Source organism: Mustela nivalis, assembly GCF_964662115.1.
Source record: "Mustela nivalis genome assembly, chromosome: 1".
Taxonomy (NCBI): Eukaryota; Metazoa; Chordata; class Mammalia; order Carnivora; family Mustelidae; genus Mustela; species Mustela nivalis.
In genome coordinates this window covers 106,535,898-106,606,912 of record NC_139020.1, presented here as the reverse complement: position 1 = coordinate 106,606,912, position 71,015 = coordinate 106,535,898, and the positions used below count along the sequence as shown (strand labels likewise).

At 41.2% G+C, this 71,015-nt stretch overlaps 3 protein-coding genes and 1 pseudogene across 14 annotated transcripts; 2 read left to right on the top strand and 2 right to left on the bottom strand.

Moving 5' to 3' along the window:
• Positions 1–3,418: 3,418 nt before the first annotated feature.
• On the top strand, positions 3,419–4,325 carry LOC309846008 (protein SET pseudogene; annotated as a pseudogene). The gene has a single exon. The product of its transcript is annotated as a protein SET pseudogene (transcript).
• A 5,188-nt stretch (positions 4,326–9,513) lies between these two features.
• On the bottom strand, positions 9,514–18,742 carry ADIPOQ (adiponectin, C1Q and collagen domain containing). Its single transcript, XM_082694056.1, has 3 exons — positions 18,659–18,742; positions 12,948–13,169; positions 9,514–11,812 (listed from the first exon to the last, which is right to left on the bottom strand). The coding sequence occupies exons 2-3, from the start codon at positions 13,159–13,161 to the stop codon at positions 11,292–11,294; spliced, it is 735 nt and encodes a 244-aa protein (XP_082550182.1). The 5' UTR covers positions 13,162–13,169; positions 18,659–18,742; the 3' UTR covers positions 9,514–11,291.
• Positions 18,743–41,695: 22,953 nt separating this feature from the next.
• Positions 41,696–57,607, top strand: RFC4 (replication factor C subunit 4). The gene is made up of 11 exons (XM_082694050.1): positions 41,696–42,011; positions 44,387–44,526; positions 46,060–46,138; positions 50,372–50,451; positions 52,404–52,523; positions 54,850–54,993; positions 55,197–55,317; positions 55,949–56,074; positions 57,078–57,158; positions 57,234–57,350; positions 57,437–57,607. The coding sequence occupies exons 2-11, from the start codon at positions 44,399–44,401 to the stop codon at positions 57,530–57,532; spliced, it is 1,092 nt and encodes a 363-aa protein (XP_082550176.1). The 5' UTR covers positions 41,696–42,011; positions 44,387–44,398; the 3' UTR covers positions 57,533–57,607.
• On the bottom strand, positions 57,602–64,250 carry EIF4A2 (eukaryotic translation initiation factor 4A2). 11 transcript variants are annotated; one of them, XR_014301439.1, is made up of 13 exons: positions 63,791–63,856; positions 63,271–63,557; positions 62,903–62,948; positions 62,684–62,816; positions 62,264–62,403; positions 61,304–61,472; positions 61,088–61,197; positions 60,723–60,866; positions 60,277–60,414; positions 59,951–60,040; positions 59,650–59,729; positions 59,096–59,206; positions 57,602–58,390 (listed from the first exon to the last, which is right to left on the bottom strand). XR_014301439.1 is itself a non-coding variant. In XM_082693995.1 (12 exons), exons 3-12 carry the CDS (start codon positions 62,924–62,926, stop codon positions 58,246–58,248), a joined length of 1,173 nt encoding a protein of 390 aa, XP_082550121.1. In that variant the 5' UTR covers positions 62,927–62,948; positions 63,417–63,557; positions 63,791–63,880; the 3' UTR covers positions 57,602–58,245. The 11 variants fall into 11 exon arrangements, 6 of the variants coding, with proteins under 6 accessions (XP_082550121.1, XP_082550122.1, XP_082550117.1 ...); XR_014301435.1 differs by lacking the exon at positions 63,271–63,557 and having other exon boundaries at positions 63,791–64,139; XR_014301436.1 differs by lacking the exon at positions 63,271–63,557 and having other exon boundaries at positions 59,100–59,206; positions 63,791–64,139.
• Positions 64,251–71,015: the final 6,765 nt, after the last annotated feature.

The following is a 71,015-nucleotide window of genomic DNA, read 5'->3' as shown; positions in this document are numbered from 1 at the left end:
GAGCAGATAGCCCCACCCTGGAGTCCGAAGGGGAGACACGCATGTCGGGGATGGAAGTCATGGAGAACTCATCCTCACTGTCTCAGGGAGAGCTGAATGTCTGGAAATGGCTGCCCACATTCAACACAAACAAGCTGATTAGACAGATAGTAATCAAGCACATGCCAAAGAGGAGCCAAGAAACCAGGCTGGGAGAAAAAAGCCAAGCAAAAATTAAAAAACAACAACAACAACAACAACAACAAAAAACTTCCTGGGTCACTAGGGTGGCTCAGTCAGTTAAGCGTCTGCCTTTGGCTTAGGTCATGATCTCAGGGTCCTGGGATGGAGCCCTGCCTCGGTCTTTGCTCAGCGGAGTCTGGTTCTCCATCTGCCTCTGCCCCCTCCACCACACCCTCGCTTATGCTGTCTCCCCGCCACATACAAATAAATCAATAAAATCTTAAAAAAAATAAATACTTCCCAAGTGTGTGTGTTCAATGGAAGACAGTGATGAAAACATGAATAAAATAAGAGAGAGTTAAAAAAAAAAAAAAAAAAGAGGGAGCTCAACAACAAGAGGATAAAGCAACAGAACTTTCACAACATTGTTAAGGACAAAGAGAAAAAGTAGTTGTCCTTGTTTTGCACCCAATTTTGACAAGGACATATTTGGTGTGCATTGTTTATTATAATGCGAGGCACTATTTAGAATTTGTTATTCTTTATCATGCTAAGGAAATGGCATTTTATTTCTGATTCACAAAATGCTTCAGTAACAAATGGTTGAACACTGACTCAACCTATTTCAACTGGCATAAACAAGCTATTTTGCAAGGTCCTTTTTTTTCTTGTACCACACTTACAAAGAACTTCAGTGCAGTCCTCAGAACTTGTCCATATGAATGATGAGTGAGACATTTCATCATATTTCCTTTTAACAACCAGACTTTCTGTCATGCAGCAAATTTAATGACTCATTTTACAAAGACAAGTTTTTCCACTATTAGTATTTACAGGATTGCTAACATAGAGCTGCAGGTTGAATAAATGCCCCATCCTCCCAATGTCTTAAAACTAGAAAGAAGAAAAAGCTGGTGAAATTGGGGTTCATTCGTTCTACAAACGTAAGCTTTGGAGTCAGGCAGCTCTGAGAACAAATTCTGGCTCTGCAATTCACTAGTCGTGGCTTTGAACCACAACTTAGCTTCTCTAAGCACTGGGACAGCTGGGTCTATGATATTTAATTTACAGGGTGTTGCAAGAATTAAATAAAAAAATGCGTTTCAAGCAGGTACCCCAAGATGATTATTTATACTGTTATCGTTGCTATTTTTTTAAAAAAAATTATTATGTGCCTGACACATCTTAGATAATAAATATTTATTGAATGAATAAAAGATCTCTATAAAAAATTCAGAGATGAAGTAGAAAGTCTATGCCCACAAGAGATTTGCCTGTGAGGAAATTAATTGCAAATAAAATAAATATAGATAAAACTGAGTTCTAGGTTTGATTTCATGAGGACTAGCAACTTCTTTTTTTTTTTTTTCCCTGAAAAAAAAATTATTTTAAATTCTAATCTAGTGACCTAATTCTGTTACCTTGTTCCTAAGTATTCTTCCTAACTAGATCTCAGCCTGGTCCCTGAGCACATTCACAAACTAATTCCTGACCCCGTGTACTCTTTGGGAGAAAATAACAGAAATCAACTTAAGCTAGCTGAAGTTAAAGAAGAAATTGTACAAAAATCTAGGAACTGCTCTCTCATGGGACACATAGGCAGGGATATAGCTGAGTGTCAAGAAGGAATGGAATTTAAAAAAAGGAAAGCTTTTGGGAACTAGAATTCTCTCCCTCTCCCTCTCCTTCCAACTTTCAGTTCTGTTTCTCTCCGACTGTTTCTTTCTCCAAGGTGAGCCTCTTCTCTCTCTAGACTGCTGGCAGAAGATAGTCACCTATGAGTCTTGAATCTGCATGTTTTGCCTCCGTCCTAATTCATATTCCTGGAGGCACTCTGGTTTGCCTGGCTTAAAGTAAGCACCTGCCCTCTTCCATTCAATGGCCTCTAGGAGAAAGGGATCAGAACGGACCACAGAATGGACTACCTTCACTGCTTGAAGTGAAGACCCAGGGGGAGGCCCACCTTGCACGGAAAAATGGCATCAGCGTCCATGACACCCAGCCCCTACCACACACTGACCTTTAACTTGTCACAGCCCTAATCTTAACCACAAACTGAGCTGCACATTAATAATCTTGGCCCAGGAATTCCACTTACACTGACATTGTGAAGCACACATAAATGAGAAAGTGAAGAGATCTTGCTTCACTTCCTTTTGAGAAAATGTGGTTTTTACATAGTGAATTTTATTTGAAATCATGTTTACTCACTGTAAAAACACCTGAGTAAAAACTAAAAGATAAAAGGAAAAAAATCTAGTTCTTTCTAAACATTCTTAAAAACCTGGATATTTCCAAACATCCCTAAGTAAAACGCTGTATATAGAATAAGATTTCTGAATTTGGAGGTAAATATTTCTGTTTTGGTCCCTGCTGGTGGGGTCAGGCTAACTTCTTTAGTCTCTGCACAGCTTGGAATGCATCATCATCTACCACTCAGTAAAAGTCAGAGGTTGGGATTACAATCAAAATCTTGCTTGGCCCAGCCTCCCTTGGTCAAGGAGTTTTTGGTACCTTCCATGTTCTCTCTTTAACAAGGGTCTATCTCAAGATTGGACTTATTTTCTTTGAACTCTATCAACTTCAGGGTAAATTCTGTACCTTCTTGGGGTTCCTGTAATCTCCTTCTCCTTTTCCTTCTTCAGGAGTATCACAGGACACAAGCTGTCCAGTGCCAGCTAAGTTGCAATGAGCCAACAATAGTCTATCTTTTGCACTGATTGCAACCAAAAGTTCTAGACAAAATGCAAAAAACAAATACCTAAAATATCCCAATTGTACACATGCATGGCAGACCCAAAGAAGGGCAGCAAAGGTTTCAAGAGTTCAAGAGTTTGTCCTAAGCAAAACTCAGAGCTGTGTATATGACAGATTGACCCAAATACCATAGCAAATGTTTGAAAACTGAACTGACCTCAGAATCCCCACTCCCAAAAGGTGAGGTACAACTTGCAGCCTGGATCTAAGCCAACTGATTGCCCACTAACACCAGAATTCAATATTCTTTAGAGGATTTTTAACAGAATCCAGAATCTCCTAATGTAGTATTCAAGATGTTCTGGGTAGAATTCAAAATTACTGAATGCACAAAGAACAAGAAAAGTCTGACCAGTACTCAGGAGAAAAGGTAATCAACAGATGGCCCCAACTGGAATTACCAGACACAGACTTGATAACACCCAATATAACCATGAGGTAAAGATGAACATTCTTGAGCAATCAGAGCTTCCAGACGTGCCTCTCTCCAGGTTTCCTGGAGTTTCCTCGCAGCATGGCCCCCAAACGCCAGTCTTCGCTCCCGCCTCAAATGAAGAAACCGAGACAGTCCCCTGCCCCCAAGCCAGGGCAGACATCAACATCCCAGCACTTGCATAGAGGAGAAAAAGAACAGCAAGAAGCAATTGAACATATTGATGAAGTACAAAATGAAATAGACAGACTTAATGAACAAGCCAGTGAGGAGATTTTGAAAGTAGAACAGAAATATAACAAACTCCGCCAACCATTTTTTCAGAAGAGGTCGGAATTGATCGCCAAAATCCCCGATTTTTGGGTAACAACATTTGTCAACCATCCACAAGTGTCTGCACTGCTTGGAGAGGAGGATGAAGAGGCGCTGCATTATTTGACAAGAGTTGAAGTGACAGAATTTGAAGATATTAAATCAGGTTACAGAATAGATTTTTATTTTGATGAAAACCCTTACTTCGAAAATAAAGTTCTCTCCAAAGAATTTCATCTGAATGAGAGTGGTGATCCATCTTCAAAGTCCACTGAAATCAAATGGAAATCTGGAAAGGATTTGACGAAACGTTCAAGTCAAACACAGAATAAAGCCAGCAGGAAGAGACAGCATGAGGAACCAGAGAGCTTCTTCACCTGGTTTACTGACCATTCTGATGCAGGTGCAGATGAGTTAGGAGAAGTCATCAAAGATGATATTTGGCCAAATCCATGACAGTACTACTTGGTTCCCGATATGGATGACGAAGAAGGGGAAGGAGAAGAGGATGATGATGATGATGAAGAAGAAGAAGGATTGGAAGATATTGATGAAGAAGGAGATGAGGATGAAGATGAAGAAGATGAAGATGATGATGAGGGGGAGGAAGGAGAGGAAGATGAAGGGGAAGATGACTAATGGAATACTGATGGATTCCAACCTTCCTTTTTTAATTTTCTTCAGTCCCTGGGAGCAAGTTGCGGTCTTTTTTTTTTTTTTTCCTTTTTCTTTTTCTTTTCTCCTCTTGTGCTCATTCGCCCTGTTTTTTGAAGTCGCCTTTTTCTCTCCCTTTATACCATGGTTCTCAGCTTATTTGGGGGGAAAATACCTTGAGCAGAATACAGTGGGAAAAGAATCTCTACCCCTTTTTGTTCCAAATTCATTTTTGTCCCTTCCTGTCTCAACAAAAACAAAAGCTTTATGGAATCAACACCACCATGCTCTGTGGGAAAAAAGAAAAACCTTCTGCTCCCTTAGCTCTGCTGGAAGCTGGAGGGTGCTAGGCCCCTGTGTAGTAGTGCATAGAATTCTAGCTTTTTTCCTCCTTTCTCTGTATATTGGGCTCAGAGATTACACTGTGTCTCTATGTGAATATGGACAGTTAGCATTTACTAACATGTACCTTTCTACTTTCTCTTGTTTAAAAAAAAAAGAAAAAAAAACTTTAAAAAATGGGGTTATAGGGGCGCCTGGGTGGCTCAGTGGGTTAAGCCGCTGCCTTCGGCTCAGGTCATGATCCCAGGGTCCTGGGATCAAGCCCCGCATCAGGCTCTCTGCTCAGCAGGGAGCCTGCTTCCTCCTCTCTCTCTGCCTGCCTCTCTGCCTGCTTGTCATCTCTCTCTGTCAAATAAATAAATAAAATCTTTAAAAAAAAAAAAAAAATTTAAAAAAAAAAAAATGGGGTTATAGAAGGTCAGCAAAGGGTGGGTTTGAGATGTTTGGGTGGGTTAAGTGGGCATTTTGACAACATGGCTTCTCCTTTGGCATGTTTAATTGTGATGTTTAATGGACATCCTTGCAGTTTAAGATGACACTTTTAAAATAAAACTCTCTCCTAATGATGACTTGAGCCCTGCCACTCGATGGGAGAATCAGCAGAACTTGTAGGATCTTATTTGGAATTGACATTCTCTATTGTAATTTTGTTCCTGTTTATTTTTAAAATTTTATTTTTGTTTCACTGGAAAGGAAAGATGATGCTCAGTTTTAAACGTTAAAAGTGTACAAGTTGCTTTGTTACAATAAAACTAAATGTGTACACACACACACAAAAAAAGATGAACATTCTTGAGATAAATAAGAGGACAAAGTTCTTAGCAGAGAAAGAAAAACAATTTTTTTAGCTAAATGGAAAATTTTAAACTAGGAGATACAATATCTGAAATTCACTGTTCTACCAGATGTGGTCAATAGCAGAATGGAGATGAAAGAGGAAAGAAAACCTGAAGATAGGGCACCTGGGTGGCTCAGTGGGTTAAGCTGCTGCCTTCAGCTCAGGTCATGATCTCAGGGTCCTGGGATTGAGCCCCGCATCAGGCTCTCTGCTCAGCGGGAAGCCTGCTTTCCCCCTTTCTCTCTGTCTGCTCTCTGCCTACTTGTGATCTCTGTCTGTCAAATAAATAAATAAAATCCTTTAAAAAAAAAAAAAAGAAAGAAAAGAAAACCTGAAGATAGGTGAAGAGAAATTATACAGGGGCACCTGGGTGGCTCAGTTGGTTACAACTCTGTCTTCAGCTCAGGTCATAATCCCAGGGTACTGGGATGGAGCCTTGCATTTGGTTCCCTGTTTGGTGGGGACCCTGCTTCTCCCTCTACCTCTCCCTCTGCATGCTTGCTATTTTTCTATTTCTCTGTCTGTCAAATAAATAAATAAAACCTTTAAAAGAGAGAGAGAAATTATACAATAAAAAGAACAGAAAGAAAAAGATTGAAAAAAATTAATGTAACCTTAGGTGCTTGTCGATCTAACATTCATATCATTGACATCTCAGAAAAAGAGAGAGATTGAGTCAGAATATGTATTTGATGAAATAATGACAGAAAAATTCCATATTTGATGAAATGTATCTATTTAATTTCAAGAAACTCAGTGAATCCTATCAGGTTAAGTTTAAAAAAAAAATACCCAGATAAATCATAATTAAACTGTAAAAACCAAAGGTAAAGAAAATGTCTTACCATGAGAGACTATGGACTCTGAAAAACAATCTGAGGGTTTTGAAGGGGCGGGGGGTGGGAGGTCGGGGTACCAGCTAGTGGGTATTAGAGAGGGCACGGATTGCATGGAGCACTGGGTGTGGTGCAAAAATAATGAACACTGTTATGCTGAAAATAAAAAAATAAATTAAAAGGAAAAGAAAAAAAAAAGCACATGGAAACAAATGATGACACATTACACATAAGGGAAACCATGACTACTTCTTATCAGAAGCCCTGAAGACAATGAAAGAATACCTTTAAAGTGCTAGAAGAAAAATTAATAAATAAATAATCATTAAAAGTACTGGAAGGACGCCTGGCTGGCTCAGTTGGTAGAGCGTGCGACACTTGATCTCGAGGTTCAAGCCCCATGTTGGGTGTAGAGATTACTTCAACATAAGAAGTTCTAGAAGGAGGGGTGCCTGGGTGGCTCAGTGGGTTAAAGCCTCTGCCTTCAGCTCAGGTCATGATCCCAGAGACCTGGGATCAAGCCCCTCATGGGGCTCTCTGCTCAGTGGGGAGCCTACTTCCTCCTCTCTGTCTCTCTCTCTCCCTCTGCCTGCCTCTCTGCCTACTCATGATCTCTGTCTGTCAGATAAATAAATAAACTCTTAAAAAAAAAAAAGAAGAAGAAGTGCTAGAAGGAAAGAACTGTCAACTCGAAATTTTATAGCCAACAAAAAAAACATCCTTCAAGAATGTAGGCAGAATAAAGATATTCTCAGATGAGGGAAAACTAAGAGAATTTATCACTTACAGACTTGTTCTAAAAGAAATGGCTAAGAAAGTTCTTTGGGATGAGGGAAAAAAGAACAAAAGAAATAATGAATATCTAGATAAATAGAGTATTGAGAGCCTCTTAAATTCTTTAAAATACATTGAATGCAAAAATTATAACACTGTAATATTTCTTTTTTTTTTTTTAGAGATTTTATTTATTTATTTGACAGAGTAGGCAGAGAAGCAGGCAGAGAGATAGGAGGAAGCAGGCTCCTTGCTGAGCAGAGAGCCTGATGCGGGGCTCGAGCCCAGGACCCTGGGATCATGACCTGAGCCGAAGGCAGAGGCTTTAACCCACTGAGCCACCCAGGTGCCCCTAACATTGTAATATTTCAATGGAATATATACACTGACCACAACATAGAGGGATCACGACACAGAACCCTATTTGATTATAATGCTTGTATTACCCTTACTTGAAGTGGTAAAATATTAGTTCTAAATATACTGTGAAAAGTTAGACATATACATTGTAATTCTTAGAGCAACTACTAAACAATACCAAGACATAGCCAAAAATTCAATAAATAAATTAAGATAACTATTTCATAATAGTCAAATAATAAGAAGTTAGGGAAGAGAATAAAATAGCATATAATACATATAATAAACAAAGTACATGTTAGTCAACTATGTTGTTGTTAAGGCTTTTGGTCAACAGTAGACAAGTTTTTGGAGAGTCAAAAGCTATGCACAGATTTTTTACTATGTGGAGGGTTGGTGCCCTGAAATCCCACATTTCTCAAGAGTCAACGGTATAGAAAGGGTTAAAGCAACATGATAGGAAAAGATAAACCATGCGAACAGTAATCAAAAGAAAACTAGAGTGCCTATATTACTTTCAGACAAAGTAGACTTCAGAATAGGGCAAATTACTGGAGAAAAAGAGAGACATTATATAATGATAAAAGAATAAATTCGCTGAGAAGGCATAGTTATTAAATGAGTATGTACTTAATTAAAGAGCTCCAAAATACAGGAAGCAAAAGCTAGCAGAACTTAGGAGAAATTAAAAAATGCATAATTATATTTGAAGATGTGATGGGACCATGAAGATATCATGGGAGCATTAATCCTAACATCTTGGGGCGCCTGGGTGGCTCAGTGGTTTGGGCTGCTGCCTTTGGCTCGGGTCATGATCTCAGGGTCCTGGGATCGAGCCCCGCATCGGGCTCCCTGCTCCGCAGGAAGCCTGCTTCCCTCTCTCTCTCTCTCTGCCTGCCTCTCTGCCTACTTGTGATCTCCGTCTTTCAAATAAATAAATAAAATTAAAAAAAAAAATCCTAACATCTTGACCACAATTCCTCTCAAGAGGGGCTATGCAGATTGGCTCTCTCTGTTTCCACAAAGAATGGGCCCTGCTCCAGAGAGCTTAAAGTGAGTGACTCCATGTTCAGAGCTGTGAAGAGGCAACCCTACCCAGATGTAGGACTGCGCATATGCCCAGACATCAGCTACTTGTTGAAGTTTTAGAGAAAACCAGTAGTAATCTTCCAGCAATATCTCTGAGAAACCTAAGAAAATTCACACAGAACAGTAAGAGTTGATGGTGGACAGGTGTTTTCGCATACATCATCCACTCTCCCACTTCTGGTTACTGTGTCCAGTTTTGTATTAGAGAAAAAGCCCTTTCTCCAGCTTGAGCCATAATCATCTCAAGTCAGTAAGTACAGTCCATCCTTCTGACCAAAGTGATTGGTCAGAGATGGGCATACAACCTATCGAGAGCCAATGAGATGCAAGGATATATTTGCTGAGACTTCTGGAAAAAGGGGTTCCATGGGAACCACCAGAAAAGAGGATGTGATGGGAGGATACCAGAGCTGGCAAGGTGCCCGTCCACTTGATATCATGACAAGAAGCCTAGCGGTATACGGTGTGGAGCCCAAGTGGTCAGCCTACACAGCTGAAGGCAGACTGGAAGGACGGAGAGAAAAGGGTCTTTGATATCCTTTAAGCCTCTGGTTCAAGACTTAACTAATGAGGGAATAGCTGCTCTGGTAGCTTCCATCATGCAAGGGAATTCTATTTTTTTCCCCCTCTCAAGTGGGGCTGGGTTTTCTGTCATTAATAACAGAGTTCTCTTTTTTTTACGATTTTATTTATTCATTTGACAGAGAGAGAAATCACAAGTAGGCAGAGAGGCAGAGAGAGAGAAGGGGGGAAGCAGGCTCCCTGCTGAGCAGAGTGCCCGGTATGGGACTCGATCCCAGGATCCTGAGATCATGACCTGAGCCGAAGGCAGAAGCTTAACCCACTGAGCCACCTAGGTGCCCCATTCATAACAGAGTTCTAATATGCAATTTACTCCTTCGATCCTCTCTAAACCCCATGTCTTTCCCCAAAAAATGAAAACAAAAGGCATGTGATTTAAGTGCTTCTACTTTTAATGCTAAACAGTATCTTTACTTGTAGAAAATGATGATGTGCAAATGTTGTAAAAGATAAAGCTTGGTATGTAGAAATAACAACTACTTAATGATGAGCAAGACACATACAAAAGAGAGTCATTCAGAATTCAAACTGAGAGCAAAAGAAAAAAGTTTCCCATTTCTGTTTATACAGAATGATATTAACTCTGCTTTTGCTAAAAACTTTGAAAAGTGTTACTCAAGCTATTGTCTCCTGGGAGGATATTTACCACCATCAGCCACCTACACTTCTGTTTGTTTGGGGTTTGTCTGTTTTTTTTTTTTTTTTTTACAAATAGGTGACAACTAAAAATTGTATATGCTTGCTGTAGATAAACATGGTGAAATATTCACCACAATCAAGCTAGCTCACATATCCATCACCTCAGATAGTTCTTTTCTTTTTCTTCTTCTTCTTCTTTTTAGTTCTTAAAGCACAAGAACAGATCCAGAAGGCCCAGGTATTTCCAGGCCCTGTTGGGTACTCAAGGAAAGAAGGGTTTCCAAATTCCTTTGTGGGTTTTGCACTGCAGGCTCAAGCTACCTCCTTCAGGGAGAATTCTTTAAGCATTCTGGAAAGCATAGTCATCCCAAACCTCAGTGGAAAAGATTCCAACTATCCAGTGGAACAAGGATTAGGTGCTTATATTCAGGGAGTTCTAAAATGAAAAATGTGTTTGTAGATAAGGATTAGTTAAATGAAAAAACTGACTGCAGTTAATTCTGGGTAGAGATGAGATTCAAGAGATTGTTCTTCATGAGGCATTTATCAAGGATCTGCCAAGGGATTCAGGTGTGAAGGAAACACAGTCCTTTCTAGGCAGTTGACCCTGGCCTGGTATAAGGCTGTCTTTCATACCCAGCACTCTCATCCACTGTAATATGTAAAGAGGCACAGCATGCGAGGAAGGTTTGAAGGAAAGAGCTCTCACAACAGAGAAGCTTCCTGATTCAGTGGTTTTGAGGAACAGGGAGGATTTCAGCATGTGGAGATGGAGGTAGATTTCTGAGCTGGAGAGAAGAGCATGAAGAAAGACACAGAGAAGCAGAAGTACACAGTAATGAGTGGTCCAGCTGGGATGGACCTAGTCACAGAATCACCTCTGAGACAGCTCTACTGGGGAAAGGCTTAACTCTCAGAGTTAAGAAGACCTCTCAGAGGCCTTCAGTTGAGCTGGGTGATAGACCCCGTACCAACACTCCCAAGAGGTCATGTACTCCTAAAAAGGGGCAGGGTTTAGTGGAGAAGGTCTACAGACCTGGGTTTGTTTTCAAATTCTGCCACTTAATATCTGTGTGAGTTTAGGCATTCACTTAACTCTCTCAGGCTGAGGACCCAAGTGTAAAATGAGGTGAATAATATCTTCCCTGTGAATCCCCCAGGATTGGCATGAACATGAGGAAAACTAGTGGACACAGAATAGCACTGTCAAATACTTTCTGGTAGTTTGCTACCTCACCATACATGTCAAGCACCCCAAGAAATGTTATTAAACTTTCATTACTACTACATAACAGACCTTTGAGGCTAGGGACAATGTCTTCTTCAGGACAGGAAACATAGTATATGATTTTTTTTGAAAAGGTACTTGATGAATGCATCAATAAATGAACAAATAATGTTCAGAGCCCTCCAACTAGATAACAAAATTAGTCTCTTAACTTCATCAAAATCTATGGGCTGTACTTTCACTTTGGGGTTATTTGGGCTGTTGGAGTCTCTAAGTTAGTTGTGATCAGTTGGTGTCATGGTAGAGAAGGAAGCCTGTAAAGGTAGAGTCATGGACATTATCTGCATAGACCCCATAAGAGTTCCCATCCCCATACACCTGGAGCCAGACTTGGTCTCCCACTTCCAGATGGAGGAGCACAGAGCCAGAGGCCTGGTCCACATTATTCTCCTGGTACTGGTCATAGGTGAAGAGCATCGCCTTGTCCTTCTTGTAGAGGCTGACTTTGACATCCTTCAAGTAGACTGTGATGTGGTAGGAGAAGTAGTAGAGCCCAGGAATGTTGCAGTGGAATTTGCCAGTGGTGCCGTCATAGTGGTTTTGCAGATTGTAGAAGATTTTGGTAAAGCGAATGGGAACATTGGGGACAGTGACCCGGCTCTCCAGTCCCACACTGAATGCTGATCGGTGTACATAGGCACTTTCTCCAGGTTCTCCTTTCCTGCCTGGAGTTCCTGGAAAGCCTCGGGGACCTTCAACCCCGGTTACTCCGGTTTCACCAGTGTCACCCTTAGGACCAATGAGACCTAGAGAATGAGAAAACCTCAGTGACCATAAGGAACAGAACTCCTGCCTTGGTTAGTTCTAACCTAAAACACTGCCACTATGGTCCTTACCCACAACCTGCCTGACTTTCGGAGCAAGGAACCAAAGGGAGCTCCCAAAGAGGTGAGTTATACCTTCTCCTTCTACATCCCCCAGCAGGCTTCCATAAATTCATCTCCAACCTTATATCTTATAAGTCTCCATCAGACCCTCCATCCTGCCAACCCTTTATAACCCTTTTCAACCATACTCTTGCTCTTCCATCCCCTCTGTCTGGGATGCCCTCCCTCCTTTTTTTCTGTCTATCCATTCTTCAAGGCCTGACTCAAGCCCTCCTCTTCTTAAAGTCTTCATTGTTAATCCAGACCTTCTCTGAGAGCATTTTCTCTCTGTTCCATACCTTGGACACTTGCCCACATTCAGTTAGGCATATTTGGAAGAGACATTCTTGTAGTAATCCTTAACAGCCTTGTGCTTTAGACATATCTTCACTATACCAAGAGTTCCCCAGGAGCAGGACTGTGAGCCATGAGGATGTGTTGAGTATGAACATCACTGGGTGGAATGGGAATTAAGTGGAAATGAAGGGAAATACGAATGTGAAGGGACTGGGAAGAATGATGGATGAGGCGGGTGGGAAAGGGTACAGGCAAAGTGATGTGGATAGAACAGAACCAAAGGTACTGGTTTTACAGGTACGACCTATCCTCACGACCAGAAGGCCATCACAAAATTCACTTCAGGCTGCTTATGGGTCACAGAAAAAAAAAAAAAAAAAAAAAAAGCTTCCTTCCTGTGTCTAGGCCTTTGTCAACAGTTAATGCCTTTGAATAGTTCCAGAAGCCCTCCTCTAGCCAGGAGAAGTCTACGATGGAGGAAGCCAAAAAGCTTGTTCTTTTTTTTTTTTTTTTAAGATTTTATTTATTTTATTTGACAGGCAGAGATTACAAGTAGGCAGAGAGGCAGGCAGAGCGAGAGAGGGAGAAGCAGGCTCCCTGCTGAGCAGAGAGCCCAAAGCGGGGCTCAATCCCAGGACCCTGGGATCATGACTTGAGCTGAAGGCAGAGGCTTTAACCCACTGAGCCACCAAGGTGCCCTCAAAAACCTTGTTCTTACCTGGATCTCCTTTCTCACCCTTTTCACCAGGAGTGCCATCTCTGCCATCACGGCCTGGGGTCCCATTGTGGCCAGGATGCCCTGGGATACCTGCCACCCAGCCTGTGCAGGCCCCCTTGGGTGGGGGAAGCAGGACCCCAGGCCCTTCTGTCACGGAGTTCTGGCCATGTGTAGGCAGGACCAGTAGCAGTAGAACAGCTCGTGGCAACAGCATCCTGACCCCTGGAACCCAGATACACTTAGTCAGCAAGCAGCCCCACACAACTCAGTCTGTCTGTACCTACGCAGGACCTGGGCCACCTCAGCAGCGTCCACTTCTGAGACCTGCTCTCTCAATGCTCACCTCTTCTAGAAGACTTGTCTATTTCCACCCACCTTGATCTCTTTCCACCCTCCAATTTGCAATATTTAGCATTATTCTTTGTGTGTAATCTCCTTAATCTCATGAAGCTCATTCTAAGTTAAACACAGTTCACATGTACTTTTTTACTCCAAAGACTCGCTATTTTTCATCAGTGTGTTTGTTTTTCAGAGTTACACAAAGCCTCTAGAATTGAGTTTGGCTTCAGGTTACAGCTTCGCTGTGAGGGATGCAGGAAAGCCTCTGATTGGCAATTTTACCCCCAAGATGTGCATGGTGTCTAGAATCCCGCCTCTATGTCCCATCACCTGGGCTCTAAAGTGCCCTCTCAATGGGACAAAACCAACTCACCATTCATTCACTCATTCATCCATTCATTTATTCATATATGTTCATCTGTCAGATATATATAGATGTAGAATACACACACATACACACACATGTATTCCATAACATTAGTAACATAAATACTTTGGAAACTACAGAAAACAAAAGGATACCCAGTCCCAAGACTTTCTCTGTTTATTTTTAAACAAAATGAAAAACACACTTTGCATAGAAATTTTATTCCCCTATTTTTGCTTTGTCACTTTCTAGTTCTCATAATCATCATTTTAAATGTGTGTGTGCTAATTCATCAAGTGGACTGTCAAAATATACTTAACCATCTCTATTTTGTTGAACTTTTAGCTTAGTTCCACTTTAAAGTACTATTTTAAAATCCATAATTAATATCCTTAGTCATATAGCTTATCCCCAAATTATATTCCATTATGACATATTCCCAGAAGTAAAATTACTGGGCCAAATGTATGAACATTTTTAAGTTCTGGGTGTGTATTTCCAAACCGTAGTTTATTACACTGTTACTAGGTCTAGTTTGTTACTAATCTGTTAGTTACACTGTTATACTGTTACTAGTTTGTTACTAGAAGTGTGTTTGTAAGTGTGTAAGGACCCTATTAGCTACTCCCACCAGCAAAATTTTAAAAACCTATTTTTGCTGTTGTTAGTTTAGTGAACAAAAGAAATGACACCTTGCTGCATTGATCAACAGTGAGTTGTACACTTTACTAAAGGCCTATTTCCTAACTTAATTTCTTCATGATACATCCATTAGTGGTTCTGTCACTTAATATATTAGATATACAATGTACTTTTGAATCAATTTGTGTGAGCTCTTTATGCGGACATTTTATCATCTATGCCATGACTATTTTCTCTGGTGATTATTCTGTAGATTATTCTTTTGTTTACCCTAATTTTTAAAAAAAATGTTTTATTTATTTATGAGATAGGTAGAGAGAGGGAGAGCAGAGAGCACAAGCAGGAAGATGGGGAGAGGGATAGAGGGAGAGGCAGAAGCAAATGCCCCACTGAGCAGGGACCCTGCCACACAGGGCTCGATCCACGGACCCTGGGATCATGACCTGAGCCGAAGGCAGACACTTAACCCACTGAGCCCTACAGGCGCCCCAGTTTACCCTGATTTTTAAGTGACAGAAGTTTTAGTTTTTATAGTCAACTCTGTTGATATTTTTCTTTGCTTCTAAGTTTTAAACAGTTCCTAGCCCTTCTAGGTCTTGGTAAATATTCTATTTTGTTTGATATATTTTAAGTTTCACTCTTTAATTCATCTTCAATATTTTGTTTTGGTGTAAACTGTGCTCTAAAATACTCAAATGATTTCTCTAGCTGTTAGAAAAGACACCTTTAGTTAATCTCTCCCTTCCATTGCACTTCTGCATCCTTTAGGAAATACCAAGTTTTAACAGGATCTTGTAAGTAAAGTGAGAATTGAGAATGAGATAGACTGATAGAAGAAGGGGCAGAGAGACAGGACACAAAGCAACAGGCACTGCCTGTTGGTGGTGGGGACTTTCTGGCCGAGGTGCCTCTTACCATCTACATGTACCTTTGTCGCCCTCTACTGGATTTCAAGGGTTCAGGCGGGTGACGTCAACAGGTGGGGGAAATGAGACACAGTCTTAGGCTTGGCTTGTCCCAAAATAAGAAAGAGGTGAGTTAGATTAGAAACCAAGAAGGAGAAACCAGCCAAGCCCCTTTCATATTTAGGAAAAATACTTGTTCTGAGGCTTTTAAGACTTCATATGCATTCAAAGTTTCTCACTATTTGTCACCTTGCTCCTGTTTCCAAGGGTTAGCATTACAAGTCCCAAGAAGACCTCTGAGAGGTATGCTCGCTTTCTCCCAAAATGAGGAGAGGGCAGAATCTATGAGGCTATGCTCTTTTCCACAGGGAGATAGGAAGAGAGTCCAGAACTTAAGAACTGGTGGGGACAGCTACAGAGGGACCCCAAAATAGAAGGAGATTGGGAGCTTTCTCCAAACTGTTGGGGGAAGTGAGAAGTCAAAAAGTCTCTGGAGTTCTGTGGTTCCTCCTCCTCTTTTGAAAGTCAAGATTCCTTTCTCTCAGCCCAAGGGAAGGCACACATCTGTCTTTTCATGTTCCACTCCATGAGATGGGGGCCATAAGAGAAAGTAGCTGGAGAAGCCCTCCAGATCATGAAGCAGGTGCCCTGGCTTCTAGTCTAGGCTCTGCCACGAACACGCCAGGTGACTTATGTGTCTCCACCTCATCTCCCAGATCTCCTGCTCTTTGCCTGCAAATGTGATTATTAATATTAACCCTCAGCTCACCTATTTCACGATCTTATTGAGAGAATCAAATGAGTAAAAGTCACACATGTGAGTGAAGAGAAGGGAAATGAGCGAATATTTAGGGACCACCTGTGACAGATCCCCACTCTATATCCACCTGCCTTTCATCTCATTTCACCCCTACTACTCCAGCAGGTGGGACCCAGCTCCCACAAGAGGAATCCCAGGACCAGAGCCGGTTAGTAACTTCCACCCAACTAGAACAAGGAAAAGCATGCAGAGGCACAATTTAAAATCCAAAGCCCAAGTTCTTTGTACTGAACTGTCTTTCATGATACACCGGGTATAGGCATGGATTCGTTCATTTTTAAAAATCATATGAGGGGAAGCCCACGATGTCCTCTGAATCCTAAAGGACTGTATTATGATCTCTCATTTTCATGTGTTAAAATATATAAGAAATTTCACTTTGACCTGCTGGAATTTCAGAAACAACAGCAGAATCTTGCGAAATGCAAGATGGGGTCTCCTTTGGGACTGGCAAGAAACAGAGCATTAGGTGGGGGAAAGGCCACTAAATCTGGTGCCAATGCTTCCAGCAGGAAAGGGCACTAAAGCACAGATCACTAAGTCCCTGAGAGCCAGAATGGACCCCGAAATTATCTCAACCCTGTCCTGCCTTTACAAATGGAAGGTAAAGGAGAAGGAAAAAGATGTGTTTATTAGATCCTCATGGAGGCCAGCTCCCACACTGGGAGATTTTACCCATTATTTATTTCATCTATTACTTATTTTAATCTTTACAAGAACTCCATGAAGCAAGGACTATAATCCCAACATTAGAGATGGGGAAAGGGAGAGATTAAGGACATGACCCCTGAGCCATTCCTGTTCTGACTTCCAACCCGGTGAGCTTCCCATCACATTACATGGCCTCTAAAAAGCCTCATACTCAACTTCCTAACCTGCTAAATGTGATCGCACAAGATGAGGGATGTGAGAACACTGAAATTGGCAAGGGCATGTTGGAGCAGAAATTGCATAAGGTACCTTCAAATGCTTATTTCATAAATGTCCCCCCATAGTCCTGTTCTTGATTCCACTATAGAGAAGAATCCGAGACTTGAAGAGAATTAAGTGCTGGTTTAAGATCATGTGGCTCTTAGAAATGTTGAGTGGGCTGGGAAGGGAAGAAAAAAAAGAAAGCAAGAAAGAAACAGATCGTGCAACTCTTGTATGGGTTCTATGAAACTGCCATTTTTAAAGGTTAAAAATGGTAGAATATGGCAGTTTCACATGGTTCAACCTAATGATGAATGACAGAGTCAGGAATCAATTCAATTCTGTCTGGCTTTCAGGATGATTATCTGAAAACCTTCACTCAACCCTAAGAGAGCTGTCAGCATCCCCATGCCCAACACACACACACACACGCTTCAAATCTCAAGAAACTAGTAAAACAGAACATCCCTCCAATGCATTTTTTAGGATCAGTCTCTCTTCATGTGAAAAAATTCTTATTGAAAATTCTACTCTCCAAAGCTTCTACCTCCTGACCTCAGCCAAGTGGGGCCATTAATTTCTTGTTTTGACAAAGAGTTGGTGGAAAGTTTGTCCCCACACCCACCTCAGAAACACAAGGAGCAAGTCCTGCGTCTCTCTTTATAGCTCCTCAGGAACTAAGGGAGGGAGGCAGCAAGGACTACCAGTTGAACTGTTTGTGCTTTCTCTGCTTCAGGAACAAAGCTGACCCCTCCCTCGTGCTCCTTGGGGCACATTCTACCAGCACAAAGGGCTCCCAGGCTTCCACACTTTCTCCGGAGGAGCTCACCTTTCCGCTAATGGGGGGAGTCACCAGGAGTGAGGTGGCTGCATCCCCTATGAAGCTTGATCTGAAAACCAGAACCTCTCTAGAACGGGGAACCACACCCACTGACACAGGAGTGCTGGGCTGATCTCTAAAATCCTTCCCTCTCTGACCTCTGCCTCTACACTGAAAACAACCGGATGCCTCAGGCGCAGCGTTCACCGGGGTGAGCAAGACAGAGCAGACCCACTGGTTTCTGACAGAAAATGTTGTCTAAAAATAAGATTTTTATAAGTTTTCAGTATATCCCAAGCTCACTTGATCTCATTTGAATATCTCAATCATCCTGTGACATATCCTCACATCAGTGCAGATATCCCCGTATTTACAGATTCCTTCAGATCTTTGTATCTCACTAACTCCACCCAGTGTCTAGCCTTATCGAATCTGCTCGATCAATATTTGCTGAGAGGAATCCAGTGGTGGAGCTGGGTTCCAGACTCAGCCTGAGGTTAGAGCTCAGGCTGTCCCCCAGCTGCCTTTCCCTATGCTTCTTTCTTTGCCTACCTGGTCAAGCTAGAAGTGAATTATTTCCTTCTCTTCTTACTTAATTGAACTCTATTCAGCCATCTTTCCCTCCTCATCGATCCCAACCTTTTCTCTGCATAAGTTGGGCAAAATTCAAGATGCCCCAGGCATTTTGATCAGAGGAACAGCTCCTTTTCTCTTTGAGCTGTGGAAGAATCAAGGAAGAAGCCTGAGGTCTCTCTACATCCACCAGGGCTGCTCTGGCCAGAGTTTTGCCTGTACCCATCTGTACCAGCTATGACAAGAGAGCCTGTGCAAACCCCAGCCAGAGGCTCCATTGCAAGACAGCCACTCCCACCCCCCAGCATGGGACTGTAATCAACTTGTTCTTACCCTCAAGTGTAGAATCAGACCCACAAAGTGCAGTCAGGATGGAAATGAGATGATCCAGCCTCAGCAGCCTGATACACAGGGGGACAGGCCATCCCCACCCCACACTTGTCCCTTCCTATTGGCCAACCCTAACCCTGTGAGGGCCAGAGGCCAGTGGGCAGACACCCTGTCCCTGGCAACCGCTTCAGGTCTCCACTCTGGAGAACCCGCTGCAACCCCCCTTGGGCTTGGGAAGCCAAGTGGGTCCTCAGTCACCGCATCCACATTCCCTTGGCTCTTAGGTTTGCATCCTACAACAGCAAGAGAAGATGGGGCAAGGGTGAAGCCCAGAAAAAGGAAAACAAGCCATCTCTGCATCTGAGGGAGAAGCTTCCTCCTGTGAAATGAATTGTCCAGTGGTGCAGGAGACCCCCCTTTTCCCCCCACAGATCTGCTGTCATAAGTCAGGAATACTGATGACGACCACCACTGTGCTCCTGCTCGCTATGCATGACAAAGCATGAGACTGTGTGGTCCAGACAGACTTCAGAAAGGGGAATAGTCAGAGGAGTGGCAATAAAACAAGAACTAGAACACATCTTCCACACTCCGGTCTGGACCCCAAATTTGAGGAGGACTTTGTGTGTTATTCTGAAAACGAAGGTGAAAGGAAGTTCCTGGGGGGATGTGGGGCAGAGCCAGAGTAAGACCTTTAGAGCCCCTGCACTCCAAAAAGTTATGAAGCACCCAACCCTATGTGATTCAAACTCAACATAACAGAAAATGTCCATAACATGTGATACTAGAACACCATCTCTCAAGGTTTTTCTGATTCCAAAATCCTGAATAAGGTTTTGAAAACTAACTTTTTGTGGGTATGTGAGCCCTCATTTTGTCAGTCCCTTAAGCATATTGCCTACTCTACCTAATGGGGAACCCAACTCTGGCCTGGAGCTGCCACCCACGTAGGTGTTCCTAGAATCCTGAGGTTTGAAATGGCAATTTTCATCACCTTGGGCTTTTTCTTGGCAAACCCATGTTCTGTTTTTGAAACACAGGATCAGAGCTGGTTCCTTCAAGCCACAAATTCTGAGGCATTAAATCATGACCCCAGCAAGAGCTGAAGATCCCAGCAACAACTTCCATAAGACATTCAGAAACAGAATGTTCTCAGGCAGAGGCTGGGCAAGTGTGTGTCTGCCCCCAAACATGCTGACCATGCGGAGTCCAGAAGTCCAGAGCAACGAAAAGTAAAAGTCTTGTCTAAGGCCTTGGCCTTCAGGTAACATGCAGACTTTCTAGAGAAGTTACATTAGGCCTTTGAGATTGGAGTCAGGAATCCCTTACCTAGGGCCCAAGAGGCCAGGGAAAACAAGACTTAATATAGTTTACCAGGTAAACTATATTTTTGTGTTGTATATATGTGTTGTATCCCCTGGCCCCTAGAATATGATCTCGTATAAGCTGGGCAATAAAAAATGTTGAATCAATAAATAGGTAAGTGATCATATTTAATCTCCCCTTGAAGATAGCTACAGCTGTCTTCTATTTTACAAATAAAGCATCTGGAGTTCAGTGAGGCTCAGTGACTTGTCCACGGCCCAAATCTAAGATACAAACCCAGATCTAACTACAAACCTAGTATGTTTTTTAATACCTCATGTCTCTCACTTCTCCTGATGGAGTAGGAGACCCTAAGATTCATGTTTGCACTTCGGCGTAGCTTTGGGGTTGGTCAAAAAAAAAAAAAAAAAAAAAAGATATTTTCTCCTGACTTTATGGCAATGCAACTGATTACAGCAGGCTCTAACTGTTGTGCAAGGTGGATTGACTTTAGCCCCCAAAACACACCAAGACTGGGCTGGGTCTGGTTGTCAGCCAGCAACATTGTGAAAGCCTGGCATTTTTGAGACTTCAGAGAAATCTGCCATCTGCCACAAAGGTCACTGTTTGGAAAGAGGCAATTCTGTGGCATACTGGCTTGGAGACTATCACTCAAGAGCACTCAGCCAGGAATTCCTTGAAGCTCATCTTTTTTCCCAGGACAGAGCTGTTACTACCTAGAGTAAAATATTCAAATAAATGTGATCATTTCCTCCAGGGTATGACACCTGCAGTTCAGTCCCCTGTGAGCTGGGTAATTGGGGTATTAAACCAGCAGGCCACATGACTAAGTGTCCCGTAGGTCTGGCAAAATAGTGTCATATATTTTTGCTTAATTGTGATTTTTAAAACATAATATTAATTGAAATAATGAAGCATAATCACTAGGTTTTGAAAAATAATCCAAAATATTGGAGCGAGACAGCAGAGTAAGGACACCCTACAGCCCCCAAATCCCTACAAATGACAAGAAAGGAAAACATTCTTGGTTGTAAAAGCAAAAAGACTTGGCTACAATTGCACTTTATCCAAGGCAACCTCAGATACTAATTTAAGTCTCTCTTTTGCCACTCATACTTTGGACTACCAGTAAGGCACTTCCATTGGCAATGAGGCCAGTTCTGATAAGGAATGCTAGTTTCCTATCTTTGAGAACCTGTGCGTGGGACCACACCTGGTAACACATGCTGTTTTAGTCAAAGGATTTCCCACAATAATTTTGGAATTGCTGGAGAAGCACAGGAAAGGAGATGGTGTTGCCCAGAGATGAGGAACCACCTCTATCACCCGGCCATATCCTGTAAGCCTACACTCAGTGTCTGTACTGCTAGAGGTTTCACAGATGTACTGAACAGCCCCCAGGGATGCTGACACTGCCAGGGACACGGCCAGAAACACAGGAGCTTCTCCCTTTTACCCCTTTCGATCTTACCCAACCGTCTGCCCTCTGCAGAATCTCACTGGGGCTCATCCAGCAAGGGAGTCTGGGATATGTCATTTCAGACACGCAGCTTCAGGGATAAAGGCAATTACTTAAAAGTGGATATGGAGCTAAGTACCAACAGACATAATCTGACACAGGTCACATCTTCAAGAAATAGAAGAACTTATACCCAAGGAAACAAAGCTAGTAGCAGCAAAAGGGGGCAGAACTTAAGAATAATTGTTATAGTTGGAGAGATGACAGGAAATGGAATACATAAAAATAATTTATTAATATTCTGCCTTGGTAGGAGGTGAAAATAATTTTTTCTTCCTTAAGTCACCAAGATTGTGGTGATTTGTTACGGCACCTCTAGGAAACTAATACGGGAAGTAGAGCTAGAGAAAGAGTTTTCACAGATGACACCAAAGACATGATTCATTAAAGAAAGCAATGGAAATTGAGATTCTACCAAAATTAAAACATTTGCTCTGTGAAAAACCCTGTTAAGAGGGAAAAAAAGCAAGGTACAAACTGAAACAAAATATTTGCAAACCATATATCTGACAAAGGATTTGAATCTAGATTGAATAAAGAAATCTCAAAACTAAACCAAAAAAATCCAATTAGAAAATGGGCAAGAGACATGAAAAGATATTTCATAAAACAAGATACATGGATGGCAAATAAGCTCTTGTAAAGATGTTCAACATTATTAGCTACTAGGGAAGAGCAAATTGAAAGCACCAATGAGATATCCCTAATACAACTAGGATGACTAAACTCAACAATAGTAAGAAATACTATAATGGTGGATAGGTATTATCCATTTGTAAAAACTCATAGAATGTACAACACAAAGAGTGAACTCCAATATAAACTATGGACTTTGGGTGATTTTTTGTTTTTTAAAGATGAGAAAAATAAAGAGCACAAAGTTTTTTAAAGATCAAAAAATAGTGAGAATACTAACATTGGGAAAGGACATGATGAAAATGGATCACTCATAACCTGCCAATAGAAATGGAAAATAGCACAGACACTCTGGAAAATAGTTTAGCAGTTTCTTAAAAAATTAAACAGCAGTCACTCCTGTGCATTCATCCCCCCAAAATACCTATACCTAAAAATTTGACTGTCCCTGAAACATATACATCTTTGCTTATTTGTGTGAGTAAATTTTTAGAACAAATGTGTAGATGTGGAGTTGCAGGATTAAGATGTATGCACATCTTAACTTCTGATCGCTGTAAACTGACTTCCAAAAATTCAATAGTGATTTATACTCCCATATGGTATGAGTACCTGTTTCCTATACCACTTATGAATATCGGATATTGTCAAACATTTAAAATATTTTATTTTCCAGGGGTGCCTGTGTGGCTCAGTCGGTTAAGCGTCTAACTCTCGATTTTGTCTCAGGTGATAACCTTAGGGTTGTGAGACCAAACCCCACGTCCAGCTCCTCACAGGGAATGGAGGCTGCTTAATAAATTCTCTCTCTTGGGGCACCTGGGTGGCTCAGTTGGTTAAAGCATCTGCTTTTGGCTCAGGTCATGATCTCAGGGTCCTGGGATTGAGCCCCAAGTTGGGCTCTGAGAAGGGAGCCTGCTTCTCCCTCTCCCCTGCCCCTGTTCATGCGCTCTCTCCCTCTCTCTCTCAAATAAATATATAAATAAATAAAATGTTAAAAAAAGAAACACACACTAAAAAAAAAGATATTCTCTCTTTGTCTCATTCTCTCTCCCTCACTGAAACGTAAAAAAGTTAATATATGACATTCCAAACAAATAAATATTTGACACCCTAATAGATTTTTAGATTTATCTTAATTTATATCTCTGATTATGTGTAAGGATATATTTTTACATATTTATTGGTTGTTTGTATTTCTTTTACTGTGTATTATTTGTGTTGTGTTCAACTCATGTGTTTATTTCCTCTGTCCGTTTTTTCCTAGTAAGTTATTTTTATTAACTTTTGAAAGGTTCTTGTATATCAAGGAAATTAGTCCTTGTTATATGTTTTGAAAATGTATTTATCTTTTGCCTTTAAAAAATATGTTATACAAAAACTTTTGCTTCCTGTTTAACCTAATTTTTAACATTTTCAATTTGGTTTCTGGATTTTGTGTTTTGCCTAAAGATTCCTCTCATTCCAAAGTTATTCTTTAAAATATGGTGTGTTTTTTTTGCTAGAATGTTCATGATTTCTTTTCTTTTAATTCACTATTTGACCAACCTGTAATTACTTTGTCAAATGAACAAAGATCACCTATACACTTCAGAACACTTAAGATCTAATCTCAGCAACTTCCAATTAGAGGCTGTTTAGACAAAACTTATAATTCTAAGGGAGTTACTACTACCATCTTTTATTCCAGTAGAGACTGGAAAAGGGTTGAAAGGACAGTGACCTCTATATAATGAAAGGAGGAACTCTTGAAACAGTCTTTGATAAGAATGTCTTAAGGTGGGGTTTTCCGGTTCTCAAAGGGTGGGATTTTGGGAAGCAAGAAAAGTGTTATGTTTGGCTTTCAAATAGATTTGTCAGTCTTTGACAGGTCCCTACCAACTGGTACATAAGTGGAGGCCCTCCAGGCTGGATAGGGTCATCTGGGCTTTCCAGCTTCAACCAGAAGAAAATATGGTCCTCAGCTTTAGAGTAAGCAGTTCCTCATGTTTTATATGTGTATATATAACATATATTAAATACATATGTTATAAATATATAATTATTCATATATAATATAGAAATATATTTTTAATGTATTATATATGTTAATATAAATATATAATATATATTATAATTTAATATATAAAAGAGAATATATATATGTAAAACACATTTTTGTGTATATACATATTTTTTGGTGAACCCAACACCCATCTTAATGCATATTTTTTCCCTTCTAATTTTAAATGTCTTTTTCATACGTTCACTTTTCAAATGCATTGGGGGTCTATTTCAGAACTCTCTACTCTGCTCATTGTATGCATTTATTCATCAGGAATATGTATCCTCTTCACTACTGAAAGCAGCATTGTTGCAAAGCTGTAAGATACAATCATCAAAGTCATATCTGAAAGTTTATTCATTTATAATCCTGATACTAGACTAAATATGTGTTTAGTGTTATAAAACACTGTGTTTTATAAAATTCTCCATCCTTGTACTCTGATGTGGAGCCTGGCATACATGAGGACTCCATATATGTAGGCTGAGCACAGAAATGTATGGCATTGGGAACAGTGAACCAAGAGTTAGAAGACCTGGACTCTGCTCCCTCCTCCCCTGCAGGCTGTCTGGGAGACCAAGATACATATTAATGGACTGGTAGCTGATGGATAAGATGACCAGAGAACTATAATTCCTATGCCTACCTGAAGCTAGGAGTTACCACATAGCAAAGTTTTCACCAACAGAATATGAGATAAGGTGATGTGTGCTACCTTCAGGCTGAGTATTAAAATACTGCACATATGATCCCTCCATTTCTTCTCTACCGATGAACTGGAAGACGATAATGCCTGTGACCCAGTTTTTTGAGGGGCGGGCTTGGGGATTGGTTGTTTTTCATAGAACTACCTGTTTCTTTCTTATTCCGGGCTTATTGAGGAATGATTGACAAATATAATTGTATGTATGTAAAGTGCACAGTGCTGTGATTTGGTATACATACACTTTGTGAAATGATTACGAAGACCAAATTAATTAATACCTTCATCACCTGACATAATTTTTTTCTGTGTGTGTGTGTGTGTGTGTGTGTGTGTGTGTCAAGATGCTTAAGATCTATTTTCAGCAATTTCCAAGTATACAGTACATATTATTAATGATAGGTTTGTGACCCAGCTTTGATCACACAGACAAGAATGATGAGGGGGATGGTGTGAAACCCACATGAAAGAAGCCAGGAGACCCTGAGTGACTGTGTGGAGCAGAGCCGGCTTCCTACCTACCCTGCACTATTCCATGAGACAGAAATAAATGTATTATTTGGTTCACTGTATTTTTGGGGGCTCCCTGTTGCAACAGCTTACTAGCCCAAATGGCATATGGTATTCCATAAAGACAAGAGTACTGCAGTCAAATAGTTTGGGAAATGAAGAGGTTAATAAAAGTATGCAGGTTTCCTTCCTATAGGAATTATCTGAACCTGGCTACATGTCTTCTTTTTTCCTGTATTGCAACTAGAGGGAGAAAAGTGCTGATCTCTTGTATTCTCTCCCTGGATTTGAAAAACACATCTGAAAAATGCTGACTTTGATTATTTCTATTTTCCCTAAATATTGCATAACACTCAGTGAGTGTTTCATATGCATTCAGAATACCACCAAACTTGACAGAATCCAGGCTGCCTTTAGTCCAACCACTCTAGGCAGGGCATGCTGTCTTGAGGAGACAAAAGGCAATATTACAAAACAGAGAATAATTCTCCCAAAAGGTATAGGATGTTTTTATCTCATTATGCTGTATTCTTTCTCATTTAAACAGATGGAAAGAGGACAAATTTTACCCAGAGAAGAGCCATTCTTTTTTTTTTTTTCTTTTAAAAGGCTTAAAAAATGTTCTTTAATAACAAGTCACTCAGTAACTATTTCCTGAGTGGTTACTGGATGCACAACCCCGGAGAAGAAAATACAGTGTCTACTGGCCAGGGTGGACGTTCAGAGGAGCCTCAGCAATGATGACTGGTCCTGACATGGTTCCTCTGGGCATCCACTATGATGCAAATTTTGGGTAGAGGCTTCCCACGTGAGGCCTATGGGGTTTGGGTATTTTGCACTCTGCCAGTACCACCAAGTGTACTTGGTTTGGTAAATTTAAAAATTGACTGATGTCCAAAAGACTGAGAAAGCTTTGGGCTGTTCCTATAGTGGACACAAAGCTAGTCAATAGTCAAGTGTTGAAGAAGAGCCAAGTGATGTGTTTTCTGATGATTCTGATAGAAGCCAGAGATTCTTCTGTCCAGCTCCAGGTCTTACATATTCTCACTGAGAAACGTATATGGTGATTGATAAGACGACCAGAGAGCCAAAGCAGAGAAGTAGGCTGAGAAACATACTCAAGACTGACTGAATGAATGTTTCCATAAAAAGGTGTGAAAATATGCCATCATAGGTTGGGACGGACTCTACTTTCTTTTAACTGGGTAGACCTGTCCAGTGCTCCTCATGCAGCAAAGGGCTCCCCATGCTTTTAAAAATCCCAATCTGTTCATTCATAGTTTTGGGCTTATTGTAAAGCAGGTTCCCCACTTTGGGAAGGCATCCCCACAAACTTTCAAGAGGTGTGGCTTGCAGTTGTAGGTTATGATTGGTTCACCAAGAGCTCAGTTCCCACCGTGCTGGTCAGAAGAACTCCCCTAGAAGGCCCCACAGGGGCTCTCCTCTGGTCCTGTCTGCCTCCTCTATAGCTGGCCTCACCGGCACCTCACAGCAGGCTTGTCTCAACCCTCCTCCTTCCCCACTGATGTTTAAGAACTGGGAATCAAAAGATAAAAGAAGGAGGGACTCATCTCCGAGGATAAGTGGGGAGGAGTGAATGGACCAAGGATAAAGCCAGAAATGAGCTAAAGAATTCCGAAATGACAAGTCAGAGAACCTTCTAGGCTGTGATTGGAACAGTAAGACCAGGAAGAGCATTGACTCTTGAAGTTGCTTCCTACTCCCTTGCAGACTGGCTGTGTGGACCAAATGAGGTCCTATCAGTTAAGCACCAGCACCAGCCCTAACATTAGTGCCTTTCTGAGCCCTGTGGCCCAATGGCCTTTGTCAAATGCATCTTCCCTGCCGTGGCTCCTCCATGCCTCTGTGCCTATGCACGACCAGGATGTCCTTCTCCTCTACCTGCTCCAGGAGACCCAGCTCAGATGTCATACCATCCCTGACTACATTAGGAAGTCAGTGTTCCGTCAGCAGGGTTCCATGCCCCCACAGTATTTGTCACACTGTGTTGTGATGATGTTTCCACATCTGTCTCCCCCAACTGTACTGAGAGCTTCTCACTCATCTTTATGCCTTCCTGGTCTCTCCTGATGCCAGCACCTTCCTGAGGACAGAGGTGCTCAGAAAATAGGAGTTTATTGAAATGAACAAATACATACATACATAAATGTTCTCATGGTCCAAATGGAACAATGTAGGTTAAAAATAATGCAAGTAGAAGGAAATAGACTCCCTATGGATTTGGGAAGATCTTTATTTTGTTGTGCAAATTAAAATCATTGCAGTCTACCAAATTGAAACATACTCTATCTCCTGAGAAAGGTTTTTTTGTCATTGGGACAGGGAATGGGCAAAGAGAGTGTAGCCTCACAACACAGCTTAACTGTAATAGAGAGTCTGGCTCCATTTTTGATGTTTGACCACTGATAACTTTCGAACTCTACCTTTCTCTTTCCCTTTTGTTTCACATCCGGGCAAGCTGGTAAGAAAGTGTGTACACTCCTTCCCTTCCCTTGGTACTGGAAGGGAAGTTTGAACCACAAAAATCCCAGCCTGTACAGGGAAACCTTTCTCTGGCCCCACCCCAGCCACAATAAAAACCAAAGCCACTCACTTTTCCCTTCATTCAAGTCATTTTAGACAAGCTTGGATACTTGCCCCTGCTCTTCCCACAAAGCCTCATCATGAGCATAATAGACCTTTTCATATCCTTTTGATTCATATGTGGTATCATCATCAGTTTGGATATAAAAACTTTTTTTTTTTTTTTTTTGCAGGGGTTTGGGATGGCAGTTGATCTTGTCCTCCACAGGACAACCTCAGACACTAATTTTCTGAAAATTTTTGGAGTGTACTCTGTACCTAAGAAAGAAGCTATTTTGTCATTGGGAAAGGGGGTGGGAGAAAGTGTAACTTTCTGAGAATTTTCAAAGAACACTCTGCTGGACAATTGTGCCAAAAGACACCTCCCTGTCTTCCTTAGCTTTCGCCCGGTTTTGGCCATGTACCCAAAGGGCTTCTTTATGAACAAAGTGAGACACTTAATTTCGTTTTCTTGATTTGGAAGTGATTTTCTTGAGTCTTATGGAAGACACTCCTCAGATATTTGTTGATCCATTCCATTCCAGAAACAAATCAGAGGATTGAAAACTCAGTCAGATTCTATATTGGGTTAAAAGTTAAAATCAAATCAACCCTAACAATCCCAAAATTAAATCCAGAACTAAAACTAAGTAATTCCGGAGACCAGTGTGCTGGTTATTAGCCATGATTTCTCAGTTTTCAGCCCACCCTTCTAATCTCTGCTCTGTGGCCTGGGGCCACTCACCTCCTTTGCCAGCTGTTCCCGTCAGGCTTGGCCAGTAGAGCAGACTGACCAGAGGACGGAAGGGGCGAGAAGGACCTCTGTGCACCTGAGTTCCTGTCAGCATCCGCCTAGTAACTGGCTGGTTCCAGTAGCTGCTGTTGGCCATCTTCCCAACACTTTGGTAACCAGCCTCATCAGCACCACCACCACCACCATCACCTCACCCCCCAACCCTCCCCACCCCCCGCCACCAGGCCACCCCACCCAGCCACTTCAAAGACATCAGCACCAGCTGGCAGCTCAAAGACAAACTTCCAGCTCCTGTAACACCTGTCCTGTGGGGCAGCACTTCTTCAGAGGGCTAACCCCAGCTATGCATGGCCACCTTCAACCTATTCCTTTTGCTCTGTCAGCCCTTGGGCTGGTAGCTGCTTCTTGCAGGTAAAATCTGTATGGCACTCCAATATCTTTTTGTTTGTTCTGACTAAACTTTGTTCTCTAGTAGCTGAGCAACAATTCTTTGCATTGAATTCTTTCCATTACCATCAGTATGGTGTTTCCATCAATGATTGGACCCTGACCATGATTTAAAACTAAGCCATTTTTAAAAAATAAGTGAACTTCAAAACTAAATAAGAAAAAACAAGGAAGAGAAAATTTTAATTAAAAGGAAGAAAACAATTGACAATAGATAGCTCTGAAGATAACTCAAAACTAAATAGGTAAAAACATATGACAAAAATTTCAGAAAATAAGAAACTAAAAAATTCGTCTGAAAATTCAAAAAATAACTAAAAATTAACTCAGAAACCAAATGAATGTAAAAATATGTATCTAAAAAAAAACACCTAAAAAATAGGTCAAAATAACTCAAAATTACAGTAACTGAAGAGAGTGACTAGGAAAAATAATCCAAACACTGAGCCTAAACCTAAGTGTTACGTAATAATTCTAAAAGCAAATTCAAAAATAACTGAAGATAAGTAACTGAAAACAAACTTTCAAAATAAACTAAAAACTCCAGTTACATAACTGGAAAACTAGCTCAACATAAATGAAAATAACTAATAAAACTAAAAAGTAACTCACTCTAAAATTAATTCTAAAACTAAATCTAAACGTAAATTTCTCAGAAGTCAACAGGGACCCAACCCTCCCTGAAACTGAGCAGCCCCCGCGCTGAGGACACCGCGGCGTGTTGGAGCTGACAGTCCGCGTACACCGCACTCCCCACGCAGACCCCCGCCGGGCCCTGCTGGGCTCGGTAGAGACCCCTGGGGCGTGGCCTCCGCAGGCCTCTCTACCAGTCCCGGCGCTCGCGCAGGCGCGTGACAGCCTCGAGGCTCTCTGGCCGCTGCACCGAGTCCCCGCGCAGGCGCGTGTGGAGCGAGCCCGCGAAGTTGCGGGTCTCTCTGCCCACCGCCCGGAGGTTGCGCAGGCGCGTGGGGAGCCTCTCTCAGGTTCCCTGTGGCTCATACAGGGAGGGTGGGCATACCCTGCAAGCCGTGGACCCTTTCTCAGTCTTAGGGAAGGTGGTCCTGGCCCTTCCCCCGCGCTAGGGTGACAGATTCGGAGGGTCCGAGGCCCCTTGGCTGCTTTCAGTGTAAGGGTGGGCCGGGCCCCCCAGCGGCCGCCGCAGCCTGTGAGCGGAACGAAGGCGGTCTGGGGGCCTCGGCCGAGCGGGGAGCCGCGGGGGTCTGGTGCTAGTGTCAGTTCTCCGGGGAGGGGGTCCTCAGGCATCCTTCCCTCGCCCGCACTGCTTATGCCCGTAAGCTAGCTGTCCCCCCGGCCGCAGGGGCGAGCAAGCCAGTGGACCCTGGCTTAGTTTTGTTTGTTGTCCTGAAATTCAACAAGAGTCAGGGGAGCAATGGCTAACCAGTTCGCTTACTGTTCTTTCCTCTTTCACACTCACATGTCCTTATGGCCACCCGTGAATGGAAGGGCTTAGTGTCCAGGAGCCGTAGCCTCAGTGTCCCAAACAGTGGGGGAGAGGGGGCAGGGACCCCAGAACCACCGGCTGGGAGGGCAAGCGTGGGGCCTGCCCCGAGGTCTTCAGTGGCCATGGAGAACTCAGGGCTGGGGGGCGATGCTGCAACTGGGAGACCTGACAGCAAGGTCCAGCCACTCCGCAGTTCAGTGGCACCTGGGGTAAAATGACGAGCAGGCTCAGGTGGAGGCTTTCGCCTCTACTGTGGGCCCAGCCGGAGGGGAAGGGGACCTTCAGCCAGGCACAGGCCTGGCGCAAGAGGACCTCACACATATTTAGCCACAGGTTGACTGCATTATTTCAAGGTCATCTGGGCCTTTTCCTGCCTTCAGGTAGGATCTCTCTGAGTCTGGAGAGAGAAAATGATCTTGCAGGTGCTTTAGGACCCGGATGCCACCTCCCTGCTGGGGACCGTCAGCACCATGTGGCCTTCTTGCTGGCAATTCCATGGGTGAGGGAGGGGATCCCCATTTCAGGGCAGTGTTTTCCTAGTGTCTTAAAATAAGATATAAAGTTTACATCTTGACGCAGTGCATATGTAAACACAGATACACATATTAAAACAAGTTTTACACAAAACATTACCCTGAGAGATAGGAATGAGCTTGGCTTGATGAGCACTGAATAAGTATGGAACTGTTGGATCACTATATTGTACACCTGAGACCAATACAGCATCGCATGTTAACTACGCTGGAATTAAAATTTTAAAGATTAAAAAACACATTACCCTCAGTATGAGTAATGCCCTTCAATAGTTTGAATATTGTAATTTTATTTTTTTAATGCTGGTCTACACCCACTAAATTGACTTTTTGACGTACTAATAGGTTACAACCCACAGTTTCAAGAGCTCTCTTCTAGCGCAGGACAGAGGGAGAAAGGAAAGAAGGAGAACCCGAAGGAAAATGGTAGGGATACAGGAAAGGTAGAACAGAAGAAGACAAGGACAGAGTGCAGGAAAGTGTTTTGTGGGAGGTCACACAGGTGCCTGCCATGACGTCCCTTCCGGGTCATCTTCTCTAACATACACTACCATCCCACTCTATGCCCTTAGGGCTATCTTTTCCATAAGACCCTGGGCTACTTTTGTCCTGTAGCAAGAACAAAAGTTTTTTCACTCAGGAAGTCACATAGCTCCCAGTAGAGGAATTCTTAAATCAGGCACAACCTTAGAAAACAGGCCTTAGTCCCCGAAGGGGTCAACCAGTCAGTGATTATTTGGCACAGTCAGGATTTGCCCAGTGGCGCACAAGCATCAGTTTTTCTTCTAAACTGAAGATAATACTTATTTCAGAGTTCGTGAAGAGGGTAGTGGTATGTACCTCAAGAACGTTTATGGGCCTGGCACATCACAGAAGCTCAATAAATAGCACCTGCTAATATTATTGTTAGTAGCAATAAAAGATTTAAAAAAATAGTCTCTGAACAGCACTGGCCACTTCAGGTATGCTTCTGTCACTAACTTTTGGGGGAAATTTGGCTGCCATTGTCTTCATCCAAGACAAAATGGAAATCCTCATAGACACATAAGGACATGACCTTAGAAATAAGAACAGAAAAGATAGGTGCAAACATAAATCGGCAAAAAACTAATCCAAGCACATAGACCTTAACAAATGTTCATCTTGGCTCTAGCAGCACTTTAAGTTGGTGTGCATTTTTGAAAAATTAATGGAATCGTTTTATTTCCCCAGTGATTACAGTCAGTGTTTTGGGGAAGACATAACACTAACAGGCTCTATCTACTTCTAGTCTATGGGCCAAACTAAATGCAAAGAGTACTGTGTAGAAGTGGATAATATAAATGGGAAAGGTTGACCATAAAAAGTCATGATGATATGAACTCAAGAGCATTCTCTCTTCCAACAATCTGCAAAATACAATTTGTAAAGATAAACATTTTAGGGACTTCAGTTTTAGTGCTTAATGTTTAGAATACTGGGTTATTTTAGCTCACAAAAGTTAAACGAACCTATTAATAAGCAAATTCAGTAGAGACTTTGAATTACACTAATCAGAAAATACTTTTTTGGTAAACTACAGACATTGACAAAATCCTAAGATCAATTATCTTGCTCTAAATTTCTCCTTTCCCTTCTTGTCCACTAGATGGCGGAATGGAACCACCCTGGATCCTGCTAATTCCTTGGCATTTCTTCCAGCACAGATTTGATTTGATTTTGATTTGATTTAATTTATTTTTTAAAAGATTTTTATTTATTTATTTGACAGGGAGAGCAAGAGAGCACAAGCAGTGCGGGATCAGCAGAGGGAGAGGGAGAAGCAGGCTCCCCACTGAGCAGGGATCCTGATGAGGGGCTCCGTCCCAGGACCCTGGGATCATGACCTGAGCTGAAGGCAGATGCTTAACCGACTGAGCCACCCAGGTGCCCCCTGCACAGATTTTAAATAGTCAAACTATTTTTGTTTTGGTTCCTTCCAGATGTCATTCTTATCTCAAGCCAAAAGTAAACTTTGTGAAAATTTAGGAAAATTTCTAGCATATACAGAGTTATTTTGACTGAGTCAAAGGTTGTTGGGATATTCCACAAAGTTTTGCTCTGTGAACTAGAGTTTAAACTTATACATTCAGACTTGTATAGCTCTGAAGTGTGTTTTTCCTTCTCGAACCAATCTAAAGCAAAGAGGAATCAGAGTTACTAATAAGCATCAAAAGAGAACTGGTATCCTTTTTATAAAAATAAAAACGCCAAGAAAATCAGTAATCAACACGAAGTCTCAAAATATTTTTTATTTCTTTTAAAGAAAAAAATAGTATTTTAACTGTGCATGCAATTTTTGCATGCTTCATGATAAAGCTTCTTTCCAGCTGAAAGAAAAAAAAATCACTCAAAAATTAAGCCAATTTTAATTTATTTTAACACACACACATACACATTTAAGTAAGCAAGTATTGGGGGTGCCTGGGTGTCTCAGTCAGTTAAGCGTCTGTCTTCAGCTCAGGTCATGATCCCAGGGTCCTGGAATCTAGGCCAACATCGAGCTTCCTGTTCACTGGGGAGCCTGCTTCTCCCTCTGCGCCCCTCTCCTGCTCTCTCTCATTATCTCCTTCTGTCTCAAATAAACAAAATCTTTTAAAAAATAAGTATGCAGATATTAAGGAGTAAGTCCACCACACATATAAAACACTATATCTACTTAAATGTGTATAAATGTATGTTTTGATCTTTTTTTCCTCTCATATATTCAGGAAGTGTTTCTGTAGTCCTGGCTCATTTAGCCCTGGTGCCCTCTCCTACTTAAGCACCTACGATGCTATGTTCCCTGTGTGCCTTGATTCTGGGTCCATCCCAGTTGTGACAGCTAGCTCTGTTAATACAGAGATAAGCAATATCAGTGAGCCCACCATTCTCCACTCTCCCACGTGTGCACCAAGAGAATAGAAATAAGCCCAAACTATATACGTTGGTGGAGAAACACACATCTCCAGAACATTATTTTTTCAGAGAATAACACCAGGTCTCAACTCCAGTGGCTCCCCACTGCCTACACCAGCATAAAACCCAAACTCCTCAGCCTGATATTTGAGGCTACCTCTCTCCTTCTCATTCTCATTTCCTTCCACTCCATCCATGAACCTCTCAAGCAAGACTCCAAATCACCACTGAAAATGCATATTTAGAAGCAGTTCAGTAATTTTCAAAGGTTCCCCAGTCTACTTTTAATTACCCATGCAACTGGCACGAGTTGTCCAGCTGCTATAAGGGGCCTGCAGCCTTCAATTCCTGGCCTCATGCTCAGATGTGTGCCAAAATTGAGTCTTTGCCTTGTATCCTGCACACTGTGCAGCCCCTCCAAAACTGCCTGCCACCATAGCCCTTCCCCGGTGGGCCTCATCTCCCCCCAACCCAAATCATCGGTGGTCTGGCTGCAAATTAAGTTGTCCCAAACCACAGCACCTGCCTCCCTCCTTGATTTATCAGTGCTACTGTGTTCCTCCCATCAGGCTACACTCTTCTCTTCCCTGCCCAAACCCAGTCTGTGTAACTCCCTCTGGTACAAGGCTCGTTCCATCTGCCTGTCTCCAGAGGCCCTATCTCTACATCCCTCAGTGGCTGCCAGTGTCCTCCTTGTCATCAGGTCCCTGTACGCCTTGTCCAGAGTGTACAGAGTTGTGCTCAGCAATCCCAAGTGTTAAAGGTGGTATAGGAATGAATTGGAATGATAATCTGGTATGTGTCAGAACTTTGTAAAATGCTGAACATATATAAGGTCTTGATACTCCTGATCCTGCAACTACCCTCCCCCTTTGCCTAATGCTTCTGAGTCTACATTCTGTCCTGGAAATCTCATCTCCTCTCAGGGACCAGACCAAGGCCTTACTATTCACACACACACAGGGCACTGTGTGGCCTCTATGAATTTCTAGAGCCCTTGCTGTTGGCATTGCTCTCAGTGACATCTCATCAGACCTGTCTTGGTGAGCCAGACTCAGGAGACCTGATTCTGTTGCCAAAAAATTGTATAAACTTGACCCTCTGTTTGCTAGTCCGTAAAAGGAAGGGGTTAAACAACACCTCTGGGCCTTTCTGTTCTGAGGTTTTCCCTGTGTGGACTTTTTTCCTTCTTATCTAAACTTTGTTTTTTGTTTGTTTGTTTTGTTTTTTTAAGAGATGGAGGGAAAGAGAGAAAGAGAGGGAGAGGCAGAGGGAGAGGGAAAGAGAGAATCTTAAGTAGGCTCCATGCCCAGTACAAGGCTCCATCTCACAACCCTGAGATCATTACCTGAGCCAAAATCAAGAGTCCAATGCTTAACCGACTGACCGGGGCATCCCTAAACTTTAAGCTTTTAATTTCCATCACAACTTAGAGCATACTGCCAGGCTCACAGAGGCCCTATAAATGTATTTCTGGATTGGTAACAGAGTAACAGGTTTGTTCTACTGATAAGGTAAAGTGATTTTTTTCACTTTCTTTAAAAGTTTATTTTTTCATTATATTATTGTTTTCATCATAAGTGTAGTCTTTAATCCCATCATCTATTTCACCTCCCCACCCACCTCCCCTCTAGTAACCATAGATTTGCAGTCTATTGTTAAGAGTCCATTTCTTGGCTTGTCTTTTTCTGTTTTGTTTCTTAAATTCCACATATGAGTGAAATCATATGGTATTTATCTTCTTCTGACTTATTTTGCCTAGCATTATACTCTCTGGATCTATCCATGATGTTGCAAATGGTAAGATTTCATTCTTTTTTACAGCTGAATAATATTCCATTTTACACATACACTACATCTTCTTTATCCATTCACCTATTGATGGATACTTGGGCTGCTTCTAAGTTTGGCTATTGTAAATAATGTTGCAGTAAACATAGGGATGCATGTACCCTTTGAATTAGTGTTTTTGCATTTTTTCGGATAAATACCCAGTAGTATGATTACTGGATTGTAGGGTAGTTCCATTTTTAATTTTTTGAGGAACCTCCATCCCGTTTTCCGGTTTACATTCCCAACAACAATGCACAAGGGTTCCTTTCTCTCCACATTCTTGCCAACAGTTGTTGTTTCTTGTGTTTTTTATTTTATCTATTCTGACAGATGTGAGGTGATATCTCATTGTGGTTTTGACTTGCATTTCCCTGCTCATGGGTGATGCTGAGCAACTTTTCATGCATCTGTTGACCATCCGTATGTCTTTGGAGAAATGTCTGTTCATGTTTTCTGCCCACTTTTTTGTTTTGAGGGTGTTGAGTTTTATCAGTTCTTATCAGTGTCTTTGGACACTCCTCTAAGTTTATGCTTTCTTTTCCCATCTCATAACAACTGGATTGTTTCCTGGAATACATTTAGTTAGAATATTAAAGCATAGCCAAAGGCCAGTGACCAAAACCTCTATATTCTATAAATGCAGATTCCCAGGTACCAAACCTAGAGATTCTGACTCAGTAGGTTGGGTAGAAATCTGCACTTGTGACAAGCCCCTCAAGTGATTCTGAAGCTATAGCCCTGAGCTACCCTTTGAGAAACATTACTCCAAGAAGTAAGGATTTATAGGACAATGCAGAGAGTAAAGATCTGGTAGCAGATGTGATGTTTTCTTTCTTTGTGGAGAGAGATTGGGTGGTCTCCTTGAGAGATGGAGCCTAGAAGGAGGGGAGTACCCACCACTGGTTTCTTCTGTGGCAGGTTGAAACTTCCGCAGCACAGGAACTAGAACAGCTCATGCTCTTGAACTCACATGTAACCTCCATGACTACTTCGTTCATGACCTTATTTTGCCAACACGAGGGTAGCCAAGGCCAGAGCCTGGCTGAGGATAACTAGAAGAGCCGTTCTGCTTGGTTGATGAATGCCTGTCCTATGGGAGATGATTTCTGCTGGGCATTAACATAGGTTACAAAGATGTTCACACTCCATGCCCGCTATCTTGGTCCACTAGTCACACGCCTCTTTCAAACATACCTTTATCCCCACTCTCCCAATGTTTTCAAGTCCCTGACCAATTGGTCAAGCTACTCATGATTGCCCAGAAGCCTCTGTGCATGCTTGCCTTGGGCCATTTCTCTTTCTTCACAAAATAGATGACTTGATGTACTGCCTGATTCCATTCTTAGGAGGATACTCTTGACTGCAATCCCTGAGGGCCCCCTAAATGAGCATGCACTACAGTAGCTGTTCATTTTTGTCTCACGCCTACCTACCAACTGATCTGTCCATGAACCAAACAGCATTTTTCCTCCTGTCAACTAGTCATAGGAGCCCTCCATGTCATCTGTGGAGGGCTAACTCCAGGATGACCCCATGATCACCACCTCCAGGTGTTCACTGTCTTGGGTAATCCCCTTCCCTTCAGTGTAGGCAAGTCCTGTGACTTGCTTCTATCAGTGGACTATGGCAAAGATGATGGGGTGTACATGTGTATGTGTACTTGATACGGAATATAAGATTGTAACACCCACCTTGCAAGGACACTCCCTGTGACTGTTTGCTGTGAAGAAGTGGCCATGTTATGAGCTACTACATGGAAAGGGATGTGTGACAAGGAGCTGAAGGGGGCCTCCAGCTAAGAGCCAACAAGAAGATAAACCCCTCATTGTGGCAGTCTGCAAGGAAGTGGATTCTAATAATAACCACATGGGGCTGGAAGTGAATCTGTCCCCAGCTGGTGCTCAGACAATGTCACAGTCTTGATTACAATGCTCAGATAAAATCAATGCCTTGATTACAGCTTTGTGAAAACCCAAAGAGAAGGACCCATTTAAGTTATGCCCCAGGTGCTGACCCACAAAAACTGTGAAATAATATGTGTTGTCTGAAGTTGCTAAATTTGTAGGAATACTGTTATTCAGCAGTAGAAAAACTAATACACAGCCAGAAATGTGAGCTGAAGGAGAGGCACTGGTACAGCATGGTATGTGACATGGGAGCCTGGGCCACTTACTCATGCAGGTCCCTGTGCATTGCTGTTCCCAGGCTTACCACTTCCATTTTGTGATGGAATGCTGGTAGTTCCTCCCAACCTTGGTGAATTTGACAGAACCCAGCTCCTAGTGGGTAAATCTGGACATCTGGTCATTTAATGTCCCCTAGTTAGGTACTTAATATATACCAGGGCTCAGTAGCACATGGGGATCTCTTCTCCAAATGATTGTCTGCCACAGATGGCACAGATCTATATCAAGACCCCGGGGCTTTATGTCATGCTTCTACTCTTCTCCACATGACATCTTTTCTCACTAATACCAGCGAGTCTACCTGGTCGTACAGCCCACTGATCATACTGCTCACATGCTTGCACGTTAGCCCGGATCTGCTGGCAATTTTCCTTGCCACTAAGTCAATAAGGGAGAGCAGTACTTCTAAATATGAAATATGCTGCCCCCAGAATCCAAAAGGACTGCCAGGCATTGTGCTTTTTTCTTAGTCATGTGAGATAATAATTTGTCCTAATTTGCTGGGAATGGGAGAGTATGTCCCAGCTTGCACCCAACCACTGGATCCCTAAGAATGTCCCTGATGTGGTGATCCCTTGAATCATTGAGCCTTTTTTCTGTCCTCTGGCTTGCATGTCTTACCCAATCCTCCACTATATCTGCCATTTCTTGTTCACCTGATCATTAATATAATACATGAATGTGATTTTTTGCAAAATTTCCAGATGGTCCAGGTCCTTAAGTATATGTTCTAGGAAAGGGCAGATTTAACATGGCTCAAAGGGAACACCGTGAATGTATACTTGTCCTGTCCTATGTGAATGTGAACCACTCTGATCATCGAGGATTGAAAAGAATATATTTATGAGATTGATGTCCATATAACTTTGTGTCCAAGGCCATTTTAATGCGGTCTAGCAAAGATACCATATCCGGCTCATAGCTGCAGTTAGGCGACTACTATTTGGTTGAGTTTATGGTGACCCACTGTTATCCCCCAGAATACACTTAGTATTTGTAGAAGACATACTGTGTTAATGGAACTGGTCTATGATGATGACCACCATTCCTGTCTACTTCAGGTATTTCACGGTAGCACTAATATCTGCCATGTGCCTTCTAATTGTGGTGTTTTTTATTTACTCTCTTGCCTGGGAATGGTTTCACAGGACTCTACTTAACATTCTCCACTGGATAGCCCTTACCCCACAAGCCAAGGAACCAGTGTGTGTTCTGCCAATACCTGAGCATGGCCATTCCGTTATTCTTTTGGGAACCAGGGAAATTACCAGCAGATGACTGTGTGGAGCAGGGCAAACCTACCATGAGTCAAACCTGGGAAAGAACTCCATTTATTACCCTATCCTTTATCCACCCCACTCCCAAGAGGGGAGTTATGAAGATGCTTTGGGTCCCTGGATATCTCAACTCAGATATCCATGTATCCAACACTCCTTGAAAGGTTTTGTATTCCTCTTTTCTTCAGTGTATAGTTACATGAGTAAAAGTCTTTGGAAAAGGACTAAGGAAATCATTACCTCAATTTTTTTTTTCTTTTGCCTTGGTGTTTCCAGGGTTTTTTCATGATGTACTCTGTCAGTAAAAAACTGACAGCTCAGGTCTGGGAACTGGGAAAGTGATCCAAGACTTTTATTGTTGTGGCTGTGGTCAGCCTCCTGATCATCCATATTGGATTTATTTTGATTCTGTAGACTCAGCAATACTCTCATTTGCTGTTCATCTGTCATGTCTCTCAGGATGCTATGCTCTATTAACCCCTTCCCTAGCTCTCTATGAGTCAGACCTCTCTGACTGCCCCTGACATTGCCACTCATGATAACAGTTATACCTGGCTTACTTTTGAAGGTTAAGTATTGTCATCTGGCCTCTGTTTAGGGAGTCTATTGTCCCGAATGCTATCAAAAAGACCCTACTTTGTCCTAACATCTCCTACCAGTGGCCTTGGTCTATGGAGGACAGCCCACCATTGAGCTTCTTCTTCTTCTTTTTTAAGATTTTATTTATTTATTTGACAGACAGAGACACAGTGAGAGAGACAACACAGGCAGGGGGAGTGCGAGAGCGAGAAGCAGGCTTCCTGCTCAGGAAGCCCACTGTGGAGCTCTATCCCAGGACCCTGGGATCACCTGAGCCAAAGGCAGACACTTCAGGACTGAGCCACCCAGGCGCCCTGTCATTTAGATTCTTAATACTGGAGCTCCACTCATTAGCACATCCCTTGTCACTTTGGACAAGAACATTGAATCCTAAGAACAGAGGAGGCTAGTAGCTTTCTGACCTTATGCAGTATAGCCCAGTCAAGTGTCTGATTTCTTCCCACAGTGCTTAACATTGCACGGCATTTCTACTTAGTGTGGGTCCCTGCTTTCTCCAAGTTTCCAAAGGACAACCAACTACTATCACCTGAACTCTTTGGCAGGATATTAAACCCCACATCACAGGCTTTTCTCTCTTTTCCATCCAGTGCAGTACCATATATGCTCTTCCGCTTGGTCAATCAGTTTGTGTTACCCAGTTCCGCAGCTCCTTCAGCGTACAGACTTTTCCCACCACTAGCTGGCCCTGCGTTTCTTTGACCTCAATATAGCTCTGGTGGTTGGTAGTGAAGAGTAGGGTAGACTGTTGAACAGTAAGGGGAGATACGTGTTGTGTTACAAGGCAGAAACTTCTGCATCATCAAGCTTATACATATATCCACAAGAGAAAAGCATCAGCCTTTAACAGGAAAGAATGGGCTACTTAAAGAAATATGGAAACTTAAGATTTTCAAATGCATCAACCCAGATGACCCTATTTCAAGTCTCAGCTTTTTCCAATGACTTTGACCTTGGTGTCACAAGCTTTGTTAAAAGAGAAATGAATAAACATGTAAAATTAACAATACCATGTTGAGCTTATACCAAACAAAATTTATAGTCACTCATTTGGAGAAGACCCAGATCACCCTTATGGGCTAGGGAAAATGTCTGCAGCAGAGATAACATTTTTAAAAAGGTCAGATTTCAGTAAGATTTAAGAAAAATTCAGAATTGATGTAAGACATAAAGATAAAAAGGGAGTCTTCAAATTTGCCTGGAGCCCACAGGGCATGTATCATGGTGAGGTTAAACATTATTATCAATCTTTTCATTTTTATTGAGCGTCTGCACCAGATTTCTGGGCAGAGTTCTGGGATTAGAAAAAGACCATTAGCTGTATGCCCGGTGCTCCCTCTCACCAATGGCCCATCAGTAATACAGGTATAAGCCAAATGCGTTCAAAAGGACAAAGACGGCGCCATCAGACGTCTCTCCCTTTAAAGCACAGTTTGCCACGCGACGAGGACCCCGGAGGCAGAGGACAGGATTATCAGGGTTGCCCTCTCCTGGCGAGGGACCCACTCCACCCTCCCCATTCCCAGTCTTTCTTTGGGGTGAAGGAGGTTGTTAGCCGAACTGTGTGGCCGAAGAAAATCTGGAAGACGCCCCAGGGCTACCAATGAACCTGCCCTCCGGGGACAGCGGGCCCGCAAGAGGAGCACGCCTCTCCCGCCCCCGACTGAGGGGGACAGCCGCAGGCCCTTCCCCGCCCACGTTCGCTGAGCACGCCGGGTCCGGCGTCCCGGCGGCTCCTCCGCGTCGGTCACGTTCAGAGCTCCCTGGTCCCGCGGCCTCCAGTCGGGGGGATGCGCGAGAACAGCTGGAACTTTGTTTACCCCTCCTAAGTCCTTCTCGCTCCAGTCTAGGTGTCCCTAAAGCCCGTCTCACCCGTGCACAGAACACGGCGCTCGCGCCCGTGGCTCCGCGCCCCGGGAGCGCGCGCCACGGGCCGGAAGTGACGCGCTCGGTGCCCGCGTCTTCCCGCCCTGCCCTTCGCCGGCTTCTCGGTGGCGGGAACCGGGGAGACCGTGCTCACTGCGGCGAATGTAAGTGTCACCCGGTGTGGCGGCTCGGGGCTTCCTAGGCCTGAGAGTCTCACCCTTGGGAACGGAGCTAAGACTTGGCGACCACCCCCACCCTTTCTCTGTCCCTGAAGCTCTGCGAACGAGCCGGCGGCGTCCAGTCTCGGGAGACGAGAGGCTGAAAGGCCCAGGCAGTGCCCGGGAGGCCGGGGAGCTGGGCATAACGGGTGATCAGCCGGAGGACTTGTGAGGGTAGCCTTCGCTCTCCTCAGCTCCTGCGCCCTCCATGCCCCTCGGTGTCTCCCCACTCCGCACTCGTTCGCGAAAATGGTAGCTCCGTGCAGCATCCTTCAGAGCCCTGTTTTGGGCGGTAGCACTCTTCAAGTAATCACTGCATCCTGTGGCAGGGATGAGGGATCCAACAACGTTAAAAAGCTTGGCTGTTTACAACTGTTAGCCATTCATTTATTGAGTATCCAAATCCAAGCACGAAAGTGTGTGTGCCCAGGGGTATGCTGCGTGTGTGTGTGTGTGTGTGTGTGTGTGTGTATTTTAAATAAAGTGCAGTCTAATTGACATACAAATAAGCTTCAGGTATACAACAGTTATTAGACGCTTGCGAAATTATTTCGTGTATACCCTATGCTGTACCTTATATACTGTGACTTATTTATTTATAACTGGAAGTTTGTACTTCTTAACTCCCTTCCTCCTTTTTGCCCCGTCTCTTCTGACAGACACCAGTTTGTTCTATGTATCTATGAGTCTGGGTTTTTGTCTGCTTTGTTTTTTAGGTTACACGTGTAAGTGAAATCATGCAGTGTTTGTCTTTCTGACTTGTCTATTTCATTAGTATAATACCTGCAAGGTCCATGCATGTTGCCACAAATGGCAAGATTTCTTTTTCTTTTTCTTTTTTTTTTTTTTTTACGGCTTTACATGTATCACATCTTTATCCATTCATCCATTGATGAACACTTAGATTGTTTCCATAACTTGCCTTTTGTAGTGTTGCATTGAACATAGGGGTGCATATGTCTTTTTGAATTAATGATTTTAGGTTTGGTTTTGTTCTTTTTTCTGGATAGATAGCCAGTAGTGGAACTGCTGGATCATATGGTAACTCTTTTTAGTATTTTGAGGAAACTCCATATTGAGGAAATTGTTTATCATAGTGCCTGCACCTTTTTACATTCCAACCAGCAGTGCATGCGGGCTTTCACAATTCTTTTATTTAACTTTTATTTATTGATTTAATCTTTTATTAGATGCCTTACTGAATGGGCCTTTACCTCCTTTTACAGCGCGGGAAGTTGAGTCTTATAAATGGTAATTCAGTCACCAGATGATATGTAGCATCTATTGTGTACCAGTTCCTGCTCTTGCCACTGGGGAAAGGCAGTGAAAAAAGTAGAATTGCCACAGATGCTGGGGATTTTCAGGCAAGCTAATGATACTTTTCTGTCCCTAAAACAGCCTTCTGCTGCCTGGAAGAAAGTTTACATGAGTGTTTTTTTGTTTTTGTTTTTAGATTTTTTTTTTTTTTTTTAAATTTATTTGGCCGAGAGGGAGACAGCTAGAGAGGGAACACAAGCAGTGGGAGTGGGACAGGCAGAAGCAGGCTACTCTGAGCAGGGAGCCAGATGCAGGGCTTAGATCCTGGAACCCTGGGATCATGTCCTGAGCTAAGGCAGATGCTTAAGGACTGAGCCACCCAGACGGCCCTGCTTGAGTGTTAATAGTATTATCTTTTGGGTGAGATTTTGTATGCCTTTTTTAAAACAACTCATACTTTTTCTCTCTGTTTTGAATTCTTCTAATGAGCATGTTACTAACAAAAGAGCTGTTTTCATTTTAACAGAACAATCCCCAGCCCAACCCTCCCCCCGAACAGGTTCTGAAGGCAGTCATTGGCTCTATTAGTAAAACAGGCCCTTGAGTGGAGCTCTTGGTCCAGAAAAAGAAATGGAAGTTCTCATCTGTGGTCTCAGCACTCCTCATTGCTTAGTCCATTCCAGGGTCTGAGCTAGAGCTAGGTCCATGACTGGAATGGAAGAGACTGTAGAAGCCCACAAACAGTTTGGTCACTAATGACATCATATTTGTCAAAAAGTGTAGAACTCTTAAAAAATTTTCAGTCATAAGATTTATCTTTGATCTGTAACTCTCACAATAAATAGATTCTAAGTTCCTTAAGCACTTTGGCCTCTTTAATTGTCCATTTAGCTCTCAGTACAAAACATTTAGAGGATGCTAGGTCATGAGGTGATGACCTTTATTTGGTAAGTAATTGTTGGAATATTTTGCACAAGGTTAAATGTGCTAGATGTGCTTTCTTGCTATACTTTCTCGTAATAATTTCAAAAGAACTTTTCCTTTTCTGTCTTGATTCTGGTCAGGGTGAAGTAATCATGCAGGCTTTTCTAAAAGGCACATCTGTTAGTACTAAACCACCACTGAAGGATCGAGGAGTAGCTGCCACAGCTGGAAGCAGTGGAGAGAACAAGAAAACCAAACCTGTCCCATGGGTGGAAAAATAGTAAGAATGCTTGTATTTTTCTTGACATAGTTAGTAAATTACTTCTCTAACCAGTTTTAGTCACTTTTTTGTTGCTGTTACTTAAGAGGAGGATGATTTACTTTGTTTAGATGTCCTTGGAAATCACCCGAAAATGTTAAGTCCTAAAACCTTGTAACTAAAAGTACCCATCAAATGATCTAGCTTAATTATTTTAAAGATGAACAAAGGTCTTTCCTATAACTCAGGTCTATGGCTTTACGGATTAAGATATAGCAAGAGAAAACAGAATTTACAATGTGGCCATAAGCTCTTGGTCAGGAGTTCAACATAAATCCAAATAATCTGTTACCTCTTTCATTACAGATGAGTGGAAGTTGATGAGTTTTGTTTATACATTTCTGGCAAAAACACTTGAAGTGGCTAATTAAATTTCAGTCTGCTAAGTGATAATATGACAAGTAGTTGTAACCCCTGGTGTTGCCTCAATTATCAGAAGTTTGTGGCTTACGTACAGGTCAAATAAGACCCTCGTGTGTTTTGTTTGGCACAAAAAATGATTTTTAAAATATGAAATTTCACATAAAAATCTAGATTTTTAATTAAAAAAATTATACAAAGGGGAAAAAAGTCTAGATTTTTCAGCTTCTCAAGAGATTAGGCAGAACTAGTGCAGGTTAAACAGTTAAATGGATCGGAGTACTGCTTCTCATTCTGGAAAGGTCGTATGTTCCTCAGTTTACCATAGTTCCTTCTGTTTTCTCTTGCCTTATACTCTGCCTTCTTTTACTCTTGTTTTCTCCCTGGCCCCTGCAGGTATTTGAATCTGAAACCCTACTTTATAACTTATGCTGGTTTCCCTAGAAAACATTATCTGACCTAAAATTCCTACCTGGCATTGATTTGATTGATTAGAAATGTATAAATCAAAGAAGAGCTTCCGACTAGCTAAGTAAGCACAATACCTAATCTTAGGATTAGGAGTGTAACTTTGTTCCAGCTTCTCTTAAAATCACCAGTTTAATGTTGTAAGATGAAAATTGTATGTTATTATTCTTCATCTTGGTTAAACTTGTTACTTAGTTAGCCCTCAAACAAGTCAGTAGGTAGGCATTTTTTGTGCAGTTAGGTAATGGATGAAATTGGTATTAATCAATTAACTGTATTAAGCAAAATAGTTGCCTATCCTGAAGTTATTAAATGGCTCTTCCTTTTCAGCTTAAGTGCATGATCTTGTCAAAATACAGTACTTTCTAGGCAAGTGTTCACTTTAAATTTTTCACCAGTTGACATCTGTGGTGCAATAAAATCTTTTTGCTTAATTTTTGTAAGTATTATAGATGCAAATTGCATTTATAAAGGGAAAAATGACTTCACTACTTCAGTATTACCTTAAGGTAAATATAAATGGTGTTTCCACCTGCTTCCAGTTATGAAAGTTTCTTAATTTATTACCAATATATGAGCATTATCTTGATGTTTTGGTAAAAGGAACACTTAAAACATTTCTGTGGCTACTATAATATGCTAAATAATCTCTGGGCTTTTTTCCAGTCGCCCAAAATGTGTGGATGAAGTTGCTTTCCAGGAAGAAGTGGTTGCAGTGCTGAAAAAGTCTTTAGAAGGAGCTGATGTGAGTAGCAGATGATGTTTCATGTCATTGGGAGATTTAAGTTTTAATTTACTCATTCTTTTCCTTCCTTTGATAATCAAATGCCTGCCTCCCCCTTAAATACTAGCTGTATATACAGTAGGCCTTTGATAACTATTTGTACAGCAATAATGAGTTCAATAATTATTTACTGAAGAATTATTTACTTAGGGCATTGTTATGTAGTACTTAAGTAGAGAATTGAACAATACATACAGGGTTTCTTTTCTCGTGAACTTTGATTTTTGGCGGGGAGAAGCAGAATACATGTGGAAGCCCAATAAATAAGAAAATAATAGATAATAATATGTGTTATAAAGAAGAGTCAGATTCTTTGAAAGTATAATTGCTCACCTAATGTTAAATTTCATTTGAACTACAATACAAAAAAATGAGTATTTAATTCTGCTTATAGCATTGTGTCTTCTACTGTCCAAATGTGGCATAAAAAAAACTCTTGAATGACTTGCATTGTAGAAGAGTTAGAGACAAGATAACCCTAACAGAAGAATTAGGAGCTTAAAATTGTATATGATGAATTGCTTTAAGAGCTCAATGAAAGAAGGGGAAAAGTTGCAGATAAAAGTAAGGTGTGGTTTTTGCTTTATTCCCAAGGAAGATTTGCTTCCTTCCTTTTAACCTGGCTACTTTGAATTAGAGGTTCTTTGGGCTTTTGCTGCCATTATTCACTTCCTGGAATTACACTATAATAGTACATATTTTGAAAGAAGTTATATTTATTAAACTATTTAAAATCCTTTTTTGGGGTGCCTGGGCAGCTCAGTCTATTAAATGGCTGCCTTCAGCTCGGGTCATGATCCTAGGGTCCTGGGATTGAGCCCTGCTTTGGGCTCCCTGCTCAGTGGAGAGCCTGCTTCTCCCTCTCTCTTCCTGCCACTCTGCCTACTTGTGCGCACGCGCTCTCTCTCTTTCTCTCTGTCAAATAAATAAATAAAATCTTAAAAAAATATATAAAATCTTTTTTGGGGGCCGCCAGGGTGGCTTGGTCAGTTAGGCAGCTGCCTTCAGCTCAAGTCATGATCCAAGGGTCCTGGGATCGAGCCCCGAATCGGGCTCCCTCCTCAGCAGAGAGCCTGCTTCTCCCTTTCCTTCTGCCTGCCTCTCTGCCTACTTGTGATCTCTCTCGCTGTCAAATAAATAAATAAATCTTTTTTAAAAAATAAGTTAATAAAATCTTTTTCTTCGCCAATTTTTGTTTTGATTTGATCCAAATATCTTTACGTTTTAATTTTATAATATACGATTTAATTGTATAATAATAATTACACAGATTGCAGGACAAGATGTATTTTAATTGGTAGTATTCTGAACCCTTGAGGCAAATGTAGTGGTATTATGACCCTGTTCTTGACTATGCATACCATCTATCTTACAAGGCTGAATTAAGAACTTTCTCTTTTAAAACACTTTTTTAATATTTTATGTTTCTTTTCAGGCCTAGTTTTGTAAAACTTGAAGGTGAACTAATTTTTTAAACTCTACAGAGTACAGAAAAATAATTTATCCTTTCATTTCCTTTAGTGTATGTACTGCTGAAGTGAGCACTCTTTCATTTACATTAAAAGATTTTAAGGTAGAATTACAATAGATAATTTTAAGAACTAGTATTCACATACAGTTCTTGAGTGTACCATATATATCACTGTTATATAATGTGAGCTTTAATAATTTTACCATGTTTTAAAGAATTTAAGTTATCATATGTGATAGTTATATGGATGAATTATTACAAATATTGAGGTATGCATGAATCAAAATAATAGTTAAAGACGAAGAAGCCTAGGAATTTTTTTTAATATAATTGGCATACCCAAACTGACTAGCCCAAAGCTACCAGAAGGAAGGAAATAATAAAGATTAGAATGGAAATAAGCGAAATAGAGACTAAGAAAAAACAATAGAAAAGATCAGTGAAACCAAGAGCTGCTTCTTTGAGGCTCCTGGGTGGCTCACTCTGTTAAGCGTCTGCCTTCAGTTCAGATCATGATCCTAGGATCAAGCCCCACATCAGACGCCTGGCTCAGCAGGGAGCCTGCTTCTCCTTCTCCCCACCTCCCTGCTCATCCTCTCTCTCGCTCTCTTTCTCTCTCTCTCTCTCAAATAAATAAAATCTTGAAACCTAGATGGTTCTTTGCAAAGATAAACAAAATTGATGGACCTTTAACCAGATTCATCAAGATAAAGAAAGGACTCAAAATCAAAAATGAAGGAAGAGAAATAGCAAATGACACCACAGAAATACAAAGAATTATAAGAGAATATTATGGAAAAGTATATACCAACAAACTGGACAACCTAGAAGAAATGGATAAATTTCTAGAAACATACTATCTTCCAAAACTGAATCAGAAAGAAATAGAAAATTTGAATAGACTGATTATTAGTAATAAAATTGAATCTATAATCAAAAACTCCGAGCAGCCAAAAGCCAAGGACCAGGCGGCTTCACAGGTGAACTCAACTGAATATTTAAAGAAGAGTTAATACTTATTCTTCTAAACCTATTCCAAAAAATAGAAGAGGAAGGAAAACTTCCAAATTTGTTCCATAAGGCCAACATTACCCCGATACCAAAACCAGTCAAAAAACTTAGGAGGTTCTTTGGTGTTTGTTTTTAAGTAGTGAAACTCATAGCCTATATCTTAAGCTGTATGCTATGTAGTAGCATAATATAATAGTCTTCAATTAATATATTTATCTGTGCATTGGTTTATTTATTGGGCACATGTTGAGTACTACACAAGATGCTGAGAATACAATTGCGAATAGAACAAATAAGGTTCTTGACCATAAGCTTATCATCTAGTGAAGTAGACAGGTATTTTGTAACTAAACCAAAACACTAAATAAAGAACAATAATTGCAAATTAATGTATATAAATACATAATTGCAAGTTTTTAAGTGCAAAAAAGATTGACAAGAGAGTAACAGAGAAGTTCCACTTCAGACTGGGTGGTCAGGGAAGGCTTCTGACTTGTAATGCAGTAGAAGCTGGGGAAGCAGAAAAAAACCAGTCAGACCCTAGCTCCTGGGGGACTGCAAAGTGCTTAGCTGGAGTTCATTGCATTTGGAGCCTGGAAAGGTGAGCAGATCATGGATGTCCATAAGGACAGGTTGTTTTTTGTTTGTCTGGTTTGGTTTTTCTGGGTGGAGTGTGAAACCAGTGAATAGTCTTAAGTAGCAAGCAGGGTGGCATCTAATTTAAGGTGAGGAGTGGATGGGAAGCTCGGGGGTTAGGCAAGAATGGAAGCAAATAAACTGTTGCCTAGTTTCCTATGTGCAGTGATTGATTTATGTGAAAGGACATACTGAAGAGTACAGTTTTATGACAGAGCTCAGTAGAATTTAGTACATTCATCAGTCCGTACCACAGATTAGTTGCCTGCTTGATAGGAGCCAAGCTAGTGAGATTTGAGGTATAAAAGAAGATAATTAGTGATTTACTCTTACCCTTTCTTCCTGTAATTAATTCTCCCTGATATATGTGGGCTTCCCTGCAGGGTATATAATCATGGAATAGAGTCCTGCCAGGCACTTAGTAAACTCTTTTTTTTTCCCCCTACTCTTGGAACATCAGCTCATCCAGAGCCCTGAGAAGTCTTGTTTCATTCCTTTTCCCTCTGTATTAGCCAAGCTGAAGTTCTCCTTTGGTCTGTTTCCCCCTTGAAGCAATGGACATCTTTATAAAATAGAAAATCTTGCCCAACCTGAGCAGAGGGGTGGGATAGGGAACAGATAGAAGCGTGAGATTCCCTTCAGAAAAAAAGGGGTTTTGAGGTGCCTGGCTGGCTTAGTCGATGGAGCTTTGCACTCATGACCTCAGGGTTGTGAGTTCAAGCCCCACGATGGGTGTAGAGATTACTTAAAAATGAAATCTTTAAAAAAGAAGAAAGACAGGTTTCTAATTTGTACTGAAAACTTCACCTAGGTATATTGGGTATAGAACAGTCATAAATATTGCTTCAGCTTAAGATATTAGACAGACATTTTTGGGGGGAAAGTATAGTATTATGTGAAAAAGCAGGAATCACAACTGCTAATAGTGTGATACTGGTTATATTAAGAAATATTTGTAATCAGATATGTGCCCTATTAGAGGAGTTGTTGCACTGTTCCATAGAGATTTTCAGTCATCACTTTCATCTGTTTGTACCAGAATACAATTTTTAAAAAATAAAACTTAACTTCTGCAGCTCCCTAATCTCTTGTTTTATGGGCCACCTGGAACTGGAAAAACATCCACTATTTTGGCAGCAGCTAGGGAGCTTTTTGGGTAAGTTGAAATCTCTCTTTTTTTAAAAGACTTGACACCAAAAATCTCTGCTTCTTTAACTTCTTTGACTAAACTTTAAAAGTTTGTATTTGGTTTCTCTGTAAGGTGATTATTTCTGTATTTTTTATTAATTCAGTGGGCCCATTTCCAGTTCCTCCCCTCCAGTAAATAAGCTTGCTTACATCTTTTGTAATCTTCATTCTAGACCTTATTGAAATGTTTGAATGTACTACAACATAGGAAGCCTCATGATTTTTTTCATCACTTTAACTTTTTCAGTTTGATTTCGGACCCCAAAGACCTGGTCTTTAGTCATGCCAGTACTTTCATCACTCCCTGAATGGCTGTGTTCACATTTGTATCTTTGTGTGATAGGATCTGCTATGCCCCATGCTAATGACCCCACACCACTCCTTCTAGAGTTCTTTCTTGCTCTGGCCTTTCCAGGCCCTGCCTAAAGTGGCTAGGCCAGCTCCTTGCCCTCAAGTATCTTGAGTGTTAGCAGAGTATGTAGTGGTTGATGCAGGTACTCTGTGAGCCACTTTCTTAGATTCTTTTTCCAGGATTGACTGTCTTGCCTTACCAATGTAGAGGAGACTTTCACATATATATGTATGTATGTATGTATGTATGTGTGTTTTTATGTGTGTGTGTGTGTGTATTTATATGATATGTATCAGCCCAGGTATTATATCTCTAAAACATGCACCAATAGCAAAGTCTATCTTGATCACTTCTTGGCCTTTTGACTAAGATCAAGTGTACCAAAGACTATTTTGAATTTATCCAGAACTTTGGTATTGGGCATATGGTCAAAGGATACATCTGAAATCCTACATGTGAAAATAATCAGATGCCTCTGAAACCACCAAATATTTGCAGATAATTAGTTCTATTGAAATGTAAACAAAGAAAAAAAGGAAAGTGCTGTGAACCTAATACTTTATTTTTTTGAGAGCAATTTTTATTTTTGAGGGAAATTATAAAAGAGCTTTTTTGATTATTCCACAACTCAGAAACAACCTGAATCCGTTTTAGTAATGTAGTCATAATAAAACCCAAGTAGTTTGTTAATAGTGCTTTGAGAGAAGGTCGGTCCAAATTAGATAATTATTAAAATACTCTTTTAAAAATAATGTTTGTCCTTATAGAACTAAATTGTGAATTCCACATTTCATAGTATATGTGGTTTTTAAAATGGAGAATATATGCACAGAGCTTTATGATTGTGCCCATAAAAAAATGCTTAGGAGGATAGCATGGTGTTTAGGAAAACTAAAGACAAAACTAAGTCCCAACTCTTGTTTTTTTAACTAAAAAATTAATCTGTGTATAATAAAGTAGAGGGAAGTTTTAAAAATGAAGACTTGAGAAGGTGTGCTGGTTATTTTAATTTTGATTTCTCAGATAGCCTAATGGTGAGCTACTTTTAATAATTGTTTTTTAAAAACTCACTTAAAAAAAAAAACCTGTTTATGTTTTAATCCAGTAATAGTCCTTATAGCAAGCTACCTAATGGAAACAATTGAAAATAAGCTCTATTACAGCATTATTTAAAATTGTACCATATTTAAAACTATTTAAAATATCTAACAATAGAGTGTTAAATTAAGAAAATGATGGTACAGTCATAGGATAGAATGTCATATTGTTACTAAAATGGTAACTGCAGTGGGTCTGATAATGTGGCAAGATGTTCATGATATAATCTTAAGTGGAAAATTGATTTAAAGTTTTATGAATTCGTGATACCATCTACCTGTTTTTTAAACTTAATGGAAAAAAACCCTGCATGTCTCTACAAAATAAAAAATACAAGTGATTGCATGCTTTCCGTCTAGTGTTTACTAGGTAGTTTTAAATTACTACAGAATGCAATTGTTAAAATGTGGTTCAAATCTCAGTTATTCATTTGCTCTATTATTTTTCATATTTGTTTCATTTTGACATAGGCCTGAACTTTTTCGATTAAGAGTTCTTGAGTTAAATGCATCTGATGAACGTGGAATACAAGTAGTTAGAGAAAAAGTGAAGAATTTTGCTCAATTAACTGTGTCAGGAAGTCGTTCAGAGTAAGTAAAGCTCACTTTTCCTTCTTCATACCATGTCATTGCATTTGTTTAAAATACATGCTTCTACCAAAATGTCCAACTCCTTTTTGTTTTTTTTAAGATTATATTTATTTATTTGACAGAGATCACAAGTAGGTAGAGAAACAGACAGAGAGAGGAGGGAAGCAGGCTCGCCACAGAGCAGAGAGCTCGATGTGGGGCTCAATCCCAGGACCCTGGGATCATGACCTGAGCTGAAGGCAGAGGCCTTAACCCACTGAGCCACCCAGGCACCCCTGTCCAACTCCTTTTTTATCTTGGAGCATATGGGTTTTTTATTCTATTTTTTTAGTAATCTGTACAAGCGACATGGGACTCAAACTTACAACCCCAAGATTAAGAATTTCATGCTCTACTGAGCCAGCCAGGCACCCTTTATCTAAATTATTAAAACTCAGAAATGACCTTTCCATTATAATACCTAATTTTAAATTGTTTAGGTGTCAAGGGTTTTGAACTTACGTTTTTGTCTAAGGAGTATTTATTAATCAAATTTGGTAGTTTGGTGGTATGCTGCTAGCAAAAAATCCTGATTTTTGTTAGTGTGTTATTAAAAAAAAGTTCTGTTAGATATCTTAAGCTTCAGTATAAACTTCCTAATTAAGGTGACCATGTAAGTTATTGAACTGACTGGGACAATTTTAGATTAAAAGAGGAAGTATTGGGGCGCCTGGGTGGCTCAGTGGTTAAGCCGCTGCCTTTGGCTCAGGTCATGATCTCAGATTCCTGGGATCGAGCCCCGCATCGGGCTCTCTGCTCAGCAGGGAGCCTGCTTCCTCCTCTCTCTGCCTGCCTCTCTGCCTACTTACGATCTCTGTCTGTCAAATAAATAAATAAAATCTTTAAAAAAAAAAAAAAAAAAGAGGAAGTATTATTAATAATTTAAATAGGACTGCCCTGAGTTAAACAGGGATGTTCAGTTGGCTACTTAAAATCCTTGTGGAACCTGGCTATATTTAAATTCTTATTGGAGCACACTTTAGAATTTGTAGAAGGAAAATGACTGATTTTTCATTATCTACCTTGGATTGACAATGCATATATATCCTGTATTTGATAAGGAACTTCCATCAAGAGTATATAGAACTCATCCATTTTAATAATCAAGAGAAAATACAATTTAAAAGACAAAGTAATTAAGTAGACATTATACCAAAGAAGATACAGTGGTCCCCCTTTAGCTATGATTTTAGTCAGTTTCCCTGGTTTCAGTTGCCTACACTCAGATTAAGGCCAGAGCAAATGATTCACCTTCTGACATAATCATGAGGTCATTAATAGTAGACTAACATCACGGTGCCTGTGTCATACCTCACTTTGTCTCATCACAAAGGCATTTTACCATCTCACATCACAAGAAGTGGGGAGTATAGTCCAATAAGATATTCTAAGAGACCACAGTTGCATAACTTTTATTATACTATATTGTTAAAATTGTTCTTTCATTATTACTGTTGTTAATCTCTTACTGTGCCTGATTTATAAACTGAACTTTTTCATAGGTATGTGTGTATAAGGAAAACATGGCATATATATTTATATACTGTTCGATACCATCCAGGGCTTCAGGCATCTGCTGGGGTCTTGGAACACATTTCCTGTGGAATGTGTTCTATACAAAAGGCTCATAAAGCTCCATTAGCCATGGAGTAATGCATATCAAAACCGTGATGAGATACAACTTTATGCATACTAGGATGGCTCTTAGCAAAAAGAGAACATCCTGGCAAGAATGTCGAGAAATTGGAACCCTTATACTTCGCTGGTTGGAATGTAAAATGGTACAGACATTTTGAAAATAGTTTGGCAGGTCCTCTAAAAGTTAAACATAGCCTAGGTGTATACCCACAAGAAATGAAACCATAGGTCTACTCAAAACATGTTAAAAAATGTTCATTGCAGTGTTAGACATAGTAGTCAAAACATGTAAACCACCCAACTATCCATCAAACTATGTATGAATGAATGAATAAAATGTGGTATACCCCTTTGCCATATTATTTAGCAATGAAAAGGAATGAAGTAATGATATATTACCACACAGATGAACCTTGAAAGCATGCTAAGTGAAAGAAGCCAATCACAAAAGACAACTTATTAATCCATTTATATGCAGTGTGCAGAACAGGCAGATCTGTGGAAACAGAATGTAGAGATCCATGATTGCCTACAGCTGGGAGAATTGGAAGGCGTGATGGGCATGGGGTTTCTTTTTGGGACTGAGAGTGTTCTAAAATTAGATTTTGGTGATGATCTATGAATTATAACTCTTGTTTCTCTGAATCAGTGGGAAGCCATGTCCTCCTTTTAAGATTGTGATTCTGGATGAGGCAGATTCTATGACCTCAGCTGCTCAGGCAGCTTTACGACGTACCATGGAGAAGGAGTCTAAAACCACGAGATTCTGTCTCATCTGTAACTATGTCAGTCGGTATGTATATTGCCCTAAAGATAGATGCTGGGCAGCCTTGTTTTGATAACCTTAATTAGGGAGAGGAAGAAATGGAAATAATGTTTCAAGACTAGTAATTTCTCCTCCATCGAATCTAGATTTGTTGATAAAAATGAGTTCATTGACAAAAATGGGGAAAATCTTCTTTAGACACTGACTTTTTTTTCCTTAATATCTTACAGAATAATTGAACCTCTGACGTCTAGATGTTCTAAATTCAGATTCAAGCCACTGTCAGATAAAATTCAACAGCAGCGATTACTAGACATTGCTGATAAAGAACATGTCAAAATTAGCAATGAGGTAATTACTAATTACTACAAATATTGTAATTACGAATTCCTTTGATGAATTCATAATAGGTCCTGAAAGTATCACATGTGATCATTTAATTTCTGATGCCTTCAGGAAAAGTTAAGCTAAAAGGGCAACATTTGGAATGTCTAGGAATTATAGGTTAAGCCTTATTATCAGTATTTCAGAGAGCCAGAACTAGGGCATACTTCATATACATAATGCAAATTCTCCAATAACAAATCTCTGCACAGTGGTGAGATTTTAGTGTCCTAGCTGTTTCCTTAAGGAGTGAATTTGGTGATGAAATTTTGGTACAGAAAGAGGATATGTAGGCCTTACTCATTTTAACAGAATTTTACCATAATTTGAATCGTCTTTGCTTTTTGTATCCCAGAAAATAGGATTAGAAATATGGAACATTTGTCTTTGCAAATTTCTTTTGAAGGCAAGAGATCTCTAGCCTTTCACTGGACTGATGGTGTCTCCGTGAATTCTGCCATCATAGGACTGATTAACATTCCCTTAAAACTGAAAATAATTCTCCCACTAGCTCTAGGCTAAAGCTGTGTTTTTCCACAAAGTCAAAAAGTCTAACTTGACCATCCATTGTAGGTTAAAAATAAACTTTTCTTTTCAGGGAATAGCTTATCTTGTTAAAGTGTCAGAAGGAGATTTAAGAAAAGCCATTACATTTCTTCAAAGCGCTACCCGATTAACGGGTGGAAAGGAGATCACAGAGAAGGTGATTACAGACATTGCTGGGGTAAGAGCACAAGATACTCTAAAATTTTTGGTTGGGCTTGGGACTCGGAAAATTTTCAACTAACAAAATGTATTCAGAATGCTGATGTGCATTCAGGCAGCTTTAACAAAATACCATAGGCTGGGTGGCTTATAAACGAGTATCCCAGTTCTGGAGGCTGGCAGTCCAAGATCAAGATACCTGTATGGAGTATCTGGTGAGGAGTAACTTCTTAGTACATAGACTCCTAGTTCAGACTCAACTGTGACCTTTAAAGGGCACTAATCCCATTCATGGGGGTTCTGTTCTCCCTATCCAACCAACTTCCCAAAGTTCTCAGTAGGGATTTTTAACATGAATCTTGAGGGCATTTAGTTTATAGCATGTGCCAAGTACTATGCTACAAACAGTGTAATAAGGAAATAACCTGGAAGCATTGCAACACTTCAGGAATATGACAGTTGAGATTTAATGGATACTCCTGTTCTTACAATCGGACCAAAGATCATATATGAAGGGGCAGTATTCCATATAGAGAAATCGCTTATGTCAGGGTTCAGCTCTACTACTAGTAGGATCCCTACTACTTTTTTTTTCAAGACGTAGTTCCTAAGATATTTTTCATACCATCATGAAATTGATAGCATTAGTTCCCTTTACCTTTTGGGTATTATGGGCTTTACTAGGAAAGGGGCACTTCCCTTAATTCCCTTTTTAAGCTAATAAACAAGAGGTTAGCCATTGCTAAGGAAGTTAGAACCACTTGGGTGCGAACCATCGGCCACAATTTTTAGCTGCTCAACCACTGACTAGATTAGCTAAAGAAAATGCTGTATACATCACAGAGACATTAATTTCTTAAAACCAAAATGCCTCACTATTCCATGATAGTGACTAAAGATGGTCTGAATCCGGATTAAAAGGGTACAGCTACCTGGAGAGCTTATTTCAATAGCTTCCTGGAGCTCAGGACAGGAGCATGAGGCTATTCCAAAGTTTTCATCCTTTGCCTTCTCAAAACTAGGTAATACCAGCGGAGACAATTGATGGAATATTTGCTGCGTGTCAGAGTGGCTCATTTGACAAACTAGAAGCTGTGGTAAAAGTAAGTCACTTTACTGGTTAACTTTGAGGAAGGGAAAAAGAGTAAATGAGCATACCAAATTCAACTCTCTTGCAGGACTTAATTGATGAGGGTCATGCAGCAACTCAGCTTGTAAATCAATTTCATGATGTGGTGGTAGAAAAGGATAACCTTTCTGATAAACAGAAATCCATCATCACAGAAAAACTTGCCGTAAGTAGAGACTTCTGCACATCTCCGCAAAATGTGTTAAATACAACCCAAAGGGAAATTTTCCTAACTTTTTAATTTTCTTACAGGAAGTAGACAAATGCTTAGCAGATGGTGCTGATGAACATCTACAATTGATCAGCCTCTGTGCGACAGTGATGCAGCAGTTAACTCAGAATTGCTGAAGTGATCATTTTTGTAAGATTTCAGTTTTTTAAGTATGATCTGATAAAAATAAAAATGACCAAAGCACCTTTAAAGTGAATATACAATTTATTTAACATTCAAACTTCATTAAGACATGTGCAATATGGCAATTTTACTGGGGGTTTAACCCTACCTAGGATATGATTGCTTGCTGGGGCTTAGCAATAGGGTCCAGTTCACACTTAAGCACTAATTAAATACTTTATTGAATAAATACAATACCAAACAAAATGCATTCAAATGCTTTCTAAAAAAAAAAATCAATTTTAAAGGCCTTCCTATTCAGGCTAATGACAACACAATAAAGGCAGATATGCTAGTTTAACATAATTGGCTGATTTTATACAGCACTTATATCTTTTAGTCCACAAGTATATTATTAAATGATAGAGAACATCTAATACAACCATTTCTACAGAACTAGGAAATAAATTTCTAAGAAAGAAAGATTTTACAGACCCCATCTTTTATACCCAACCCCAACAGTCTAACTCTAAAGAGGATAAAGCCAATGCCTCTCCTCACAAGAGCTCACGACTAACGTCGCTTTGCTATCAAAATCTGTATTTCTGATCCGTTATGAGCATTGAGACAAGATTCAAATATTCCCAAAGAAAGAAGCACAATGCACGTTGTGATCGCCTATTCAGCAACAGCGAGCACTGCATTCAAAACTATCTCATCCCAGGAATTAAATAAGGTCAGCCACATTCATTGGCATTTCCTCCACTGTAGTATTGTAGAAAGTCTCAATGTCACGAAGAATCCTCTTGTCTTCTTCAGTAACAAAGTTTATAGCCACACCTTTCCTCCCAAATCGACCCCCTCTGCCAATTCTGTGTGAGAAAAAGAAATCAGAGCAGTTAGAATGTTACTTCTCACATATGGATGAACTATTGAACATGATGATCCACTTGTTAACCATCAGCTGCGGTTTACTTAGTAATGGTTATAGTTCGTGCTTCTAATTGGAGCGCACTAGCTGCTAATCAATATCTAGAGAAAAAAATCTTCCTTTGCAGTTAGTGCCAAAAGGATTCAAGGCTTGTCTGGCTGCAAAATGAGATTTTTATCAGGTGTCTTGAGCATTACTTTTAAAGCAGATGACAGTATTGTGTTTGGGGTAGTGAAATTAAAGCCCATACCAAAGTGGGCCAGCCAAGAGCAGATGTCAGCCTGGGACAGATGTAAACACCAGGGATAAAACAAAAAGAACAGTTATGTAATCCATTTCGACGCACCTCTGGAACTGTAAACTGTAAATACAAATGCTGCAAGGTTAACTATTGTCTAAAACTTACTTTTTCCAGTGGGAAAACAAGTATTTGGTATGGTAACCCAAACTTATCACTGCTTTTTTGCTCAGTTTCACACGTTGTAACTCAAAATTACTCATAACGTGTTTACCTCCAAAACAGCCTTCTACCTTCCTGATAGAAACCAGACAACACAAACCACCTAACATACATACAAAAATGCCTTGGCTGGAGCAACTTAAAAATATCAAATAATCAGGACAAAAGAAAAACAAATATAAATACCGACTCGCTCTTTATTCAAACAGTGTGCTGTTTCGCTTATGATTCCACGTCCTAAATTACGTCAACGCCGTTTCTGAGCGCCATCTCGTCATCAACTGCTGCTATCGACTCCTGTATTTTTTAAAAAGTCTTTTTTTACATCATATAACAAAGTACAGTTCAATTTACTTAGGGATAAAGCCACTATAACTAAACCAGGGACTGCTCAAATTGCTACCAGACAACACCAAGAAAATCCCAACTACAGAGGAAATCACCAAGAAAGCACATGGACACAAGAACTTCACTAAAAACTCAAAAGTAAGCTAAGACCAACAGATCTAAACAACCTGATCTGTATGTAGTTAAGTCCACAATTTGGGCAACATTTACGAGTGTTTTCCCACTGCAGATGACCAATCTTCCCAAATACCATTTTAGTTCTACCTTACCTAGTTAGTAAGTCTTTTTGCTTCCCTGATACGATGTTACCTTTCAAACAAATCAGTCCACAGAAAAACCACACATGAATTCATTTTACCAATATAGTAACAGCCAAAATGCCACCTACTCACCTGTGAATATAGTTTTCACGATTGGTAGGTAGATCATAGTTTATAACCAATGACACTTGTTGCACATCAATCCCACGAGCCTGAAACACAATGGTATGGTGTTCAAATTCTAATTTAAACTCAAGAGCTATGTAATGTAGGCCACAAAATAGTAGTGAACTATATATTTAGTGGTATAGCCCACTGTGGAGTGTGGTCTTTTCTTTACTCTCCCAAAGAGCCCAAGCTGGTAAAGGTTATCAAAAAACCTTCCCCCAAAAACAAACTTTTGGTAGGCTGAAAAGAATAGTAAGAGACTTACCAACAAGTCAGTAGTGATCAAAACACGGCTTGACCCTGATCTGAATTCCCTCATGATAACATCTCTTTCCTTCTGGTCCATGTCACCATGCTGCAAATGAACAAACCTTAAATCAAGAATCACCAGCCAAATCAACTATTTTGATTTTTACGGACATGTATGAGACCAAGCGTCCCTGGCTGCTACAGGGGTATAGCAGACAGGTATAGTAAAGAAACAACTTTATTTTGAGCAGGGGGAACGACAACACAGCACTTAACAGCTATATTGTAGTCTAAATCCTGCTTTAATGAAAATACAATTATCACTACCAGAACACCTCTTACCAGAGCAGAAACTGTGAAGTCCCTGGCATGCATTTTCTCAGTGAGCCAGTCCACCTTGCGCCTTGTATTGAGAAAAATAACAGCCTGAGTAATCGTCAGTGTCTCGTACAAGTCACAAAGAGTATCCAACTTCCATTCCTACAATTTTTCAAAGTTAACAGTTATTAAAATCTAGCTTCCAACCCATGTAAATTAGAAATTCATTCTGTTAAGGCCTATCCCAAGACATATTGCACCAAATCTTAAGACTAAGGACACTGGACATTAAGAAAGAGGTCCACCCCAGTCTTTACAATCTAGTGCAGTTACTTTTCTTCTTGTGTGTACTCTGCTAGCATTATTACAAAAACTAAGGCAATCCTAGTTTCTGCAATTTTAGCACAGTGCTTATACAAGAAGGTTAAAAAATAAACTACATGTTAATGTTTAGTAATTAGATAAATTACCTCTCTTTCAACATTAATGTAGAACTGTTTGATTCCTTCAAGGGTCAATTCTTCCTTTTTCACCAGAATTCGAATTGGATCTCTCATAAATTTTTTGGTCACTTCCAAAACATCAGTTGGCATTGTGGCAGAAAGCAACACAACCTTAAAAAAAGCAAGGGTTATATTGTCACACAAAGAGCACAACTTTAAAAATACCCACAGTTTGAGACCCAGTGTTTTTGCCTTGCTATGAAATCAGGTAGTTATTATGCACCAACTGCTTTAAGCAGGGGTAGGAAAAATACATCAGGTGTACTGTATGTAACCTTCATTAAACCTAAGCCCCAACCTACTTATAGGACCAGAGTAAAATTAAAGCTCACCTGAATACTTGTATTTAATTTTTGGAAAATCTCATAGATTTGATCCTTAAACCCTCGGCTCAACATTTCATCTGCTTCATCCAAAACAAACATTTTGATCCATTTTGGAGCTGACAAAGAAAGTCATACATACTATCAGCTCTAGATGCACAGGGACACTAAGTTTTCAATTTCTAGTAATACAAACAAATTATACTCTCAATGAACAATACTTACAAAGGTATCTTCTGTTTAACATATCAAATACTCTCCCTGGTGTACCAACAACAATGTGTGGTGCTTCAGCCTGCAGTTTTTGCATTTCATTCCGAACATTGGTTCCACCAATGCAGGCATGACAAGTTGCTCCCATATAGTCGCCAAGGGCCAAAATTACCTTTTGGATCTAAAAGCCAAAACCCTTAATTATTATCCAGGAGAATTACAGGCTGTGACTAAACTTCCAAAGCATAATGGCAAATATCTGGTCTGCAAATAGCTTCTATGCATGCATGATATTTAACTGCTTCCAAGCTTAAAATACAGACTGATCTAACTGCTTCATAATAAAATTCCCTTTATCATGTCTCTTCCTTGTGCCTTGTCAGACTTGAGATCCTGTTGCCCCAGATACCAGCTAGGTTAATTGATTTTAGTTAAATCATTTCCTACACTGCTTTTCATTGTGTAGGAAGGTAGGTGTAAGTAGTGGAACTCTGCAATTACATCTAAGACAACTTACTGATACTTTTAGTTTTTCCCAAAGTACTGGACCTGATGTCCTCTTGACCTTAAAACCTAGTTTTATTAGCAAGGTTTTACTTCAAAGCCAATATAGCAGTGAGCTTTGAAAACATAGCATGCAACAGATGCATCACAAACTACTGAGACAGTCAAATGATAACATGTCACTGCAGTTTTCATGTTGCACAACTGCATTCAAACTTAAAAATGGGAACAGATCTAGTCCACCCTGAAAAGCTTTGGTTTCTCAAACCTGTTACACAACCCTGCAAACCATACCTGTACACCCAGTTCCTATTTTTAACTTTCAACAAAAACTCCCTGCATGCATGGACATTTAAGAGGGCTCCTACTGACAGGACCAATTTATACTAAGTTTTAAATTCTTCACAGTTGTGAAACCTGAAACCTATGCAACACGCAAGCAGTTTTTTTGAACTACACTATCAATACCTGTTGAGCCAGTTCTCTGGTGGGGGCCAATACTAGTGCTTGGGTCTCCTTGAACTCAATCTCCAACTGTTGCAGGATGGAAATAGCAAATGTGGCTGTCTTGCCAGTACCTGACTGAGCTTGAGCAATCACATCATACCCTAAAAAAAGTAGGATACATATTTACCGATCCCACATCAAACCGCCACTTCTAGTTCACACCATGTATTCCTTATGGAACATTAATTATGCCCAAATAATCAAGTGATCAGCAATGAGTATTCTCTTCATTTCAGGTCAGTCCCGAAAGATGATTGCCATCATTTCACTTTAAGGAATACAAACAGGTGCTAGTCCCCCAGAAGTTATTTTCCCTTTTATGGTCCAGGTCTATGTAGAACAGTTAATTCATTCTTAACAAGTACTGACTAGTTCTTTTACCTTTAATACAAGGAATAATAGCTCTCTGTTGAATAGCTGAAGGCTTCTCAAAACCATAAGCATAGATGCCCCGAAGAAGAGACTCCTTTAAATTCATATCGTCAAAGTTATCAACAATCTCATTCCAGTTGCTCTGCAAATTACATATAAAAAAAGACTGAATAAATGGGATGAACGAGCTCACCTTTCCAACGTTTCAAAATCAACACACATTCTTACCTCGATGACACCATCGGGGTCCATTCCCTCTGGGCCTCCATGTTCTCTGCTGACAAGAATACTGTAGTTAGAGAACATCCCTTTCCCCAGCCATCTTAACTACACAGGAGAGGAGAGCCCTATTCTACAGCCGGTCTCATCTGGCCACCCTCCCCTGCACGTGCACACCCCAAGGCAGTAAAGGAAGCTGGAGGCGCAGGACACATAATGTTCCCTGCGCGCCCGCCCGGAAGGCCGGCAACAGGGGACGCCCAGGAAAGGCCCCACGGACGCCGGCCCTCCCCCACCCCAGGCCCGAGCGCCAGGCGCTCCCGTCTCAGCAGCAGACCGTCTCGCGAGAGCTCCACGCGCTGAGCTCCGCCCCTTACACTGCGCAAGCCGGGGTGATTGACGCGGGCCGAGGCCTGGCGAGAGCTATGCCAACGGTTCGCGGGGATCCCGTTGCCGGCGCGGTCCCTTCCGCCTTGGGGCCTTGGCGAGCGGGCGTCGCTGACACCCTCCCCCCTTACCCCACCTAAAGTCGAGCACTGAAACTCGCGCCTTCGGCCGCCAATAAAGCTCCGGGCCCCGTTACACTGTCGACTGCGGACTGCGCCACCGCTTTAACTAAACGGGCTCCGTGCGGGCAGGGGCAACGGCCAGGATTTCAAAGCGTCTTCGGGGAAAAAAAAAAAAAAAGGCACCCTCCAACCACCCCGTTTTCTACCCTAGCCTCCCCGCAATCCAGGCCCTACCCATCATGGAAGCTTCTCGAAGGGCACAGGGGTGCTAAACCCCAAGGAAACGCCTATGAACCCAGCGCTCCCTGCCTCCACGCCGTCCACTACCATCTCCGCTGCTGTCAGATGACCTCCACCACAAATAAGCACCGCCGAGAAGGCGCCATACCTGTTATAATCCGCGGAGCCACCAGACATGATCCGAAGAACCACTCAGCGCCCGACTGGAAAGACAGCGGTGCCGCGCCACCCGTTTTTTATAGGCTCGCGGCCGGAACCCGTTTTCCGCGGAGGAATTTTCTCGTCGCTCTTCGGCCATCCACCAAATTGTGATCCTGGGGTCCTTACCTCAGAAAATATCCTAAACGAGTCGGTGGGAAAATCCAAATTTGGTGATTTCTTGATCTTACAGGGCCGCTGGAAATCCCAGGGTCTTGGGGGTAAGGTTGGGACTCTTTGCCTTGCGGCGGAAGAATATTGCAGCAAGTGGTGGCCAAACCGCGCTCCCCGCCCGCCCCGCTCCTACGGGGTTTCCGCGTCCCTGAAGCAGAGGCGGCCGGGGGAACCGAGAGGGTCCGGGAGGCGGAAGCCTGGGGCGGCTGCGTGCTGGGCGGCCGGCGTTTCCCCGCGAGCCCGTGGGGCCGAGCTTGCCGTCCGCCTCCGGCTCTCGGGGCCGCGGCGGAGACCCGGCCGCGCTCTGCACTGGGGAGAAGAAATGAGGTTGTTCCGCCGGCTCCCACCGCTGTTTAATTCGACGGTAAAGGGCTGCTTGCCCTTTAGCTGAGCGTTTAACATCTCTTCTCATCTTAAAAGTGTGACACTCCCTGCTAGGGAAAATGTCGGCCACCCAGCACGTCCCAGAAAATCCGGCGTACCGTAGTACATTGTGCCCAGCGAGGAAAAACCGTGCAGTGTCCTTTGCAAAATTGCCTCTGGAGTAACCAACTCTGTTCTCCCTATGCTGCCTCTGGTCTTTCCTCGTTCTGTTTTTAAAATAAAACTAATAATTTTTGCGTGTGCGGAATGCCCGATAAAATCATTGTGAATTTGTGCAAAGGGTTAACAGCTAAGGAGTGTTTTTCCTTGTAACGCAGGAATTTAAATGGACGCTTCCAGCAGATAGCTCCATGCCCCTTTGGGACTAGATAGATTGTGATTCTGATCTATACTGCTCATTATTTTCCAAAGGCTTTGAACTTTAATTGCTTAATACCTAATGCATGTTGGTTTAATGGAAATTGAGAGCAATACAACCCTTGCTACTTAAATAAAACTAAACGATTCTTTAAGACCCAGAGGTTTTCAACTGTAGCCCTGACCCAGGCCTGGGTTAGGCCCAATGCATTTAGTCACTTAACTTGAAAACACTACCCACACTGCAATATATTACCAGGGAAGTATTTTCTCATTAATTCAGATGGCCACCTAAGGGCTGCTAACTGGAAAAGTTGCTATAATTTTCTGTATCTGTATATGATAGTTGATTCTAAATACATGCTTTTTCAAGAAATTATTATTGTGTCAGGAACTCTGACATAAACTGACACCAAGATGACAAAGTAGACATAGGTCTCAGTTTAGGGATTCTGCTCCTTATCCATCTCCCTATAATAATGTTCAAATACAGATATAACACCAGATATTTTCTGAGAATGAAGGTCAAAGATCCTTATTGTCACATCTAAAACCTACTAAAACCCTCCTGGGGTGGGAGAAACCAAGCGAAATACTAAATCAGAAAAATGACCAACCATTTAGTCTCACTGGAGTCTTTAGGGTGAAACCAATCAATCACAGGGTGAAATCAATCAACAATTAACACCTATTGTTGACTGTTTTCTTTAGCTTTAGTACTACTGCTACATGCTGTGGAGGACTTCCAGACTCTTAAAAAGGAAATAAACAAGGGCTAAATTCTTGTTTAGGTCACAGTTGCTAAAGGGGTTTCAAGGTTTAAAAAAAGCTTCCTGGGGCCCCTGGGTGGCTCAGTTGGTTAGACTGCCTTCCGCTCAGGTCCTGATCCCGGAGTCTTGGAATCAAGTCTCGCATCAGGCTCCCAGCTCCATGGGGAGTTTTCTCCCTCTGACCTCTGCTCTCATGCTCTCTCACTCTGTCTCTCTCAAATACATAAATAAAATATTTTAAAAGCTTCCTAATCAAAAATCTAGTCAAAATCCAAACCACTGCACCTGCAACCCTACAATGTATTTCCAACAAATGCTTTGTTTACCACATCTGTATCAGCTTACGAAACACCATTAGGTAATAGATGAGTTAAAGATCCAAAATGCACATATTAACAAAGTTTGCTATCAACAGAGAGCACATTTTTTTGTGGCTAGATAAACTTTCTCCTTGCCTTAGATCTAAAATTAGAGCCTTCTCGAAGTCCACTGCAACTACTTCTTAGCTAAGCTGGATCATGTGAGGCCATTTCTACTCTTAAATAGCCACAACTGACAACTTTAAACCCAGCTACCAATTGTAAGCCATCGTTCACTAATGAAGAGATTACTATGAGTTTGTCAGTTCAAAAACAAAATTTTAGAAACAGTAGACTTTATGCTGATAGTAATGGCTTCTTCTGGAAAGTACCATGTATTCCTTCGAGGTTCTTACATTATTTCAAGTCCATCAGTTGATCTTAAGTGACGGGCGTTTAAAGCAGCATCTTGATAAGCTATAGAGATGCAAACATTCGTTAAGGTATGTGTTTGAATCTTTAACTCATTTATTATTTGTTAATGTCATTTATTGTTTAGTAAACACAATATAATACATGCCTGTCCCTACATCTGTCATTTAAGTGTTTAAGAATTGCCTTGAGGGGCACCTGGGTGGCTAACTGGCAAGGCCTCTGCCTTCAGCTCAGGTCATGATCCCAGGGTCCTGGGATCGAGCCCCGCATCAGGCTCTCTCCCTGCTCGGGAGGGAGCCCGCTTCCCTTCCTCTCTCTCTGCCTGCCTCTCTGCCTACTTGTGATCTCTGTCTGTCAAATAAATAAATGAAGTCTTAAAAAAAAAAAAAAAGAATTGCCTTTAGCTGGATAGCTACTCACCTCTATTATTCAGGTGCTGGAGGAAACAAGAGGCTAGCTTCTGCTGGAATGTAGGTGGTTCCCACTGATGCAATGTGAGGGGCAGCACTCACTGACACATCCTTCACAATAACTCTGAAAACCATTTGCGTAGAGGTAAGTAAAGATTCAGAGAGTTGAAGGAAATAGTGAAAATTGAGGAGGACCACAGAAAGGACTGTAGAAGCTGTATATAAGGACTGGATTTAAATCTGTTAACCCAATGTTCTTAAATTCTATTGTGTAGCCAAGATATGGAGGGTTTTTTTTTTTTTTAGCTCTACCTTCATAAAGACTAAAATAAAAATACAGTATTATACTTCAAATTGGTGCATCCAAAACTGTAGCATGAATAAATATCAATGGGAAGGTCTACTTGGAATGCCTGTAGAAGTGAGTTCTGCCCAGATTCAGGGGATTGGATCTGAAGTGGGGCCCGCTTTTTGTTTTGAAAAACTCAAAACCTAAGGAAGAGTTGCAAGAGTAAAGAAATGAACACCAAATCTTTGTCACACTTATCAATTGTTAACCATTTACTACATTTGCTCTCTCTCAGTTTTATGACTTTTTTTTTGAGCTTTCTGCAAATCACCGACATAGTAGTGATACTTGACTCCTAATACTTGACACTACATCAGAAAATAAAGACATTCTCCTTCCATGGAATCACAGGAATATCATTATATCCCCCCCAAGTTTACTATTAAAATAATATCTTCAAAACTATCTACAGTCAACACTTCTCAAGTGTCCCAATAATGTACTTTATAGCCTTAAATAAAATAAATAAAATGTAGGCCCCAAGCAAGGGTTACACATTATATTTAGTGAGCCTGTCCCTGTAGCCTCTTTTAATCTAGAACAGAACACCCCCTTGGAGAAGGAATTTTCTCATTAGAAAGACTATTACATGCATATGTATAATGTGTATATGTGTATGTGCTGTGTGCTTGCATTTCCTGCAATCTCGTTATCTGGTTTGCTTGTTTTTTTCTGTCTTCTAGGACATTCACATTTGTGAAGACTCCAGAGCAGTTTGGTTTCATTTCTTTGTTTTAGTACATCCCACACTTTTAATTTGTCTGATTGTTCCCTCATTATTAGGTTCAATGTCAACATTTTTGGCAAGAATATTACATTTAGGGCATGATGTAGGATCCTCTTCAAGCCATCATATCAGGGGGCACATGGTGTTAGGCTTTCCTTTACTCCTGTGTGATTCTGATTCAGGTTAATCTACAGACAACATTCTGAAGAACGCTTACTTGTAAAACCTTGTGAAGTTGTGTGTTTTATTTGAAGTCATGAAACTTTGCCAGAATTCTCTATGACCAGCTCTAATCCTTTATTGGAAGTGCTAAAACAATCAACAGATAACTATTATGGTATGTAGCATGGTGCTGGGTCCTTCAAGACATCAAGAAAATGAAAAAGGCACAAGTCCCACTTTTGATCCGATAGAGAAAGGAAAAGAAGCACATAAAAAAGAGAAGACTTTTCAATCAGGTGATCAAAGATCAGAAAATTTGACAATACTCAGGAAAAACACATATTCTTTTGCTGGTGGGAGTTTAAATTAGTATAACCTTTTTGAATATATTTTGATAATATGATGAATTAAAATGCACACATTCTTTGACCCAGCAATTCCAACTAGGAATTTTATCCTATGCATATATTAACACAAGAACCCAGAACTCTCTCCTACACTGTCTTCTGCCTCTCTTCCCATTTTCCATCCCTACACCCTCAAAGAACAAGAACATCTATTCCTTGGCACCTGGGTGGCTCAGTCAGTTAAGCATCTGCCTTCCGCTCAGTTCATGATCCCAGGGTCCTGGGATAAAGCCCCACGTGTCCACTCCCTGCTTAATGGGGAGCCTACTTCTCCCTCTGCCTCTGCAGCTCCCCCTGCTTGTGATCTCTGGCTCACGCTCTCAGATAAATAAACTCTTAAAAAAAAAAAAGAGCTCTCTTTTGTCATTATTTTAACAGCCCCCCCCCCCCAAACAACAAAAAACAACAAAAAAACACCCTTGAAACAACTTCAATGCTATCAGAGAGAGACCGGTTAATGAGCTATATGCCATGCACATTATTTAGCCATCAAAAACAATGACTTTCACTTCTAGGAAGATGGCATAGACACACTTTGCCCTATTTCTCCTGCAAAGTACAACTAAAACCCCTGGATATTATGTGTAAAGCAGACAGAAGAAGACAGAAATGGAGAAGGGAAGGCAGGCTGGCTAGAAACCTTGAAGGACACGTGAGTTCCTTGGGTTTTGGTCTTGCCTCATTGGTCCCAGAATGGAACTGAAGAAGTCAGCAACCCAGGAAAGCTAATAGACAAAGGCCACAAAAAGCTCTGACAGCCTTGTCTGGGTCGTCTGAACACGGCCGTGCATGGGGTCAGGCTGAGGCTGCGGCTGAGACCAGGAGCATGCTGAAGAAAATGCGCCTGTGCTCTGAGCTGCCCACAGGACTGAGGTAGGCTGCATGGGCCCTGAGTCAGGTGGGCACTGAGCAGTCCCCTCGGCACCGCCTGGACCCTGGAATTGCCCATGCTCTGGGGTCCCTCTACAAACGCAGCCACCAGACCAGGCCCACTGGGGTCCTAGAGGGTGCTGGGGTCACTACATCTTCCCAGGCCAAGGAGATGAGTTTTGATGCACCAGTCAAGCTCTGCAGGTAAAAAGTTGCCATCACAGGGGACAGGGCACTCTGCTCCTCTTGTCTCTGTTTTTATTCCTCATGGAAAAAAAAAAAAAAAGCTGGTGCTTCTCTTCACATCAGCCCAAACACTTCTCTGGCAACGTTTGAATCTGTTCCTTGGTTTCCTCTGGTGACATTCTCTCCTCCAGCTCCTTTTCCTTCCTTTCCTCCTGCCCTTCCCTCATCTTCTGTCCTATCATCCTGTCCACCTCTTCCACCTTGTGCCATGTCCTCCCCCACTACAGGGTAAGGCAGCCCTTTGACCATGGTGGTGGAGAGCTTGGGGGCACTTCAGGATGTGGCCATGGTGCTAGATGCCAGACTCGGGATGCGGCTGCAGCGAGGCAGCCGTTCAGGGAAGATGGTCCCTGGCCCGGGTGGAAGTCTAGCCTCTGGACTGTGGACCCTCAGGGCGCTATGGACAGCCCTCAAGCAGCCAAGGATCAACCCCATGCAAGGAAAAATCTTTGCTCTCTGAAATACTCTGTTAAAGGGATGAAAAGACAAGCTACAGAATGGGCGAAAATATTTGCAAACCATCTATCTGATAAAGTACAGTTATCCTTTGAACAATACAGGTTTGAATTGTACAGGCCCACTTGCAGATTTTTTTTCAATAAATACAGTGCAGTACTGTAAAATGCATTTTCACTTCCCTAGGACTTTCTTTTTTTTAAGAGTTTATTTGTTGATGGGTGGGAGAGAGCATGAGTAGGGGGAGGAACAGAGGGAGAAGAAGAGGGAGGGGCAGACTCCCTGCTGAGAGCAGAGCCTACCACGGGCTTGATCCAAGGACCTTAAGATCTTGACCTGAGCCGAAGTCATAGGCTTAATGAAGGGAGCCACCCAGGCGCCCCTCCTTATGACTTCTTTAATAACGTTTTTTTCTCTGGCTTACTTTATAAGAAAACAGTATATAGTACATATAACATACAAAATTGACTATTTTGACTATTTTTTTATTTTGACTATTTTTTAAAGTTTATTATTTTTTTAAGGTTTTAAAAGTTGACTATTTCTTAAAGTTTATTATTATTTACTTTTTACTAATCTCTACACCCAGTGTGGGCCTCCCACTTATGACCCTGAGATCAAGAATCACATGCTCTTCCCACTGAGCCAGCTAGACACCCTGTTAATGAACTATTTATGCTATCGGTAAAGCTTCTGGTCCACAGAGGTTATTAATAGTTAAGGTTTGGGGGGAGTCAAAAGTTATGTAGGAATTTTTGACTGCATGGGGGATCAGTGCCCCAACTCCTGCATTGTTCAAATGTCAACTGTACTAGTATCTAGATATATTAAAACTCAAAAACTCAATAGTAAAAAACCAAACAATCCTACTAAAATGTGAGAGAGAACTGATAGACATTTCACTGAAGAGGATGGATAGAGGGCAAATAAGCAAGTGCAAAGAGGTTATAGATCATTAGCCATTTCAGAAATGTGAATAGATACCACAGTGAGTGGAGCTTGGGTGGCTCAGTTGGTTAAGCATCCAACTGTTGGTTTCAGCTCAAGTCATGATCTCAGGGTTCATGAGATTGAACCACATGTTGGGCTCCATGCTAGGTGTAGAACCCTTTTCCCTGCCTCCCTCCAA

Bases quoted from the DNA above. Each gene is read 5' to 3' on its own strand.
- ADIPOQ (XM_082694056.1), bottom strand. From the start codon at position 13,161: ATGCTGTTGCCACGAGCTGTTCTACTGCTACTGGTCCTGCCTACACAT. The intron at 11,813-12,947 runs GTAAGAACAAGG...CTCATTCTCTAG, and splicing joins GGGTGAGAAAGGAGATCCAG to GTCTCATTGGTCCTAAGGGT.
- RFC4 (XM_082694050.1), top strand. From the start codon at position 44,399: ATGCAGGCTTTTCTAAAAGGCACATCTGTTAGTACTAAACCACCACTG. The intron at 54,994-55,196 runs GTATGTATATTG...AATATCTTACAG, and splicing joins ATCTGTAACTATGTCAGTCG to AATAATTGAACCTCTGACGT. The intron at 55,318-55,948 runs GTAATTACTAAT...TTTTCTTTTCAG, and splicing joins ATGTCAAAATTAGCAATGAG to GGAATAGCTTATCTTGTTAA.
- EIF4A2 (XM_082693991.1), bottom strand. From the start codon at position 63,819: ATGTCTGGTGGCTCCGCGGATTATAACAG. The intron at 62,404-62,683 runs GTAAAAGAACTA...TACTTTTTTTAG, and splicing joins TATTATTCCTTGTATTAAAG to GGTATGATGTGATTGCTCAA. The intron at 60,867-61,087 runs GTGAGCTTTAAT...GCTTTTTTTAAG, and splicing joins AATTAAATACAAGTATTCAG to GTTGTGTTGCTTTCTGCCAC.